The sequence below is a fragment of the Oreochromis aureus genome, linkage group 10 (assembly GCF_013358895.1).
Source record: "Oreochromis aureus strain Israel breed Guangdong linkage group 10, ZZ_aureus, whole genome shotgun sequence".
In the NCBI taxonomy this organism is placed as follows: Eukaryota; Metazoa; Chordata; class Actinopteri; order Cichliformes; family Cichlidae; genus Oreochromis; species Oreochromis aureus.
The window spans coordinates 21,499,257-21,570,992 of NC_052951.1; the positions used below are offsets into that span (position 1 = coordinate 21,499,257).

The 71,736-nt window shown below is 39.4% G+C and overlaps 3 protein-coding genes across 4 annotated transcripts; 2 read left to right on the plus strand and 1 right to left on the minus strand.

Annotated features, from left to right (window-relative positions):
• Positions 1-1,064: 1,064 nt before the first annotated feature.
• Positions 1,065-20,872, minus strand: rbm27 (RNA binding motif protein 27). Of its 2 annotated transcripts, XM_031725946.2 has the most exons (21): positions 20,693-20,872; positions 18,136-18,254; positions 16,877-17,004; positions 16,267-16,346; positions 15,675-15,886; positions 14,897-15,211; positions 13,928-14,155; positions 12,023-12,199; positions 10,953-11,099; positions 10,696-10,849; positions 10,070-10,223; positions 9,703-9,936; positions 9,467-9,598; positions 9,129-9,254; positions 8,881-8,955; positions 8,601-8,777; positions 7,417-7,521; positions 5,353-5,580; positions 5,066-5,149; positions 4,782-4,901; positions 1,065-3,824 (listed from the first exon to the last, which is right to left on the minus strand). In XM_031725946.2, exons 1-21 carry the CDS (start codon positions 20,749-20,751, stop codon positions 3,720-3,722), a joined length of 3,159 nt encoding a protein of 1,052 aa, XP_031581806.2. In that variant the 5' UTR covers positions 20,752-20,872; the 3' UTR covers positions 1,065-3,719. The 2 variants fall into 2 exon arrangements, with proteins under 2 accessions (XP_031581806.2, XP_031581805.2); XM_031725945.2 differs by lacking the exon at positions 12,023-12,199.
• Positions 20,873-21,090: 218 nt separating this feature from the next.
• On the plus strand, positions 21,091-42,470 carry lars1b (leucyl-tRNA synthetase 1b). Its single transcript, XM_039618622.1, has 32 exons — positions 21,091-21,224; positions 21,459-21,580; positions 21,952-22,039; positions 22,153-22,233; positions 22,539-22,676; positions 22,942-23,103; positions 23,340-23,452; positions 23,702-23,765; positions 24,352-24,440; positions 24,595-24,820; positions 24,989-25,076; positions 25,822-25,898; positions 27,333-27,386; positions 27,489-27,629; positions 27,971-28,048; positions 28,135-28,220; positions 28,450-28,515; positions 28,723-28,805; positions 29,765-29,903; positions 30,173-30,385; positions 31,327-31,384; positions 32,154-32,217; positions 33,357-33,540; positions 33,734-33,824; positions 34,038-34,178; positions 35,425-35,565; positions 36,632-36,742; positions 36,995-37,105; positions 38,275-38,379; positions 39,130-39,225; positions 39,472-39,604; positions 41,514-42,470. Exons 1-32 carry the CDS (start codon positions 21,219-21,221, stop codon positions 41,717-41,719), a joined length of 3,555 nt encoding a protein of 1,184 aa, XP_039474556.1. The 5' UTR covers positions 21,091-21,218; the 3' UTR covers positions 41,720-42,470.
• Positions 42,471-44,620: 2,150 nt separating this feature from the next.
• On the plus strand, positions 44,621-49,392 carry plac8l1 (PLAC8 like 1). The gene is made up of 4 exons (XM_031725942.2): positions 44,621-44,983; positions 45,357-45,757; positions 47,246-47,382; positions 47,790-49,392. The coding sequence occupies exons 1-4, from the start codon at positions 44,958-44,960 to the stop codon at positions 47,919-47,921; spliced, it is 696 nt and encodes a 231-aa protein (XP_031581802.2). The 5' UTR covers positions 44,621-44,957; the 3' UTR covers positions 47,922-49,392.
• Positions 49,393-71,736: the final 22,344 nt, after the last annotated feature.

The window sequence follows — 71,736 nt, forward strand, 5'->3', positions numbered from 1 at the left end:
TGGCAACCCTTCCAAACAAGCCACACTTGTTCAGTCTTATTCTTAATTGTACTGTCATGAACTTTATTATTTAACATGCTGACTGAGGCCTGTAGAGTCTGAGATGTAGCTCGTGTTTTTTGCAGCTATTTCAGTCTGACCTTGGGATAAACTTGCTGGGACCTCCACTCCCGAGATTAGCAGCTATCTTGAATGTTTTCCACTTGTGAATAATCCTGTTGATGGAATGATGGACTTCAAAATGCTTGGAAATGACCCTATAACACTTCCCAGACTAGCATGGTGGCACGCACTGTTGCCTTACAGGAAGAAGGTCGGGAGTTCGACCCCACAATCCGGCTGGGGTCTCCCTGTGTTTGTATGGGTTCTCTTCTGGCTTCCTCCCACAGTCCAAAGACATGCAGTGGGGATAGGTTAACTGATGATTCTAAATAGCCCATCGGTGTGAATTGTTGTCCATGTTTCTGTGTTAGCCCTGTGTCAGGCTGATGACCTGTCCAGGTTGCATCCTGCCTCTCACCCTATGATAGCTAGGATAGGCTCGAGCTCCCCCACTCCCAACAAAAAGAATTTTGACCTAATAACACTTGGATAACTGTGAATACACATGTAGAGGAGAATTTCAAAGTAGGTTCTACCATAAGGAAATTCATTGTTATAAAGGGTTTAAGTGTCATATGTGATGTGGTTTTCTGACACTTGTATGTCATCAGTGCCTGCACCCTCCACCCTGAACTTCAAGCATAAATTGCAAAAAATGCCAGATGTAGCAAATATGTAAATTAAAACTCATACATGCAAAATAAAATTGTCAGGTTTGATAAACATGCAATTTAAAAAAGGTTTATGCACTCTTGCATCAAAGTACTTAAAGTATAAGGAAAAATAATCAAATGGCTTTCAGTAATTCCACTGTTTAGTCATAATATCTGATGTGTTTTAAGCACAGGTTTAATACTAATCAAGTAATCTTTAATGCTATGCTTACTTGTGAGTACTAATACTGCAGTGTGAATTATTTAATTACTGAGCACATGCAAACAGAAGGAGACCACACAAGAGAATAGGTTTATATTTTCTGGAATGCTTTTGCCTAGAAATTTTTTTTCCCCCCTTGCCAATGCCGACATGTTTTCATTTTCTTTAACTTTTCTTTTTCCTCCAAGATCCAATTTATATTCATGGTATGTTTTCTGTTTTTTTCCCCTCTTCTTTTTTTATGGCCTTATAAGCACCCAATTCCTCCATCTTTATTGGCAAAAGCAAACATGCTAGTAAATTAGAAATCCATTTTTACAAACAAAATACATGAAGAAAATACATCCACATCCTGCAAATATAAACAGTAACAAATCCAAAACTATTATCCAATAAACACTTTACATTTTTTACACCATTGTGTGATAGTACAAAAAGTGGGAGACCTTCTCTGAATCCTCACTTGCACAAAGCAAGAACCTCGCCAGTATAGGTTTATCCCTTCAACCTGCCAGTGACCTCATTAAATTAAAATAATTAAAAAAAAACCCATCACATGAGAAAATCATAATGAAGTACAAAGGGAAAAGCAACAGCCTCTCATCTCTCACACACACATCATTCTGACGCTAATGCTGGAGGTAAAAACATCAGCTTTGGGACAATGAGGTCGCTGGCAGGAGGCTTCTGAGTATCAGTCAACAGTCAGATATGCAAGCCACACAAGAGCACTACCAACGTTGTAGGTGGGAGGAAGATCTGCACCCTTTTAGATGCGGTGCCAGCGTGCATTAGGGAGCAAAGAAAACCAATTGTAATCACTGACAATATATGACCATGCAGGCCAAAATGTGCATATTACTATATATATGTGCACATTTCTACACGCATGTCTTGTGTAAAGTCTGCACAGTAATAAGTTAAAGTCTTTCTTCTCCTATGCTGCTTCATTCAAACTGGATATGATCAGTTTAGCTGAGTTACGAAAAGCACAAATCAAACAAAACTTCATTAAGCTGCATGTAAACGTATCTGGTGGAAGGGAAGCAACAGGATTAATTCTTTAACCAAATACATTTGTATGTGAGTTTTAATGGTTTTGATTCCTCCCACCTTGAGGATTCTAAAATACAGTATATGGGGAAAAAAAAAAAGGCAAAACAGAAAATAAAAATATTTATCATGAACTCACACACTGTGGTTTTACTCAGAGTGGCTTCGGAGCACAGTTTGACAATATTCAGATAGAGGCAAAGCTGCACTTAAGCTAAATCAATGTTGTTACGGGCATGACTCAGTGTCTTTCAGAGTGTTTTCCACAGCTCGGAGCAGCTCTTATATTTCTTAAAGAAACAAACAAACAAAAACCTACTTAAATGACAAGTTTAGTCAAATAACAATTTGAACTGGTTGAACTGAAAATACAAAATTCGTGCGACTAAAGCAGAGATGCTAAGCTCTCTTGCTCAACATTTTCTACCTGATACAACCTCATCATTCGTTAAAACCAAAAAAAAAGTATTAAACTTAGAGAAAAAAAAGAAAAAAAAAAAAAGAACAGTAATTTCTCTTTCAAGCATTTACAAAATTTACAAAAGTAAATCACATGTCCTGTAAAAACTCAGCAATCCGCTGACTGTGTAAGGCAAAGAAATTATTTATATATTCTTTTTTTTTTTTTCTTTTGAAGCATTACATTCAAACACCTGTCTATGGATCTCACATTTTTGAAATGGGTGATCTGATCTTTGTCCCGTCAGGGCCTCTCAATGACCAAGTGACAGAAGAAAACAAGTGAAAATGTTACGCACTCTTAGCAGATGAACATGACAACATGTGTTTGGGTGTGTATTTACACAGAGTGGCACTAGACAACTGAGTGAGCAACAAAATACAAGTGTGGGGGGGCGATTTCTTTTCCGAACATGACTACATGACTGTATGTGAAGTGCATGGAAGTTTGTAAACATTGATTGTGTTTTTCTATTGCACTGGTATCCTACTGTACCTGCACTGGCTGTATGGCCATGGTACAGCATCTCTATGGGTCTGTCTGTTTATTAGGAACACCAACATGCATGTGCACTGGCAAATATTCATACCAGCACACATTTAGGGAAAAAGAAAGATGCAATCCTTTAACACGTTGGGCTTTACCACATCAAAAGGAACTGAAAACTGTACTATACTTTGCCAATATCGGTACGGCACAGTGCATTTATGCAGTGGGGAAAAAGAATAAATAAATTTCTCTGTGGTAGCGGCAGAGAACGTTCTGTTGGTGATGGAATGGCTGTCCCTGAACAGAGGACAAGATTCTACAAAAACTGGTGAGAAAAAGAGCTTAAATACAGTATGTATAAAAATACCTATTCACAGTCGACACAAATGTTGTGCATTACTGATATTGTTCATCTGGTAAGCACACAGAAACTTACATAAGTTTTTCTAGCTATAAGAACAACTAAACATGTATCTTTCTCAGCAAAAGTGAGATGTTTTAAACAACTGTTTAGTTGAGGGATACAAAAAACTGTTGACCATCTACACTTCTTTTCATGTACAATAAAGTAAAGACGTTTTTTTTCTTTTACTTTGATTAGAGTCTAAAATTACTTTGAAAATACTGGAAAGGGAAAAAAAAATGTGAGTTCCTTTACATCAGTTTTAATCTGCATGGGAGTGGGAGTGGGGGGCCACTGATTCTGCTGGAGAGCGGTTAATGATAATGACCAATGTCATTATCGCCTCCAAGATCGACTCTCGTACTCATCGTCTTCATCGTCATCTTCTTCCTCCTCCTCTTCTTCCTCTTCCTCCCCAGGTAAATAAGAGCTAGCTTCCTTCTGTGGAAATAAAGACCATGTTAGCATTTATATTTATGCTTTTCCTGGAAACTTTAAGTCAGCTTTCCTGCTGGCAACATGCATGTTTAGAACACAGTAAACAGAAAGTGATTCAAAGTGTAGCCGAGGGAAGTTATTTAGGCTGATATAAGCCATTTTTAATAATATTGTAACAAATAAAAAATGTGAGGTAACTGTTTAAAGAAAAATAAAACAATCCAAAAATATACTGGAATATCAGATTTTAAAATCACCAAATATTGGTACTGGTCTTAAAAATCCTATAGTGGTCAGACTCGCCCTACTGCCTGCTTCTGATATTTCTTATGCTTTAGATTTAGACATCCTCCATTCTGTTGGTTAGCCGTCAGTGAATCCACCATGACGGGTGACCTGCTGATCAGTCTCAGGAAATGAATTCTAATCTCTGCCAGTCAAACTAGTCTGCAGACCTGTCCACAAATCTGTCCGTTTCAGCTCCTGTGATAAAACGTGATGAGCATGAAGTGGCTATAAGTAGATCTGCAGTCAGAGGAAATCTGACAACAAATCTAAGCACCAGAAATTTCTACCTGTGCACAGACACATTTTCAGAATGGCAACCATACCTTTAAAAAAAAATAAAAATTACATATAAGAAATGGGACAACCTCAGAGGGGGAAACTTACCCCTTAAATAAATACAGTATAAGGATTTCACCTGACAGTAATGCAGTTTTACTCATGGGGCCAAGATGCTCTTAGTACTGAGAGGCTAGCACTCATTTTCCTTTGGGAGCTGCTGTTAAAAATTAACAAGCAGCAGAAAAAAAATATCCAAGTAAAATCTTGTGAATGTAACTAAAACTTCAAAAGTTTCCCCAACTCAGATTTTCAAGTTGTGTCGTACACGACGCCCTTTCCTTACTTTGAGTTAGTTACTGGGAAAACATGAAGCTGTGTGTGTATTTGTCATACCGCATTGTCCTCATCTTTAGCCTCCTCTTCCTCTGGCTCTGTTGTAACAGAGGGTGTCTTGGGCTTATACCAGGAAATCTGCAGAACACGACCTTTGAACTTAGCTCCCTGGTTTGCTGCCTAGAACACCAAAGAGAGGTACAGCTCATTTAGATATTTTACTGGAGTATTTTAATTATTTGAATTCATTCATTTATTCTATTACTATTAGAAGAAGATTAGAGGAAAAGCAGTAAGATAATGAGAACATGTAGCCCATACACATTTGGAATCATGTGACTTACATTCTCTGCTTCACTCCGTGTCTTAAAGGTCATGACGACACTGTTGGCGTCTTGGTCACGGAGATCCTCGATTTCGCCAAATTTCTAGGTTTAAAAATATCAGTTGACCAATCAGGATATAGTTATACATATCAAAACATATATGACTTATCACAGGGAAAATTATTCACTTAACATATCTAAAAGATATAAGAGGGAATAAAGTGGTATTTATTATGACAGTTTTTATTACTTGGCAATAACATCGTGGTGTATTATTTGAGGGAGAGATCCTGCCATATTCTTACCACAAAGTGCGGCATTAGCTCTTCTTTTTCCTCCTGAGTGACCCCTAAAATAGCCAGGGCTCTGGGTCTGTGATCAACCACCATACGGTTCACAGTCCCGCCGCGCGCCATCATTTCCCGGTTTCGACTCCGGCCGCGGCCCACGTGCATCGCACCAGGATCTGGGCCCAGCTTTCCTCGGCCGCGACCTCGACCTGCTGGAGGCCGGATCAAACCCAAACGTGTTGCCTAAAGGAGGACAGAATGGGCGGTTGACTGGACGCTGTTTGATTTCAGTACACAATTACACACCACTGTGTGTCTAATATATATTTTGAATAACTTTAAAAAAAAAAGTTTATGCAAAAGTACAAAACATAAAACAACAACAAAAAGGAGCAGGCCATCACAATCAATCAGAGCTGAAACATTTTCTACACACCCTTACTCTCTCTCACTTTCTGCCCTTTACCATTAGTTGTCACTCCTCCATTTTTAGAAACATCTCCTTCCTTCTCAGACACGCCACAAGCTCACAACCACTCTCCCTTTAATTGTCATCCTGCGATTTTCTTACAAGGACCAGTGTCTCAAACTTTAATGAGGCGCAGCTCCATCAGTGTAGGACGTGTGTCTGATTTGGCTTCGTTAGCGGATGTTCCTCTGGGCTTGCTTAAGTGGCTGCAGTTTAATGTGCAGAAGGCGGGTTGAGTTTAGATGGATGAGGGATGCATATCCATTTTTAAACAACTAGCCAATTTAAGACCCTGGGGTTAAAGGAAAAAAAATGCAAAGCAGGTTGTTGCTAACAAAAGCTATGTTGTTGTTAGCCTGATCTTAAGCCACAGCCGTCTGTGTGCACAGCAAATTTAGAGGATAAAGAAGAAGAAGAAAAAAACAAACAAACTTTGTGTATGACACCAAAAAATAAAAATAAATAAATGTATGGGCTGCATGACCTAACCTGAAACCTAATTAATAACTTTTGGCAGAATCACTGGGTAGATGTGTTATTTATGTGTCATTGCTCATTTAACCAGGAAACCACACTAACTTACAAGAGACCTGATCCAGAATGAATGCAACCAAGATGAGCATGAAATATAATGTACAAATACTCCAAACAAAACTGCAATACTAGTTACCTCAAGAAAAGCCACCAATTCAGTAGATAAGTGTGTGTAAGTGTGTGTAAGTCTACCTCCTTACATGTTGATGGAGTGTAGTAATAAAATGCTGTTTAATCTGATGTGTCAAAACCCCGAGGGCACTACAAAGCAAGCATCTGGAGGAGTGCGTCTGGCAACTACTGGAGCCGACTAAGATAACAGTACAGAGGTAAACTGAAAATTTGCCATGAACCTCTTTTTTTTTTTTTTTTTTTAATTACTGAATATAATTCAAGTTTATTTATATAAGGCCAGTTCACAAAAACAGTCACCTCAAGGCATTTATGCTGCAAGGTAAAGACCTTGCGACGATAGTGTGCAAACCACAACAGTCAGTTGGTCCCCTATGAGTAGCGATTGGGGTTAGCGGGAAAGAGAAACTCCCTTTTAACAGGAAGAAAGCACAGGTCATTTACATCTTGTGTAGGTGTCTTGTGGTATCACCAAGACGTTCATTAGGACTCTTACGAAGCTTCGAGCAGAGCGAATAACACTAAACACAGCGGATCTGAAGCTTGTGCAGAAACTGCAGGTTCAGGTTCCAGTTATCACAGAGTCAAATAAAACAAACAGAACATAGACGGTTTAAAAAACTCTTTCTGCCTGACACGTCTGACAGAACACAAATAAACTAATGAATTAAATATATTGTTTGATTGATTTTATTGGTGGACAGATACCATCTCTTTCCACCCCTTGCAGAACAGGTTGCGACTATAATCTCATCTGCACACTTCCTCTAAGGCATTTCTTGGTATCACATCCTCTAATTCGGTTCTCAACGAAAGTGTTGATGATGCAAGATGCTGTCAATGATTAACTTTGTGTCGGTTTCTATCCATGTGTATTTTCTGTGCGTGTGTGTGTGTGTGTGTGAGAGAGAGTGTGAGTGTGAGAGAGAGTGAATGTGTATTACCTCCACCTGTAGCTGCCCCAGTTTTCTTTTGAGGTCTGTTGTATCCTCTCCAGAGCTCATCTTCTTGTGAAAGTCCAGCTCAGCATCTAGCAGCTCCTTCTGGGCCTGATCGCATGTCATAGAAAAGAAATTTGTTTACTTAATCCAGAGAAGCAATTAAATACACAAATATCAACTTGTGTTTACAAATAAAGGAGGGGGGCGGGGTGTGCTGTTGGTCTAACAAGGTCAATCAAGACAAAAACTGTGTGAATCGAAATTGTGATTAAAAAACAAAAACAAAACAACAACAACTTTATTCCTATGCACCCAATATTCAAACAGACCCCCTACTTCTGTCCTGTACAGAACCAACATTTACCTTTTGATCTTTTTTCAGTTTTTTCAAACTTAAGATTAGCCTAAGAACCGTTTCTTTCAATATGGATTAAAAGATTTGTATAAGCATTCCTTGGAATTTCCAGGAAAAATAACAAAAAACCAAAAAGAACCACTTTTTTCATTGCATTCAGACTAAAAAGGACCCATTCCCTGATATAGGAACTCATGTAGGAACTCAACATCACACAGCTGAAATTTGAAAAGGGCCTAGGACTAGGACACAACTAAATGCAAAGAGGAGAAAACAAATGTGAAAACAGCAAAGATTTGTCGAGGCTAAGCAGTTATTCACTTGGTATATAGGACAGCCTGTATGCACATATCCTGTATATACGTAAATGTCTATACCTTGTGGTCAAGTAGTTTTAGAGCCTTTAGAGAATGTTTTTTTACATTTTGGTTTAACATCAGGGGAATCCTATGCACTCCCCCCCCATTTTTAAGATATTATAAATTGAGACCTGGAGGTTCTTTCTTTCTACTGCTTAATAAAGACCCCATAAATGCCTTAATACAGCAGCATCTAAGGTTTAGAGTACACAAAATGTATATAAAAAAATTAAAACTCAAACATCTACCTACTCAATGTATGCAGTTTTATTCTTCACATAAAAATGTTTTTGTTTTTTTTTTTTATTTATTTTTTTAAATTCACATACTAGAAACACCTTTTTAAAAAGGACCTGTGAAGTGTGAAAAAAGGTAAATAAACAACTCTACTAAGTGTGTGATATAATTTGTGACCTAAATTTCTCACCCCTACTCTCAGTTATGTACAAAGACAAAAAGGAAGCCAAACTTACATCAGTCTTGGTTTTGGGCTGGCTGTGGTTAGTTTTGGCGCTTGAGACCTGGAAGGCAGGGTTCATTTCATTCTGGAGCTGGGTGATCTTTCCCGTTAGTTCTTTCAGCGTTTTCATGATGTTGGCCCTCTCTTCAGGTTTCATGCCTCGGTTTTTCTCCAGCCGACTTATCAACGCCTGGAAGGGCAAGACAAATGGTATCAGAAAGAACGTTGACAGTACACTGGAGAAAAAGAGGAAGCAATACAGATAAGAATAGTTTCAATGTTAAATGACTTACTTTCTGACACTCAATCTGTGTCTCTAACATCTCCTGCTTCTTCTTTCTCATGTCTTGCTGGAGTTTTAGTGCCTCCTAAAGGAGGGAAAAAAGAAAAAGGAAATCAAAAACATCCACCGAGATGAAAAAACCCCAAACAGTTTTCTCTCAGTGGAAGCCTTCTTAGCTGTGGCTTCTGAGAGAAGGAAATGGCTTAGGTCAGCTATTCTTTTAATGGTCAAAATATGTAAGCAAATTAAGCAACATGCCTGCTTTTTCTTGAGAGCTTCCTGTGCTTCCAGTGCTTTTCCCGTTTTCCCAAGGCTCTTTGAGGAAGACTTGGTGGCTGTGGAAGTGTAGGGGCCCTTCTGGGTGTTTGTAGGAGCAGGCACCACCTAAGTGTCACACAGAGGAGAAAGGTGGGGGGGGCGAAAAAGGAAATTAATATACAATTAATTTCTTTACAAATACAATTTTAGCTAACAAACACACATAAATCACTGTGAAAGTGGTGTAACACACATGTGCCATCATAATATTATACTTTTGTATATTATATAATATCCACTTTGCCTGATATTGTCTGCAAGATAAACTTAAAACATACAGCAGCCGTGTCCGTGTTTGGATTCAGGTTGTCCGACTTGGCATTAGCCGTGGCCCCAGTTGCTGCAGACAGGTGATGCTTGGGTACAGTCTTGTTCAACACATAAGCAGCTGGATTGTGCTGCTTGATCCCCTGCAGATAAAAACAGTGAGGGGTAAATCAATGGATATTTAAAAAAAAAATATATATAAAATTGGTATCAAAGGATTCTCTATGTCTCCGCTGTTAATACCAACTTTATGCATGTTGCTGTGCTGCAGCCCCTGGTTGGGTGCTGACCCGGCCACCTGGCTCCCTGAGCTCTGCTCCTGCTGCTGAAGGCCTGTGGCATTGGCACCAAGCTCGCGGTGCCAGTACACGCGGATAAAGCGGTTGTTGAGGACCGCTTCTGTGCTGGATATGGCTCGTCTGGCTTCTTCATTCTTTGTGTACTGGATCAATGCCGCCTCTGGGTCTCCGCCAAACACAACCTGGATTGAGAGTGCACGTGCAAGTCCGTAAACGTGTTGAATCAATTCTCCTGCAGGCCTAATCTCTATGAACTTTGTGGGGAGCATTCATTAAAAAACAAAACAACAAGAAACAAAAATGGATGCATTTTACCTGTATATTGACGATGGTTCCAAACTTGCTGAAATGCTCGTTGAGTTTGGTGATGTTGTTGAGTTCGCGCGGGATCTTGCGCACCTCCAACTTTGTGTTCACATAATGATTCCTCTTGGGAAAAGCACCCTTATGCTGGTTGTTGAAGCTCGGCCTAAAAAGAACATTTCAGGGCTAACATCACTAATTTGGCAGTTTTGTTTTCATAAAAAAAAAAGAATAAATGAAGGAAAAAAGCAGATAAGTTAATCAAAATTTAGGGATGATTGATGATCTGGGATTCAAGTTTCGGCCATATTATGGTTTTATTTACAGAAGACTACTACCAACCTACAACCTGCATGACAGTTTAAATGTACTCCAAGTAGAGGTGGTGCAAAGAAATCCTAATGACTGGGATGCTTGTATCTACCTGCTTACAACTGAGACAACACTTGCTGCTGACCTGACTCACCTCACCTTAAAACAAAGCTCCTTAGCAGTAATAGGAAATGGGGTGAGGCACCAACTTGATTACATTTCAGCTGGCTACCGTACTCCAATTTCTTCACAGAAAACAAAACACTGTGCAGAATACATGACATCCTAAATCAAATACGTAAATGTTTTTTTCTTTAATCTCTTACTTTTCCATCCAGGGTTTTTTAGGTGCTGGCCCTTCAGCTGTACTGGGTCCCATGGTCCTCTTCCTGCTGTCCTGCTCTGTGTTGAAACGGGACACGTTACTTCCAGGAGTGCTGGGTGCAGTAGCTGGCTCTGTCTGGATCACTATGTTGGCAGCTAGAAGATACGCAAGAAGTCAAATCAGTCTGAGAAGGTCAATTTCCCAGGATCAGGTTGAAGACAAAAAAAAAAAAAAAAAGATGGTAAAAGAGGTCGTTACCTCTGGAGCCTTGACCTTCACTGGAGGTGAGGCCGATGAGGTTGGAGCGTTGAGTCTGCACCCGAGGAATAAACTGACGATATGGGTTACGTCCTGCTACAGTCAGGCCTGGAGATTCTGGGTTGTAGCCTTCTGGATCGTAGTTGTCTAATGTGTAAAAATGAACAGACACACATGCCGTTAGAGGGGAATATGAAAAAATGTAAAAATATGAAAAAGTGAATACAAGCAAACATAAATAAAAAAGAAACTTAAGTGACTTTAAAAGTAACCACTGAATATGTAGCAACCTGTGACATGAGTTTAACATGTAGTCCAGGATAAAGACACATTTTAAAATTGAACATTTATGAACAAAACCTACAAAATATGAGAAATTAAAATTACAGTTATTGTAAGTGCACAAAATAACCCAGCAAGAAACAAACAATCAGAAAAATTAACAACCAAGATGATCCTTTTCATTCTTATCTACATTTGTGACACACAAGTGCAAAATTATCAGAAAGAGGCCCTTCATGGCAGTTGTGGTAACAGCTCACAAACCCAAAGTTTGCAATTACCAAATAGACCAATTTCTTTTTAGTTCTTTAAAATCTTTTAAAGAGTCTGTAACTGAAACCCTCATGTGCGTAATCATAGCAGGAAGCACTCAACTAAATGAGTCATGACAAAATTTCCCAGAGATGCTGTTTTTTTTGTTTTTTAGGTTAATACACAGCGCTACCTTCTGGTCCACAACTGTTACTGCAGGCTCAAGAAATACATCCCAATTGTGCACACAAACACGCAAGCATGCCATACAACAACTACTTTACAGTGACAGGAAACAGAAACAGAAACAAAAGTGTTTTTGTTTTAAATAACTCTTACCACCTTAGTTATTTTAGATATTTAGTAAACTAACCTTTATTCTACTGTAACTATTAAAGCACACAGAAATAAGAAGTAAAAAACAACAACTCAACAACATAAACAAACTAAAAGGAACACCCAAATAAAAAGCAACACAGCAAAATCTCTTCCAAATACACAGTCCCAATCTGAAAAGCAAAAGCAGCCCTGCTTACATTCAGACTGGACATATTGGGGACGAAGAGACACAGATGAGGTCGAGGAAGGAGGTGGAGGAGGAGGAGGAAGTGTAGGAGGTAGGCCCACACCAGGCGGTCCGACGGGAGGAGAAGAAGTGATTGCAGATTGGTGGTTGGGGGTATCAATCCCACTGGTTGCTATCAGTGGGGGTCCTGAGGGAGACACAAGCCCAAGCTGATGTCTCAGGTATACAAGGTCATTGTGGTTAACTACAACTTAAAGCTAAAACTAGATGTGAAAGAAAAAAAAAATTTGTCAATTAAATAAAAAATAAAAACTAGATTTAAAAAAAAAAGAAAAAAGAAAGAAAGTTAAAACCAACTAAAATTATTTTGTAAACTGGGAAAAATAAAATGAAAAAAAAATGGAGACAATATAACAACAAAAACTAAATGTAGCGATAAAAATAATAAAAACTAAACTAAGAAAACTAAATAGGAAAAATCAACTCTGGAAACTAAATGAAACTCAAAACCAAATCAAAACCAAAAAATCAAAATGAAATAAAAATTACCAAAAAAAAAAAAGTAAGAAAATGACAAAATGCAAAATTGCAATGACTCTGGAGTATATTACAAGTATAATATTAAATAAGTATTTCAGTGAAAATCTGGCTGCTTTAATATAAAAGCAGACGCACCGGGAAACTGCGCCGTCTTCTCGATAGATTTGCTCAAACTTTATGACATACTATTCATTTATCAAGTGGAAGATAGAAATCTCATAACTTTAACATCCTTAAAAAGTAGCTGAAACAATAAAAGCCTATCAGGTCAAATGTTTCAGTCATCAGCCTCCATGTTTTAAATATATTAAAAAAAAAGGCAAAATATTTTTTATGTACTGTTTATGATCAATGGGCAGCTATCTACTGTGTAGCACGTCTGCTCTAAACGTATGTAGCTACATAAGATTTTTGAGCTTTGGATTTAAATAGAGCTTTTTAAATCATCATGATGATTTGCAAAAACAAAACACAGCCAGTGTGAAACGGATCTGGAATAGTGCAACTTAAAGGCAGGAAGATTGCACAGGTCGATTTCTTTTCCTGAGAAATTAAACAAAAAATCTTTACAACTGAGCACGCAGTCAAGTCGAGCAAGTGTTTTCACACACATATATATTGCTAAATGTAATATTGAAGACAACTGCTTTTCTACACACCAGAGTGGTGACATCATCTCATTTCAATATACCATTCATTTCAATCTTTACATATTTAAAACCTCTGGTGTCTTCAAAGTTAGAGTTAGGAGTTAGGAGTACAGTGTCACAATACGGAGCCCAGGATGTCTTACATGTGACCTGCTACACTTTCAACAGAATGGGGAAATCACATATGTAACATTTATGGACCTCTGATTAACTGGTTTGGTACAAGTTGCCCAGTTTGCGTAGGTAATGACTCGCCACTTTTTCACAACTTGGTTCATGTGACAAATCATATGATTAATAGTGAGTGGTATCGACAATTACATTAATGGTATCATGACATCCCAGTCCTGACAGCAGGTAAACATCGCCATATTAGTTAGCTGGATCTTGTTGTGAGTGGAGACAAAATTGTTCCTAAATGAAAATGATTTATGATTTAATTCTATTTCTATTATATTAAAGAGATGTTTGTCATCTCTCTAAAATTGGGGCAACTCATGCAAAAATATCTTCATAAATCAATGATACTACAGGCCAAAGGAAAGGTATGTATATTGTGACTAGACTGAAAAAGCGAAGTGGAAGAACAATGCCTCTCACACAAAACCAAATGCTTAAGAGAAGAACACCGTTCTTCTGGCTTTACTAGTTTGTAGACACAAATTGTAAAACTTTGCAATATGATGAAGCTCAGACTGATGGATTAGAGGAGCATTAATACTCACCTGTCATAGGGAAAACCCCGGGTGGTGGTGGCTGGCCATAGGGTGGCATAGAAGGCATCCTGAGGGAGGGAGGTGGTTCAGTGATGGGGGGCATGGGCAGCCCGGCGGGTGGCAGAATAGGTGGGGGTGGGAACGGAATAATATTTGGTAGATTGACATCGTCGACTATGAGGGGGTCACTGCCGTGATCATAGAGACAATGGTCACCACGGACACAAAATCCTTTTTCTGTGTGAGGGAGAGAAGCAATTATTCATAAATATCATACACAACATGGAGTTTATATAAACTGCTGCTTTACAGTCACAAGACACACATGCACACACACGCATTAATAAAGCCAAACAAACAAAAAGACCCCACACACAATAACAAAAAATTCATGGGAATTAAACAAAATGAACAAACATCTGAGTTTAAAGCAGCTAAGTCACACAGTTCATGTATTTACACCAAAGCCTCATTAAGGAACTGGGTCCCAAGTGGCTGTGTTTGAGCACTGTGACAGAAAGCAGTGTGCTTCAGGGACAGTGGGTAAGTTTAAACTCTCCTGAGCCTCAATGTAGAGGGGAGTGAGAGGGAACCAGCTTGCTTTTCTGCCTTTCACTGGGGACAAGAGGATGAGTGCTAAACAGTGGTCATTAGTGAAGAGACCAAACAAGGCACAGAAGCCTCAGGGGAAGAAAAAGGTAGTGTTTAAACTAGAGACTTGAGCAAACTGTACAACAACCGTCATAAACTTGGAATAAGCACTTAACATTTCCTTTAAATCTCATCAAAAAGCTCCAGTGTTACTGTGATCCCCTTTGAAATGCACAGAAAACATCTCTCTAACGCTACTGCGCTGTAGCAGATAAAAGGCTCTCAGATGGAAGAAGAAAAAATAAAATAAAAGACACACAGACACACGAAATGACAGAAAGAAGGAATCAAAGGAATTGAGAACAGGATGATTAACTCTGCTCCTACCATCGTAATCCCTGCAGCGCTGTTTGAGTGAAGCAGTCTTGCTGAAAGGTTTGCAAACACCATCTTGCCTCGTTCCGTAGTAGCCAGACCAGCTGTCTGTAGTGCTGTCGGGCAAGTGAGCCAGTGTTGCTACCGGTACACCCCCAGCTCCTGAAGATGAGGAAGAAGAGGAAAAGGGATGCAGAGGTGGGTGTAAGGGCAGGAGAGGCGGCGGGTGCTGCTGCTGCTGCTGCTGCTGCTGCTGAGAGCCGGATGTGGTGGAAGAGTTGTATCCGTCAGTGTCCTTCCTTTCTGCCTCGAACTTTGACTTGAAGTCTGTTGAAAACAAGTAAAATCACATAAATCATTGTGTACTGTCTCATAGCTGACTTTTAAAAGCACTATATTAATTAAATGATATATTACAAAAAAGACAGAGTTGTAATGACAAAGATAAGCAGATTAACCTTGGTGGTAAGAAGACCAATCCCAACCCATGTTGTTGAACCCCCAGTGATAGGACTGCAAAGCTGTCCACATTCTCCCTTCCTTTCTACCAACTCCCAGCAACACTGTCCAGCAATCCGACGGGAATAAAAACGAGAGTCGGCTACATCCGTAATTTCTACAAGTCTTCTCATCTAAAGCACCTCACACCAGCACGTCTCCAACAGCAAGTCACCGTCACTAATGCACCGTTTAGCAGTGCTGACGAGAGATTCAGGAGCTTCTTCACTCCTCAATCTTTGTTCCCCTGTGCTGTTGTTGTTATTGGTTGTGGGAGGGGGGACTTTCTCACCTCTGCCTCCTCTGTGCTCCCTATCCCTGCTCTTTCCACGACTGCCACTCCTGCTCCGGCTGCGGCTCCTGCTCCGGCTGTAGCTTCTCCCGCGGGGGCTGCCCCTGCGACGCTCGTGGCGCTCACGCTCCCGGTGGGAGTCGCTGCCGCTTTTCCCGTGCCGATCAAAGTCACGGCGCTTGCGCTCGTCTCGCCTCCTATCATCGCGGTTCCTGTGTGGATGAGAAGTTAGAGGCGTTGCTGATTTTAAATGTAAAATCACACAGGAATACTTGACATGTTTTCAGACACACAAATGTGGGTCTTCTTATAACAAATGAAGACAAGGATCATTTCCTTCTGTATGTCTTTAACATAACATGAACCCTGAAATAATGACCTTTGTTTGAGAGAAGTTCGCTTTTATCTGAAACAAGTTATTAAGGAAAGCCTTAATTAGGAGGGTTGGAAACGAACTGTACAAATATAGCTTCTTGGTAAGATCGCTATACAACTACACAACATCATTATGTACTAAACAGTTCAACAAGTGCGTCCTACCTGCAAATGTTTCAGCTGCTTATAAAGACAAAGTTAAATGCAAGCCATATACCTGGACTCATTGAAGTCAGGGCGATTTCTCAGAGGACTTCTCCTTCGCCTGTTCTCTCTCTCTTCCTCGGGTGTTTCAGCCTTGAGGGGAAAACAAAATAAACAAAACAAAAAACATCAGCTATAATATAACTTTAAAACTTAGGCTATGTCCACACGTACACGGGTATTTTTGAAAACGCAGCTTTTTCTATGCGTTTGGGCCTTTCGACCACATGCGTTTCTTCCAGAAGAATGGCGAGATAATTTTCACAGGTCGAGGACTTCACTTTTGGCTCTTTGTGAGCTACTTCTGCGTTTACATGTGGACGGAGATATTTTTTCAAAACTGCATGTGTGGACGAGATATTTTTTATTTTTTTAAAAGAAAATGGAAAATCTCAGTTTACAAAACTACCCATGTACGTGTGGACGTAGCCTTAATAAACAAAAAGGCATTCAAAATAAATGATTTTATGAAAAGCTTTGATTTCAAATTGAAACGCCCATTCCAACAAAACCACTGAACCAGCTTAAAAAATAGTGTGTGTGTGTGTGTGTGTGTGTGTGTGTGTGTGTGTATGTGAGCACACTCATTTTCAAAAGGCGAGCTATTCAATTTCAGGGTGTACCTCAACAACATCAGCCTTGACTGCAGGCGGTTTAATCTCCTCTTTGGGAGTTTCCTTGGCAGCAGGATTTCCCAGGTAGTTCTTGGTCGTCAAACATTCAAAAAGTTTATCAACAAATCCCACCGTCTCTGCAAGGACAACATTAATCACGAGAACACATTAAAAACTGCATGCAGTTTTCAGTCTTCTGAAAAGGGGCCAAAAGTCTTAAAGCATAACACACACAGAATAAATAACACAAATGAACACTGCATCCATGAAACGTGGGAAAGCTGCCTGATTAAAAAAATGTAATATTAAAAAATTCTAAAGTGATCCAGGAGACGCATGTAATAACCATCAACATGTTTTCCAACTAAATTAAACCCCTAAACTAATTTTAATAGTGTAGAGCTAAAAATAACGAGACTGAATTGGACACATCACACTGGATACAGAGTCACTATCAAACAATGCAACACTCCCTCTGGTGGCCACATGTGGGGTCCACAAATGGCATCCACGAGGTGGTGATACTGCAGAGAAGATGGCATTGATAATGTTCCAATTCAAATTTAAGGTGCTATATATTTCATTGTATTCTGCCTGCCTCACTATATTTATACAGGTGATACTTCATTAACATGGCCTGTTACAGAATGCAGACTACATAAGTGCGACTATTAATGGGTAATACACATGAGTTCTGGGGGCTGAAAAGCAGTTTGTGTTGCAGAAATGTTGAGCCTGTTTATCTGACATTCTTCCAAAGCAAATCTTTCAAAAATCCTGGGTAATGGCTAACATTATCAGTTTAATTGGAAGCCAAGACGACACATCAATTGGATCAAATGCTTCTGATCGGCTTATTTCAATATTGGTCATTTTCTAGCCTCAATCAAGTTTTTTAACATTGTTAAGGCAAAGACCCTGTTTAATTTCAATATTATTTATGATAACCACATGTATTCCATGTTTGAGCTAATTAAACTATATAGTACAGTCCTGGTGGCATATGAGGGGAAAAAAAGAAAACTAAATCCTCTCTGCAGGGGTACTGCATTTTTTGTATGCAGGAAAAAGTTTCTGATCTTTCTAAACTTAGCAACTAATTTATAATAATCAGTTTAGTCATTGATCTCGACAATGCCACCAGCTCTGATTCCCAAAGGATTTGTGACCTAACTGCAAAGCCTCTATTGTCTGACATGTGCAAGGGGAGTACGAATAAATCCCTTGTTAGCTTAATGATGGAGCAAAAGCTTTTCCTCCATGTATACCTTTTTGTAGGAAGACATCAAGCTGATCAGCACAAAGTGCTTTCAGTTCCTTCTCTGGTTTGTCCTTCTTCACAAGAGCAACTACATAGTTGGCTAATGCAGAGGGGTCAGCATCACATCTGCAGATTAAAATGTATATATTAAAACATATATATATATGTACTCATTCATATGTCTAATAAGAAAAAACTGTTAAAACTGAGAGAAAATGTCTTAGTTGAACCAACTGAAATATAATACATATCAAAATCATTTACATATCTATGTATGCAAAAGCGTAAAATGCAAAGGGGGACAGATCATTGCCACAAAACTTAAACAATCCACCAAATGCATAAAGTAAAAGAAAGGTTATTATTCTTTTAGGAAGGAAAGGAGTACAGGTTTCCATGGTAGCATTTCTTAACATTGGTAATATAGCTTAACATTTAATTATGATTACAACTAAGTTTGATGACCATTCTTTGAAAACCCTGCACATGATGTGCTACAATGCATGCAATGTAGGGCTTTTTGAGCATGTGAAAGAAATGACATAGGGTAGTGACTATGTCGGAAGTGTTGTTGTGGTTTGGCTTTTTACACAAGCGTTGATATTCACTGTGTTACAGCTGGTCACCCTTTCTGTGGGCATAAAGAAAATGCTCAGATGTTCCTGCAAAGTAAGCTGCAAAGTAAGCTAAATGTATGATGTCAGGACTTCAAAATGAGGGACATGTCAAGGTGTGTCTGTCTAACTTACTGCTAGCTTTTCAAATTTAAAAAAAAAATACGCTCAGTGTTATCTACACTGTTTTTAACCTTTGCTTACCCAGGAAAATGTGACTCTTGAGATTAAAAATATCTTTTACAAGAGTGTCCTGGCCAAGACAGACAGCTGTAAAATCAACTGAGTTCCATAAACTAGTAACACACAAATGAATGCAGAAAATAATACATAAATTAAGTACAGGAAAACAAAAGTGATACAAAATAAAATACAAAAACAACAAAATATATAAGCTTCAGAGCCCATAAAGCGTAAAACACAATCATTATCGTCTTATGCACACTGGTATACAGTTTTGCTGCAGTTTGCGTCATGTGCTCACAATAGTTACAGTTTAGCCATCAAACCCATTTTGTTCTTTTAAACTGAGCCAATGGTTGAGTTTGTTTGACATGTTTGAAACATTACAGTCTCATGGGGAAAAGATGTATGCATCTTAACTAGTTGGCTTCTTCTGCAGTTACCACCGGTGTCTTCTTAAGAGTAATTTGTATTTATGCAAACTGACAAGGTGAATTTGTTATACTTCACTGCAAAATGCAAGTAAAAGTCTGTGGCTGGTTTTCAGTATCAAACTTATCAGACATATAGCACTGGACCAATGCATTATGAAGCTCAATAAAGCAATTACCAGCACAGTAATCTTTGCAGTTTGAGCATGAATGCCTTTTTTTAAATTTAATATAAAGCCTGGTAAAACGATTTCAGTGTGTTTACCTGCACTTTTTCAGTTTAAATGTTCCACTTACACAACATTTGCTTTTTTAAACTTAAAAAATAGAAATCAAGCTAAAAGATCTCAAAGCCTGTCAGCTATGGGGAACCGAAAAAAACCCCCAAAAGCCTTGACAAAAACAGTCCCTAACAAGTTCAAGCAACGAGCCGCTAGTAGTTAATTAACTGCTGGCTCACTAAAGCTACAGTCAAATTTGACCCTTAACTACAGGATCATTGACCATGGAAATTCCCAATAATTAATAATTACCAACAATATAGATTTAATAACAATGTGCATGAAACTATGCCAACTTGAACTCCAGCCTTTAGTTAAAGCAGCTTAAATACGCCTCACTTTGGCTCTGTAAGGACTTTTTCTCCCCTACGCAAAAAACTCCTTGTTTTTAGAGGATGAACCTCGCTAAGGAGGACACACAACGATAATATTGTGGAGTTACTCCATTAGTTGATTAAACAGTGACTGTGTGTTGTCCCAACAGCACAAAAAAGAGAGGGAGGGGGCAACTTAAATCCTTTAATACACTCCATTACCCATTTGAGCTCGTAAACATATTTAAAACAATTTTAGCATCTCGCGTTAGCAAAACAGAGAGAAAGCGTAACGCTTACAAAGCATGTGTTACTATGGAAACTCCAAAAGCAAAGTATTTGTGTGCATTTAACTATGACAAACGTCGAGCTAATAGCTACAGTTTTAATCAGTAACTTTTCCCAGAGACAACAGCTGTTTTAGGCAAGAGGGGCTACACGTTGAAGGCTAGGAGCTTGCTACAGAACTGTGATAAAGTTACACTACCGTGCGCCAACTTAACTACCATAATGTCAGAATGCAAGAATTCTCAGTGCATCAAACGCAAGCAAACTCACTACATCATGCACAATCATTACTAATGAAAAATAAAAGTGCTTCTCTGTGCTTCGAAAAGCCAACAAGCGATGGTTAGCTACTCGTGCAAGAATCTGCCATTGATGCCAGGCTAACCCAGCGGCTAGCAGGCTAAAGCAGCTACGTAGCATGCACGCTAAATGTCATTTCATTTCAATACTCACATCGGCTCCAGGAGCTTTGCCAGCCACGATTTCAAGGCTTCAACATTTTCTATGATCATTGTGAGAAGGACTACAATACTGTCTACAAAAAGAAAGAGCGTTTTGACAACCCTACTTTCATCGTCTATAAATTTATAAGCTTTAAGGCCTTCTGTCTCTCTTCACTGGCAGGTCGTACAAAATATTTTACGGCATGGCAACATGGTCAAATTGTCGTAACGCAAGCACGACGGCGGATGTTATATTATTATGCATTTAAACAAACAAACAAACAAAACGCACATATGACGGCTTGTATTTGTTTATCAAAGTAATTAAGATGAATAAATCTTAGCTATTCTAATTAATGTGCAAATTCGACAGATAAGTTAAGATACGTCTGAAAAGTCAGATGGACTACATTTCCCAGAAAACCAAGCGAAAGGTGTCATCAGCCAGGCACCGGTGGCGTGGGTTTCTCTTGTCAAACTATACACTATTTCTTCTTTTTGAACAGTATAACTAATTACTTGCAGTTTTAGACAAAATGACGGTAGGTCCAATCTTTTAATTACTCGTAGTATGAAATGGTTAATGCTAGTTTTTTGTAAAAAAGAAAATTTCTGCCTTAGAGCATTAATTCAATGTGGCTATTAGCAAAGTTAGCTAACATGAGCTGTTGAGACAATTACAGAAATAAAAAAGTCTGACTCTGTTAAGCTGGATATTGCGGATGTTATTGTTATGACATTCAGTTTGTGATTCTTTGCTCGACGGTACATTTCAGGAGCGGAAAGGAACAGCAAAGCTGGACTTTCTGAGAAAGATTGAATTGGAAATCCAGGAGAAATGGGAGAGGGAGAGAACATTTGAGCAAGATGCACCGACAACAGTCGGGGAAAGTACAAAGTGAGTATCTTTTCAGTTTTCAAGAATAACCACGTGATCAGTTTTCTGAACAGTTTTACAGTATTTCTGTAATTGTTCCAGATAGAGAATATGCAACTGTAAGCCAATATATAAAGAAAGTTTTCCAAAGATTTGCAGCACACTGGAATGTAAAACCAGTTTCTGTAGAACTTCCTTGTAGAACTAAGTATAATACACTTATTGTTTTATATTGTAATAGATATGTAGTATGTAGTACATTTTTTTGTTGCTGAATCATGTTATCTGATGTTGTGTCATAGTTCACACTACAATCTTGGGAAAACCTATTGGGTTGCAGCTAAATTGTTTGTTTGTTTTTTTACCTTACCTTACCTTTTTTCACCTTCTAGTAAAAACAAGTACATGGTCACCTTTCCCTATCCTTACATGAATGGCCGTTTGCACCTTGGCCATACATTCAGTTTGTCAAAATGTGAGGTAAGTTTAAAGGCAGACATTGAGTTGAGTCAGCACCTGCAGCAAATAAGTTAAGATCAAAACATTTTGATATGTGGTCTCTTAGCCATTGTTGTTCATTTCTCTTCCTGCAGTTTGCTGTTGGTTACCAGTCTCTTAAGGGAAAGAAATGCCTCTTTCCATTCGGATTGCACTGTACAGGAATGCCGATCAAAGTAAGTAATGTTGGGTTTTTTTCATTATTTTTTTTTAATTCATAAATTTTTCATAAGATTTCTAGCTGTCTATAATCTGACATAATCTTATCACTTTTCACCATATAAACATGCAATTACAGTTTGTTCTTATTGTCCCTGGCCAGTTTAAGCAAGCAAAATGACATTTAACCAGTACTAATACTCTACTTTATCAGCTTTTAATGTAATTATTTTATGCTACTATCTAACTGTCATAATCCATCTCTCTTAAACAGATCTTTGTTTTTTTTCTGATATTTTTAATCAATAACTGTATCCATCAGGCCTGTGCAGACAAGCTGAAGAGAGAGATGGAGTTGTATGGAAACCCTCCACAGTTTCCAGAAGAGGAGGAAGAAGAGAAGCAACAGCAAACAACATCTGATGAAATCATTATCAAGGACAAAGCAAAGGGCAAAAAGGTTAGCATCACAGGGCAGAAATGCTATTTTCAAAATGAATTTATTACACTTATGCTATTATGATAAAAGCTTGAGCTGGGTTTTTTTTGGCCTTTATTACCCAGGACAGAATTTGCAGAGTTAAGATGAAAGCATTACCATAAAATTTGGTTTGAAGGTGTAAAAAAATTAAGTCTGTTATCTAAGTAGTGTATGGCTTCTCCATTTTTTCAGATAAAAGAAAGTTTGTTAACATTCTGCAATCTCTTTCTTGTTTCTTTGCCAGAGTAAAGCAGTGGCCAAATCTGGATCCTCCGCTTTCCAGTGGGACATCATGAGGTCTCTGGGCTTAACTGACCAGGAGATTGTCAATTTTGCTGATGCTGAACACTGGCTGGATTACTTCCCTCCTTTGGCTGTCAAAGATCTCAAACTGATGGGAGTCAAGGTGGCTTTCTCTGTTTGTTTGTTTTTTCTTTCTGTGCTTTGATTAAAATTATTTTTAAGACTAAACTGCACATACCTTTTGAACATTCATGCACTTTCATGTGGCAAAACATTGAAATCTTTAAATAATAGACACAAAAAGTACAGTGACATTGATGCATCCATGTTTTCATGGCTAAAGGAAGGCACTGAATTTATTCAGCTGTGCTGACATGCTGTTATGTCATTACCTCATAGGTGGACTGGAGGCGTTCATTCATCACCACAGACGTGAACCCCTTCTACGACTCCTTTGTCAGGTGGCAGTTTGTTACACTAAAAGAGAGGAAAAAGATTAAATTTGGTAAAAGGTGAGATGCTTTCAGGTTTTCTTGTCATGTACCACAAGGCTTTTTTAGGTTTTTTCCCAATAATATAGGGGAAAAAATCATCCTAGTTTATATATGACTGATTTTTAAAAAATTTTTTTAAGTGGCTTTCTTTCTCAATTCTGTTTAATTTGATGTCTTTCTTTTAGTCTTCTTTGAGTCTATTCTGAGTCTGTATATTCTGTTTATATTATTGAGTCTATATCGTGACTATTCTGAACTCCCCTGCAGGTATACCATCTACTCTCCCAAGGATGGACAACCATGCATGGACCATGACAGACAGACAGGAGAGGTAGACGTCCTCAGCTTGACAGAAAAATTTATTTATTCTGAAACTGTAGTATTGTTTAAGATTATATATCATAAATGAACCATATATACTCACTGGTTACTTTATTAGGTACACCTCACTAGTGTCGGGGTTGACCCCCCCCCCCCAACAAGTTTTTTGGTCCATATTGACATGAAAGCATCACACAGTTGTTGCAGATTTGTCAGAACAAGAGCTAGCAGGAGCGGGGCCCGATATGGTCTTCTGCTTCGTAGTTTCGATACAGAGATGTCCTTCTGTCTGTAACAAGGGCTTATTTCAGTTTTGTTGCCTTCCTGTCGGGTCGAAGCAGTTGTCTACTTTTTGGATCATTCTGTCTTTAGAGATGGTTGTGTCATAAAATCCAAGTAGACCAATAACAGCAGCAACAACAATGCCACATTCAAAGCGACTTAATACCTAATAAAGTGACAATGGTTAGGCGTATTTAACCACAGATTTACTGCAGGAAATGCTTAAAAAAAACTTTCTTACAATTTAAATTGTAGTGAATCGGGAACTTATATTTATCAAATTTTCTTCCTTAACATTTGTACCTCACTTATAGGGAGTTGGACCTCAGGAATACACCCTGATCAAGATGAAGGTCGTTGAACCCTACACAGCAAAATTCAAATCCAAAGTCTTTTATAGCAGGTAACAAATACTTAACACTGTACTTCCACAAAAAAAGAAAAAAAAACTTTCTTGGAGATGACAGGTTTACAAAGACTGATTTTATCCTCTTGAATATAACTGTCATCCTTTTTAAATCCTGCCACTAAGCCTTAGTTTTGGTACTTCCCCACAGCGGCATGAAAGGCAAAAACATCTTCCTGGTGGCTGCTACACTTAGACCAGAGACCATGTTTGGTCAGACCAACTGCTGGGTGAGACCTGACATGAAGTATGTTGCTTTTGAGACAACCAATGGGGACGTCTTCATCTCCACCAGAAGGGCTGCCAGGAATATGTCTTTCCAGGGCTTCACCAAGGAAAATGGAGTGGTGCCAGTAATAATGGAAATACTGGGACAGGTACTACTTTTTTCATGTGATGCTTCCAGCTACAGCAAATAAGTTCAGATCATTTAGATGGATTTATTTAATTTCAGTGGAATAAAAAATAAAATGCTATCTAATATTAAACCAGCAGTTTGTGTATCTGATTCAGTGGCCTTTTTTCTTTTTTTTTGGTCTTTGTAGGATATCCTCGGCTGTGCCCTGAGTGCTCCTCTGACCTCCTATAAGATCATCTATGCTCTCCCTATGCTCACCATCAAGGAGGATAAAGGTATAAGCCAAAATGCTAGGATTAGATTTGTAGCTTAAATTTCAGTACATTTTTGTTTTTGAGAAATTGTGCCGTTTCTTTTGAGGCAGAAATTTCTCACATTTAAGCATCATAGTTGTAGATGGACCCTGTTGCTGATTGCACTCAAAACAGCAGGAATATTCCTGAGGAGTGGCACCCTCCTCTCTTATGTACTTGGCAATCACAAGTAGTTCTAAATAGTTCAGTTTTTCCACCTCTTGCTGTCTTCTGCACAGAATCTGACTGAAATTTGATTTATCCTCATTTTATAACACTGTCTTATTTTGCTTGAGCTATATAGAAAAATCCTTGGGGCTCAAAATAGCACGACAAGGTCAAGGTAGAATTCCGAAGCATTGTTTGCAGTGTCAAAGGATTGATGCTGTAAGTTCTTGTTTCCCTCCAGCACACAACATTTGCAATCATTTAAAATCGACCTTATTGCAGAGTGCTTCTATTCTGTTAGAAGTCAGAGTTATCTATTTTTCTTGTCTGTGTCGCTCCAGGGTAGTAGTTTGTCTCTTTGTACTCATGTGTCCTATTGATGAATCTCTGTAGAGTTAGTAATAATTGGAATTTCTCAATGACTAAATTGATATGTCACAATTTTAATAATAAATGCCCCATGTGTCATCATATTTCTGAGGGTAAGGGAAAAGAATAAAAAACTGCATTATCATTTTATAGATTTTATGCATTGTTGTGTCTTTCCTGTCTGTCTTAGGTACTGGGGTAGTTACCAGTGTACCATCTGATGCTCCTGATGACATTGCTGCTCTCAGGGACATCAAGAAAAAACAGGTGATGATATAAACCTATGAAAAGGTCTTGAGCCATCCTGTATTTCTTTATATTTTTCAGTTTTTCTTTGGATATTGACTTCTTTTGCACTCATTTTCAATCCAGTCTTTTTGTCTGATCTGATCAAAGCGTAAAAAGGCACCTAACTCGAGGGATGAATAGTTTTGTGTCTACACATGACAGTCAACATATTGAAGAACTTCGTTACTTTGTTACTTCAGGCATTTTTGTTACTAGCAGGTTGTCACAAAAATGAGTTTCTCGTGCTCTGAAAACACAAAAAATGCCAGTGATTGAACAATTTCACTTCTTCAACATATCTGGACATGGTGTGCATGTCCAGATATGAAATTTGCTTTTTGAGGAATCTGGACAAGTAGAGAACACAACAAGGAGTGACAGTCCTAAAAATTATCTACAGCAGATGAACATGATTTAAAAGTCATTTCTTTAAGAAATGTGAAAAACTACAGCAAAAACCTGACACAGGAAAGGTGGCTCTCAAGATGTAATTTTTAAAGAAAACGGGGAGAAAAGGTTGAGGTATGCCAAATTACACCACATGATGGAATCAGTGGCAGCAGGTCTTAGGAAGTGATTCATCCAAATTGGGATTTTGGTTTCAAATGTAGGGAGGTGGTCAGGAGAGAGGTACAACAGAGAGTGTGAATAACTGTAAATCTGTAAAACACGGTGGAGGCTCTGTCATGCATTCCAGCCAGTGATGTTGGTGATCTTGTAAAAACTGATGGAATGATGAACGCAAAAAAGTATCATAACATTTTAATCCACCACAAAAAAAACATAGGTTCTTTTTTCTGTGGTAATGTCGTCATGTTTTAGGATGACCATGATCCGAGACGCATTTCAGTAAATTAATCATGAATAAAACTGAGTGGAACACCATCAGTCATGGGATGGACTCCCCAGAGCCTGGAGCTCAACATTATTGAAACTGTGGGATCCTACTAACAGAGAACAAAACAAAAGGCAGGCAGCATCCAAAGAAGAGCTTTGAATGTCCTCCAAGAAGCCTGGAGAACTATTTGCGAAGGCTACTTAAAGAAACGACAAGAAAGTTTGCTTAAGAGAGTTCAAGTTGCATTGAATAGCTCATTAGAATTGTGCAGACTCTGTTTTTGCCTTATCTGCTGTATTTCCATTTATGTGTACAGATGTATCAATAAATCACTACACGTATTTACCATTTTCATAGCAGAATCAAAAGAATTATAAAGGTTCAAGACTTATGCCCAGTATTGTATAATAAAATTCTATTCTGATGCCATCCAGCAATAAGTTCAAAATTTCTGAACCTTTCACATAAGTGCGTAATATTTCAATTTGATGTTAGTTTTGTGGACAAAATGTAGTCATTTCTTCTCACATCCTCTTTGTTGATGTCACTGTTCTTTCTTGGACTTGGAATAAAAGGCACTGCGGGAGAAGTATGGAATTGAAGACAAGATGGTTCTGCCTTTTGAGCCGGTAAGCTGAACTAGTAAAGTCCATTCATTTTTACTTATGCTGCACACAATTCATGCATTCAGTGTCACCATGCAAAGTCATTGTGCTTGTATTTGTGTGCAGATCCCTATCATTGAGATCCCAGGCTATGGCAACCTGTCTGCTCCTCTGGTGTGTGATGAGCTGAAGATCCAGAGCCAGAATGACAAGGAGAAACTGGCTGAAGCCAAGGAGAAGGTTTATCTGAAGGGATTTTATGAAGGGGTGAGTGCCATTAGTCCCTAATGGGTTCAAAACATCTATGTTAGTCAACAAAATGCAGTCTGTCTGCAAAAACCCTTTTAGGTTTGAAGCTTGTATTGTTTATTTTCCAGGCACAAATCAAGTAATTTGAAGCTTAAGGCTAGCCTAAATTATTCATCAACTGTCTGTGGATTTTTAGGTACCCTCAGGTAGTTTTTTTCTGTTTACCATCGTTAAATACTGAAGCAAGAAGAAGTTCTGTAACCATTTGTGAGGCATAGCTCACTTGCTGGTAAATCTTGTAAATAGTTCAAACAGTGCATCCGTGTGTTTGACTTTCTGCTAATAATCTTCTGTCTTAGATCATGCTTGTGGAAGGCTACAAGGGCCAGAAGGTCCAGGATGTCAAGAAGCCCATCCAGAAGATGATGGTTGAAAGGGTAAAAAAAAATTATTTGCAATGTCAGAAAAAGTTGTTGTTAATTTATTTATTTCTTATTATTGACTCTATTTTCATGTATTCCAGGGAGAGGCCATGATCTACATGGAGCCAGAAAAGCAGGTCATGTCACGTTCAGCTGACGAGTGTGTGGTGGCTCTTTGTGACCAGTGGTGAGTGCTGCAGGAACTGTGGTCACATAAATCATGTAAAATAAAGTCGTAATTGTTGGTGTTTGATGCTTTGAATTACAAAGTGACAAAAAGTTAACAGCTGGTTAAGTTTAGATTCATTCCAGTCATTCTGGTCATAAAACTCTTGTAATTTTAACTTTTTAAAAACATTGTTAGTGTTTACTGTCTTCAATAAGCCTTATGCAAATATTATTTCTTCATCCCACAGGTATTTGGATTATGGGGATGCTGATTGGAAGCAGCAGGCCAATGAAGCCCTGAAGTCTTTGGAAACGTAAGATCTCTAATGCAGTTGATTTGCATTATATATCAAATTTGTCTTTTCTAGTGTTTTTGTGGCGGATCTTGTAAAGGTTCAGAACACCAATTTATTATTTGCCTATAAGCTTTATGCTGGAAATAAAACGTTTCAATCCAAAGTCTTGCCTAATTCATGTTTTGTTTTTTGTTTTTTTATGTTTCATTTTGCAACACAATACAGATTTTGTGAGGAGACCAGAAGAAACTTTGAAGCAACTTTGGACTGGCTGCAGGAGCATGCCTGCTCACGTACCTATGGCCTTGGTAGGTGGTTTCTGTGTGTGTGTGTGTGTGTGTGTGTGTGTGTGTGTGTGTGTGTGTGTGTGTGTGTGTGTGTGTGTGTGTGTGTGTGTGTGTGTGTGTGTGTGTGTGTGTGTGTGTGTGTGTGTGTGTGTGTGTGTGTGTGTGTGTGTGTGTGTGTGTGTGTGTGTGTTCAGTGAATATTTATAACTAACCACCACTCTTATTTATCTTTAGCTTTGCTGGCAGTTTTATGATCATGATTGTCTAATTGGAAACAGTTTTTTTTTTTATATAAAGATTTGAACTTGTATTTGAGCGATGTTCTTGGTCTATAGATGGAGACAAAGGACTAATGATTGGACACCTAGCAACACTCCATATCTGATGGTTTTTATAAGAATAGATGCAGAGTGAAGGCCAGCTGGCATTCAGCGCAGGACACTGCAGTACAGTCTAGGCTAGCTGTAAACTGTTCCTCACTGTATAAATCTCTCCGCATGTTTTAAAAATAAAAAGCACAAAGTCTCTCTAGTCATTTTACCAGACAAGCAGCCTGTAAGATGTTTAACATTGTCACCAACCTGAGTTTAGCTGATCTGAGGCTGCTTAAATAGTCGATCTTTTGTAAATTCTTGCTAAACAGGGATTCTAAATTCCTAAAAATCTAATCTGTGGAAAAAAGTGTCAAAACTATTTGTGTGAAAGCACAAGTTGCTTTGGTGTCTGGTTTGATTCGGTTTATTTGACAACAGAGTTACATTTCAGCTTGTGTACAGAAGATCACACAGTAAAGCCAAGACTTTATTCTACATTTCCTCAATATTTGGCACCAGTGTGTGTGCAGTTTGACAAGAAAACATTGTGTTAAAACAGATGAGATGTCGGTTCTCATAAAATGAATAATTTTGGTTTTCTTTCTCCTTCGTGTGTGTGCGTGTGCATGTGTGCGTGTGCATGCATACATCCCCTGGTTACCATAGGAACGCGGCTGCCTTGGGACGAGCAGTGGCTGATTGAGTCCCTATCAGACTCCACCATCTACATGGCTTACTACACCGTAGCTCACCTTCTGCAGGGAGGTGTGCTTAACGGCCAAGGAGAGTCACCACTGGGCATCAAGTATGGATGCATCACACGCATGTGCACACAAAATATGAAGAAACCAGTAATCTGCAAATCATTGTTCATTTAAGTCGCTTCCCTTCTTTTGCACTAAAATAAATGTCAAATTAAAATGAAGCATGTACAGTCAGCTATTGAATTATATAAAACGCACACAGTCACACCAGGCATTCAATTTCTTCTTTTCTCCTCACTTGAACACAATAAGTCTCTGTTTCTAGCCTTATTTATGTCTTTTTTTTCTTCTCCTTTTTTCTCTACCACAGGCCAGAACAGATGACTAGAGAGGTGTGGGACTTCATCTTCTTTAAGACTTCTCCTTTCCCTAAGACCAACATCCCTAAAGAGCATCTGCAGAGGCTTAGGAGGGAGTTTGAGTACTGGTACCCTGTGGATGTCCGTGTATCTGGCAAAGACCTGGTGCCCAACCATTTGTCATACTACCTGTACAACCATGTGGCCATGTGGCCCAAAGACAAGTAAGTTTGCCCACTGGACTGACCAGAACAAAAAAAGAGGACAGGAATGAGGGGTGACAAACAAAAATTCGAACCTCCAGCTATCAGCTCTGAATGACACTCTATCATGCTACAAAAATGATGTTCTCTGGTCTAATTGTGACATTTTTTTTCACATCCACTTAGCTGATGTTTCATAAAAATGTGATTGACAGTTAAATGAATATTTTTGGCAAATGTGCCCAACACAACAAGCACCTCTAAAGAGCTCTAATTAACACATTATATCCCATTAGTTTAATACATGCAAAAGTAAAAGTGTAAAAACATTTCAGCAGTTCACGACTGGTACACTGGTCTAATTCTTGGCTTAGACGAGTAACTTTTTGGAGTTTCTAGTGGTTGCCATGGAAACAGTCCTTTTGAGTCTGTTTTATACCCTTATTTGATGTCACTCTTGGCTCGGACTCACTGGATTTGATCTTATTGTGTCGTAGTTTCCGCAACTCTTTCTGTATTTATGTACATAAGTTAAAAGAAGTTTTGGGGTTGTTTTTTTCATTATGTTACGGTGACACTACAGTAAGGTGAGATGACAATAATTCAGATTCAGTAATAGAATATTTATAATTATGTCATGTACTATATGCCTTTTTTAAGGTTTTGGTAATGTTACGTTATCAGAATGTGATAATACTGTGGTTTTTACCATTTAAGATGTAGATCAATAATCGCAATACAGTGTGATGTTATCAGTGTCATAATGATGATGATTTTTAACATAATGCCAATCTTCCTTTTGTTTTGCCGAATGGGTATGATTTTTTTTATTTTTTTTGATAAACTGAGCTCAGCTTTGCATTTGGGTAAACTTGACTATGATAATGGCAGTAATGATGAAAATAACAAGATAACACTAAAAGGAGGATTTTTTTCTCTCTCTCTTTTTTTCTTGTTTACAGCGGGAAGTGGCCACAAGCAGTGCGAGCTAACGGACATCTGCTCCTCAACTCTGAAAAGGTATGTCAAATATTAAGCTGTATGTATTACTTTAAAATCATTTAATTTGCTATTAGTTTATAACCCTGTAAGTTTGGGGCCCTGTACTGTGCCCCAAGTCTAACATACCCAGTGTATCTTTCTGTTATCGCAGTTCAGTCTGTTTAGTCAAGCAGGTCACATGAAACAGTTCATCAACTCACTAAAATAACACAGGGTTTCCCAATCTAGCTAAGTGCTTGTTGTCATGAAAGGATTGGCGTTGGGAGCCTCTGACCACTAATGCTCATCACAGAAATACAAAGATATTAGATACAATAGAAAAATTTTAGACTCTGCTACTCTCTACACACAGAGATCCAGAGATTTTCAAGGAATAGTGAACCTCTTTTCTGGAGAAGCGATCGCTTAGTAGGCATTATTTCATACCTGCTGATCTCGGCATAAGTTATCCCCCCCCCCGCGTTAGAACTGCCTTCACACTCCAGGAAAGCTAGGGCTGGTCCTAAAGTTACCTGGTTAAGATGAAATCTTGCTTTGTTTCTGGTTTCATTTGATGGGATCTTTTGTGTTCCTTGACTGACCGACAGATTTTAAACATAACAGCCAGACATTTCTCAAATAAGCTTTAAGTTCTGAATGGTTTTAGGAATGCCATTTTCTGTTTTTCCTGCTGATTGTATTTTGTAGTTGGGTTTTTTTTTTGTGGTTTTAAACACAGAAAGAGTATGTGTGGGTGGGCAGACCTGAAAGATTGCGGCTGCTAACATCTGTTTCTTTTATTGACCAGATGTCCAAATCAACTGGAAATTTCCTCACTCTCAGCCAAGCCATTGACAAGTTTTCAGCAGACGGTATAATCAGTTTCTTCTTGATTTATCTCTCCTTCTGTCTCTTTTATTTCTTTCCCTCTTCATAGTTTTCTTCTCAATGACTCTTTCATCTTACAATGAAACCTGGGAAAAACACTTCAGGTGTACATTTGGAACCGATTTCAACAGTGTTTTCCCAGTGCATGGGCTATTATGGTTGATTATATTGTTAACATCTCTTACCCCCTGGTGAAGGTGTTTAGAAAATGAACTCATTTTCATAAGATAGGTGAAGTTTTGATGTTGAGTATTATAGGCTGTTGTGTTTGTCAGGTCAGTCAGTGGACTGTAAGTAAGACATTTCTGTATAATTATGTAATATGCACACTTTAAAATAGAGAATGCATGATGTTCTCAATATCAATATGTGCTCTAAGATGAGAAGTTTGTAATTATTGTTCAACTACACATTGTTTTGTTGTTGCAAGAGAATTGCCTCTATCATTCATGTATTATGTATTCACAGATGTATTATATTCAAGGAATGCGGTTTCAAAAGATAAAAAGCAAATAAAATATTTAGAAGAGTATAAGAGGAAGATAAATTGTGTTTTTAGAAATGGCTGGAAAGTGAGAGCATTACAACTTTTATGTTTGGTATAATGTTGATTATCCACAGGGAATTCAAGACTTATGTTTTTCCTCTCTATATGTTTACTTTTTTCCTTTACGTTAGCAGTGGATAGATGGATTATTTCCACCTTCTTTTTTTGATATCTTCAGTGAGCTGAAGAGTAGATGGATAGTTCATGCTTCTATAGAAGATATCCTGCTGTGCGAGGAAACAGCTTCATGGTCTGTCAGCAGATAGACACAGAAAGTTGTTCCTGTCTTAAAGCTAGGAGGGATGTCTGCCGAATAGCTGAAGTGTTCTTAAGCTTTGGAATTTTCCACATGCCTCTGTACTTCACCTTTTGTTGAACTATTTTGCAGAATAGAAAAAAAGTGCTGTGTTCATTGTATATCTTGAATAGAGGATTCAGATAGCTGGATATTAAACTGGAGCAAATTACAAAGGCAGTTGCGTTTGTGAGAGTGACTGTATATTACTGTATATTTACATGTCTTATATTGTATCTGTACATTCTGCTGTTTTAACACGTCCTCATTTCCATTCTCAGGTATGCGTCTGGCTCTAGCGGATGCTGGAGACACAGTGGAGGATGCTAACTTTGTAGAGACCATGGCTGATGCTGGCATCCTGCGCCTCTACACCTGGGTGGAATGGGTGAAGGAGATGATCGCCAACCAGAACAACCTGAGGACGGGACCTGCAGACACCTTCAATGATCGGGTTTTTGCCAGGTAGTCTGAGGATTTAAGAGGGTGTGGAATAAAAAGGATTTACAAGTTCTGAAATTTATTGAATTTCAGCCTTGATAAAGCAAAAGAATCCACAGCTATGTCTGCATTAATAAATGTAAGGCGAAAGCCTGATTGTGGTTAAATGTTTTAAAAGTACATTTTTTTTTTCAAAATAATTTTCTTTCCTGGTTAGTGAGATGAACGCAGGCATCCTGAAGACAGAACAGCACTATGAGAGGATGATGTACAAGGAGGCTTTGAAAAGTGGCTTTTTTGAATTTCAGGTAAATTCAGTTTATAAAATTGCATCTCTGAGAGTCCTTAATCATTTTATGAGATCATATAACAGACACTGCAGCATGATTTCAAGTACCCATAATCTACCAACAGTAGTAGAGCATTTAGATTCCGGATACTGCAGTCATCGTTAAAACGGTAGAAGAGACTGACTCAAGTTTCGCTGATGAATCTTGTGTTGTTTTATTGTGTGTATTTAGGCAGCCAAAGATAAGTATCGGGAGCTGGCCATCGAAGGCATGCACAGAGACCTTGTCTTCCAGTTCATAGAAAGGCAAACTCTGCTGCTGGCCCCCATCTGCCCGCACCTTTGTGAATACACTTGGGGTCTGCTTGGCAAGGTAAGAAACACATGGATTTAGCATCATACTCCTGTTTTCAGGCTCTGAGTTGCTCTGTGCTCTGACTTGACTCATATCTAACTTCTCCTTTTTGTCCTTAGTTCTTATCTGTCTTGTATATTTCAGAGTAAAACAGGAATACAGTCAAAAGAAACATTTTAACATCCAGTGTTTGTTTGTATTCATGAGTAGAACTGGGATCAAGGAGCTGAAAGCTACAGCTTTAGGTAGACCTGCAGTAGCTCTGGGCCCGCTGCTTATTTACCTGTGTGAAATGGTTACTGACATTCTCACTGTTGATGTACATATCCACCGGGAGCATATCTTCACACTATGGACCTTTTTCTCACTGCAGCATGAAGCAAATGCACACACAGGTGCACACTTCAAATAGCACAGGGAGACAAATATATTTTTAACACTCAAATTTATGAATATGAAGGAGTGCAGCTGTGATGGAAATGGGTTTTTTGGCTGTCGCTAAGCAACAAAAAAAGCCCCAACACCGCTATGTTCTCCAGTCACGTGTTCAGTAGCACTAACTAAAGAGCTAAGAGGCACTCGGTAGACAGAGAACTTAAACATGCCACTGTTATGATACCATTGTGACCTCTGGTTGTGTAGTTATGATAACACTAAAGTTTATTTGTGTAGCAGTTACCAAAACCAATGCTACCCAAATGCTTCACAGAAACACAGAGCAAGAGAACAAACTCGGAGAAAATTAAAAAGAAATTCCAAATCCATTTAGCATAGGCCGCGCAAGATTTAACTGCAATTTCAAAATTGGAATAAGATACAGTGTGATTCCAATTGTAAAGAATAACTTCAAATTAACATAAAAATCTAAAAGTAAAAAGAAAACGATGGAGTTAAGAATGTCAAAAGAAATCAAATCTACACTAAAATGCGTATTTAAAAAAAAAAAAAGCCTTACATATGAGCTTTTTTTTTTTTCAGAAAGCTTTTTTTTTTTTTAAAGAAATGATTAATAATAAAAACACTGATGAGGCAAGCCAGATTTCCTGGGCAGGCCTAACAGCAAACACTTGATTGCCTTTTTGTCTTTAAACTTGAGGTGGGAACAGTTAACAGGTTTCTACTTGAGGATCTGAGGCTGCGTACTACTTGGTATGAGAACAGCAGTCCCAGCAGATATTCTGGAGCTGGGCCCAGCCATGAAAGGTTTTAAAAGTTTACACTGCTCACTAAGTGACCGTTTTTCTTCTCTATTTCTGCTTGACAGACTGGTTCTCTGATGAAGGCATCATGGCCTGTGGCCGGGCCCGTGGACGAGGTTCTGATTCGTTCCTCTCAGTATTTGATGGAAACTGCTCACGACCTTCGTCTTCGCCTCAAAGCCTACATGCTTCCGCCTAAAAGCAAGGTAAGATATGAAGTTGTCTGTACACATTGCCTTCATGGATATGCTGTGAGTTTTAAGTTGCAACATAAAACAGACTGACGTAACTCTACAGCAGCATCCTATATCCTTTCTGATACACTTGCGAGCTTATGTCTGTGTTCACAGCAGGAAAGCCAGTCTATTGTTTGTTAACAGTTCCGCACTTCAATAAGTGGCTGTAGGCAGCTTAGAGAAAAGCAAAACAAGTATTGACAACATCTAAGACAGGCAATATCTCAGGCTTCCAGGCCTCTGTTATTGATTTACTGGAAATGCTTTGTTGCCATTGAGGTAGGATTGGAACGATGATGGGAAAAGAGAAGAAAAAGGAGACAGGAAAGGTTTTTTTTTTTTCTTTTTTTAAAAATAGTTGTTATTTTTTCATAACCTAAGTGTTCTCAGCAGTAACACCTATGTTATTAGCATGTGAGTTCTAAATCAGCCCAGAAAAGGGGATTTTTGATAATCTGTGATATGTACAAAAAATTTAAAATATAATCAAAATAAAAAAGTAATAAAACCAAAAAAAAAATTGGGAACCTGGCCAGGGTATACTCCACCTCTAGGCTCCAGGCTCCCTAAACCCCACCCCCAAGTAGAAAATATGGAATATTTTATCAAGAAACATACAGTAAAATCATTCAAACAAGAAATTCCCACAGCAGCATATATTCAGTATTTTCCCATTAAAGAATAATATCTGTGCAGCTTTTTACATACTGTGACAGTATAATATGAAGGTACATGTGTGAAAACACACATACAGTACAGTTGTCAGCTGTCATGTAATACAAGTTCACAGATCAATATGTCTGCTAAAGAACACACACACACACACACACACACACACACACACACACACACACACACACACACACACACACACACCAACAGTTTTTTTTATTTGGCTTTTTTCCTCGAATAATCCAAACCCAGTTGGAATCTGATTGAGGCCACCTTGTTTTGTGGACCTGATGTATGAATAAACAAGATGAATGTGAAAGGCTTCTTATAAACACAAACATTAATCCTGTTTTCCTTCCAACAGAAAGGTGACTCCAAGCCTCCAGCCAAGCCCTCCCACTGCACCATCTACGTGGCCAAGAGCTACCCTCCATGGCAGCACAGTGCCTTATCCCTGCTCGGCAAGCACTACAAGGTAGGAAACAAACACACAAAGCCCAACATTATTCACAGCATTAGGTTTGAAAATTTATTGTTTGTTAAAGAACTGCAGGTCTGCCTAGTGGTGCAATAATATGCTTATTTCTGTAAATCAATAATTTCAGAATTAAATGATTATGTAATTGAATTCTTTCAGTTTCTCTGTGTCTTCCTATCGATGCTCAGGTTTGTTTAAGTTTCGTAATTGTTTTTTTTTTTTCTTTTATGTTCTTGTTTGTATGTCTAGAACAACAACGGGGTTCTTCCAGACAACAAAGTGATAGCAAGTGAACTAGGTGCTCTGCCGGAACTGAAGAAATACATGAAGAGAGTCATGCCTTTTGTAGCCATGATCAAGGTAAAAATATTGAAAGGCCAGCATTAATGTTTCACTATGAAGACATACACAGCCCACCCTCCACCAATGATCATAAACCTTTTTGTCATCTTTATACATAAATGGAATTTTCCAGAGATGTTTTTTCACTTGTGATTTCCTTTTTAATAAGCCTTTTATACAACAGACAATCCAAGAGTTGACTGTTTTTTCACACTGATCAACTTATGATTGGTGGAAAGTCTTCCCTGATAATTTGTTGGGAAGATTGGAGTTGAAAAGCTATTTTTTTTTTTTTTTTTAGTGCTTTGTGTCAAATAATAACAAAACTGTAGACAATACAATGAAAAATTTGAACGAGTGTTACACTGACATTACAGAGAAATTTCAGGAATACTTGTTCTGCACAGTTTAATGTGTTTATTGATTTAAAAGAATACAAAACACACGTTTGATGGGCTGTGTCAGCCACTTTCCATTTATTTGCAGCATCCACAAAAAATATCTTCACTGTCTTGGCCGCAGGTCTGCATGTCTTGATTTACAATTTTCATCCCCACCTTTCACGTTACAAAAACGTTTCTAAAAGCAGTAGCCACCAGATGATACAAATATCAAAAATAACATTATGCCTGCAGTTGCTGTTTCTGTTATATAAAGCTACATATTCACTCAAGATCAAGTGGTGCTAATAAATGATCAGAAGCATTGTTGCTTATTAAAATTTTAGAAGCCACATCTCTTGTGCTCTGAGCTTTGTTCAGGTGTCGCTCTTTCACTGCAGTGATCAAACAGAATGAAGCTAATAAATAGTCATGATGAGCTTTGTATTCATCCACGGTTTGTCTCTCAAGCTGGTCTTGTATCTTTCATGTTGATTTCTCTCCCTGCTTTATTTGTTTGTTTTTAACTTTTTCGGCTCATAAACATTTGTTTCTTGATAATCTTGTGGTGGTGGCATCAACATAGCAATGAACTTTGTGTGCACGCTGTATTATAAACTAAAGCACGATTGCCTCAGTAATGAGATGAATTTTTATATTTCCAAATATCTCAGCTTCTGTGTAAAATTATACCAAGGAAATCCTCTGCACCTCCTCATGGGAGTTATTATTCATTGCCTTGTTGATCATTCGTGATGATAGCTCTGATTCTTATCATGTACAATGGGATCTTTTTTTTTTCTTTAGGAGAACCTGGAGAAGAATGGACCCAGAGTTTTGGATTTGGAGCTGGAATTTGATGAGCGAGCAGTTCTCATGGAGAACCTGGTCTACTTGACTAATTCTTTGGAGGTAAGCTTTATGATCCAACCTTTACCCCACGTTGTTGGTGTCTAAAATTTGTTGGGCAACAACTGTGCAGCAAAGTGTGCAGAACTTTGGTTCAGTGTGTCTTCACATAAATGTCAAACTCGCACAGAGATGCTTTACAGCTGAGTTTTACTCCCTTTGCAGAAGTAAGTTGAGGAAATCCTGAGCTCAGTTCTCTGCAGAAAATCCCCTTAATACCACTGTCTGCACAAAAGCTTAGCCTAGGCGGGGAAAAAAGGGGGAAAAAAAGCCCAAAGTCCCCAGGATACTTCTGCGAAGCCAGCAGATTTAACCACAGAAAAGGAAAATTGCACTTAATGTACATCAAAGCAATAGCTCGGCTTAAATTCCCATGTTTCTGATAGATCATAGCTAAAGATAAGTTGATGACAAGGAAGACATAATGAAATGAAATACGCTGTATCATGTAGGACTAAAAAAGGGTGATACATTACCTTACTCACAAACCAACTCTAAGAAGTGGGTTAACTAGTGTGGCTTGAAATAGGCTTGTAGTTCATAGGACAGATGAGGAGAGAAGCGCTTTGTCTGTCGCTATTTTTGGTCTTCTTTAAAGACCCAAGTACAAACTAGTCTCTCATTACTGTAGCATGGTTAGTACGACCAGCATTTGCCGGTGTGCATACCAAACGCACCTGTAAACATACTCCCTGTGGACTACACTGCTGAGCTGATTATCTTTTTTTCCCCTCCATCGTTTCTCTTTGACAGTTGGAGCAGATTGACATCTTGTTTGCTTCTGAGGCTGATGACAAAGTGAAGGAGGACTGTTGCCCAGGGAAACCGTTCAGTGTTTTCAGATCAGAGGTAAATACTTTTCAATGCTTATTAGCTTTGGCTAGACTTTGTGCGTGTTAGAGGATCACTTTTAGCTTTTTTTCCTCACTCACGCGTTTGTCCACAGTTTTCATATATTCTTTATGGCTGTGGTCATTTTACTGACTTATTTCATTTTATGCAGCAGCCAGTGATGAACAAAGTAATTTGTTTTATACTCAAATCAAAAAGCCAGTTTTGCATTTTTCATTTCTCCTCATTTTTTAATCCCTGTAGCCTGGAGTTTCTGTGTCCTTGGTCAACCCTCAGCCGTGCAATGGCATGTTTTCTACAAAGGTTGACATCCGACAGGGGGACAGCCGAGACAGCATCGTCCGCAGGCTAGCCAAGGTCAACAGACTCATTAAAGGTTAGTAAGACAAAAATAAATAAAGCCAAAATTACTTTTAGTGACTTAATCAAAAGAGGATAAAAGTATTTGCTCAGTTTAGTTAAAGCATTTGGGAACAATTTAATCATAACACATGAACATTAATAAAACACATTAATATTGGTAATATTTGTCTTTTTTTGTGCAAAAGGTTACATCCTGGTGGTTCAGTTAACCAACATCATGTGATGCTCAACACACATTTGTCTTCTATCTTTCTGACCCATCTTTTCTACTCTTTCCCAGCCTGTTGTAATCATATAGAAGGAGTGGGGAAGGTTTGAGTGAACAACAGAAAACATCTAAAAAAAAACAAAACAAAAAAAAACAGAGTGAATTGATTGGGCCAGTGTGATGGGTATGAAACCATACCTCAAGTTTTAAATGTCCCCAGGTACACAGTGGCCTTAACATTTGTGAAAAGTTTAGAATGACATGACTGAATAACTGAGCTACAAGGGCCTTTATCACAGGGGGTTAAACATACAGTGGGGAAAATAATTTCTTGGTCCCCTGCTGAATTTGTAAGTTTGCTCACTTACAAAGAAATAAACAATCTCTAATTTTATGCAAATTTCATTTTAATAAAGAGAGAGAATATCAACCCAAGTTTTACATAAATTACATAAAAGTGATAAATTGATTTGTGTGAAATAAGTATTTGATCTCCAAGCCAAACATGATTTAGTACTTAATGGACAAACCCTTGTTTGTAAGCACAGCGGTAAGATGTTTCTTGTAGTTGGTCACGAGGTTTGCACACATCTCAGGAGGGAGTTTGGCCCACTCCTCTTTACAGAAAGTCTCTAAATCATTTAGGTTACTTGGATGGTGCTTGATAACTTGAATCTTTAGCTCACTCCATAGATTTACTATAGGACTGAGATCTGAAGTGCCTAATGTGCTTCTTCATTAGCCACTCCTTAGTTGCCTTGGTGGTATGCTTTGGGTCTCTGTCATGCTGGAAGACCCAGCGTGGGGGAAGGAGGTTTGCATCCAAGATTTTACAGTACATGACCTCATGTGCCTTCTGGAGCACGGGGACTTTGCAGGCACAGCAGGATTTCAACCCATTACGCTGTGGTGTGTTGCCAATGGTATTCTTGGTAACTGTGGTCCCAACTTCCTTCATATCATTAACAACTTTGCCCAGCAAAGTAGCATTGGGATGATCCGCCACCTCTCTCTCTCTTTCTTTCACTCTCTTTCAGCTATTTAGACAGCCTCAGTGTCTCTACACAAAGACTCTTACTGTACAGCGTTCATTTACCTTTGCTTCAGTCATCTTTAATTCCAAGCTAATTTATGTGAGCTCTCTGATGACAGCTGACAGCCATATCATGCCGTTAAAACTGTGGCAAATATCTCTGCCAGTGTGTTGCTAACACAACAACCACCAGCCATCCTTCATCAAATTTGTGCGAACCGCTTGAGAAAGCTTTCCGCTGTGATTGCACCACCAGGCACTCTGCCTTTTGAGAGGTTCTGCTTCTGCTGTTTCCATATTGTCTTTTATGTTTGGCTTTAGTTTTGTGTTATGCTTTCAGATTTGAAAAGAAAAACTGAATAATGTTGGCTTAGAACAGTTCAATATATGACCCAATTTCCTTTGTAGCCTGTTTTCTTTCACTTCTCTGTTCTCTGCCTGTAATGTCTCATCTCAAGTTTTTTTTTCTGTATATCTCAGTGAATTCTCTTTCTTTTCATTTTTCCATCCTGCTTCTTCTTTTATATTCTCCAATTTCCCCAATCTCAAGCATAGCTTTCTGTTTCTTACTTGTTTATCTATCCCACCTCCAGTACTTCTGCATTTTCTCAGTTGTTTTATTTCCAATGTTTCTTGTCTGTCTTGCCTCACCTCTATCTCTGTCTACCTTCACTCCACCAGATCTGTCCAGAGTCAAGTTGATGAGGTATGAGGACCCTTTGCTCGGCCCTCGCCGGCTGCCTGTCCTGGGACAGGAGGAACAAGGCAAACTGCTCATCTCCAACAAATCTGTGTTCAACATCAATCTGGAGGAGAAAAGGGTCACTCTGGCTGACAACAGCCTCACTGTAGACATTGGCGACACTCTGGTTTATCTGGTTCATTAGAATAACATTGATCACACACACACACTGAGGTGAGGGGGCATGTTCAGTAGTGAATGCTTTGTTGAAGATTCAAACGCATCAAGAAATGTTACAGCAAAACGACTCATTTTGATTTAAAGCATCAGGACAGCAACTCAAAGCTGTATCTGTTTTATAATTGATATTTCTGTTTGTAAACTGATTAGTGTGACATCAGGAAATACTGAAACTAGCTGGTCCTGAAATGATGGCTTCTGTCTTCTTTTCTTTAAAACAAATTCTATATTTGTAGTACATCCACATCTGCCTCTGGGCTATCCCTCTGGTACAGTTTTCTCCTTAAGAAGTCAGTATTGCAAAACAGTTATCACAAAATACTGCAAACCTATCCTAAAGGTTTTGACTTTTTTTTTTTTTTTTTTTTTTCTTCATGATTGCAATCAAGGACAGCACTAGAATTTGTCATCTGTTTTGCAGGACTCAGGAACTCAGTCAGCGGTGTCCATATTAAAATCGTCTGTACAGTTTATTCTTGTCACAGAAAACCTCTGATTTGATGTATGTTTATGTTGTGAGACTGCTCCTGCATCCTCCAGAATGCCTGATGGTTTCATACAGAGGGTAACGTGCCTTGTGTTGTTTTATACATCCAAGGTGAGGCGTGTCGTTCCCTTATGTTTGCCAGCCTGTCAGACAGCTTTCCTGTTTTCTAGCTGTGGATGGTGCTTGTCTGGCTTTTCCAGATAAATAATAAAACCTATGAAACATTAAACCTCTGTGGTGTTTGTCTCCCTCTAACCTCTATGCTGGCAGTGGCGCAATAAAACGAAATACATTTACTTAAGATTTATACTTATGGGCATGTTTGAGATCTCTGTGCTTTTCACACCTCTGTTAACTTCTACTCCATCACATCTCACAGGGAACTAAAGTGTTAGTGTTAGTCAAGTGTTAAAATTAAGATTCATGAGTTGAATCTAGATGTCTATAGTGAAAGGTTAGAGGTACTTGAGGAGTAAAGCAGCCTGGATCCATCTACTGTATAGCCAATATCTCTTTTGTTGATACACCAAATCTGTGTTCTAAAACAAAATATAAAAACACTCTGTGCATGAGGTTACTCTACCTCTTTGTCAGAATCAACCAGCAATCTTGCAGCTGAAAAATGGAGTCTGAAAAACAGCAGGCACTTCAGTGGCTACATGACAGAGTCTCATGTTAAAATGTCAAACTTGCAATATTTGGGGGAAAAAAAATGTTTACAGCCTGATGGAAATATTGATTTGATTGACAGGTCTCCCAGCACACCATCCAAGGTGTTTGTCAGGCCTGAGAACTTCTCTTACTGCATTTGTGCTATTGGTCCCTTTTGCAACATTTTTAATGGAATTAACCTCCACAGGCTGCTCATATTTAATGCCTTCACAATACAGTCCAGATCAATTTTAAAGTGAAAATGGTGAGAAAATGCTCAGATTGTTGGAATTCAATATTTATCACCATTATAATCTCTATGCTCGCTGATATTTGCAACTACCTCACAACTACCAATAATGAACAAAAATTGCTTATTGCGAAAAATCTGTGTACTCAACGCAGTAACAGGACATCTTGCATGTGTGGGATTTGTAAATACATTTCCCACTCTAATCTTATGACCTCCCTCGACCGCTCTTTTGAGTTCTGCTCTCAGTAAGCTCAGAAGAAATTGACTGCAAATTGTTTCCTTTTAGATTATTCTGTTATGCTTCTGGTGTTTGTAGGTGCAAAGGTAATATAATCACATTTATCTTCATTTATTTTCTAGTCTTCCAGACCACTCAAAGAGCTTTTAACTACAAGTCACGCTTTAACTATGCAGCACTTTATTCTTTACACTTAAAAAAAAAATGTGTCCACCCTACATCCATGGCCTTTTTAGAATCACCAGTTACCCTGGCCATGTTTTTGAACTGTGGGAGAAACCAACACAGGCACAGAGAGAACATGTAAACTCCACAGAGAAACAAGTTCTGCGCCCCATCTAAGAAGTGGAATCAATTTTTTTGTTTGTTTTGTTTTTGTGTTAATCTGTGATGCAGAACTAATTGGCAGATTGTGCATGGTGCTAGCCAAGCCTGCCAGTCTTACCTTCTTGCCCAAAGATGGTACCTTCTTGTTCCAAAAAACTAAGCTGGCGTTATAGACTGACATGAAATTTGATTAAAAAAAAAGATCCAAGCTGAGATCACTGTACAGGTAAACTTAAAACCTTCCAGTGTGGACAGAAAAGCATAAGCTTCAGGCCTGTATCACTTAGAAAGGCTTTTACAGAATGACTTAATCAGGAATAACAGTGAAAATAATCATGAGAAAATGATGCATTGCTTTAATCCTGGGGACTTCAAATTAAACAGTACAATGTTTTAGGTAATTTACTATGTTCCCCTTCACTTTTCTCTTTGGGTGTACTTGTGTGTGAACCGTCTTGGCCTCCAAACCATCGTTAGTTTCACTACATGTCTTTCCACCACGTACAAAGTGCTGCTTGCTTCCCTCTTTCTCTTTTTGTTACCCGCTGTCAGACGTGAAATATGTCAGTCTAAATATAAAGGTCAATAAGAGAATACAGGAAATGAACACATTGCCTCTAAACATAAACCACAAGTAATTCATTGTATCTCTCACTTCCCAGCGCTCCACTCTATAGACTTGTATTTCTACCTTAAGGGTAAGCGTAACATTTACAGTAAGTGGTTTTAAATTCATCAGTCACAGGTCAAACAAACGAATAGGTTTGCTCTCTTGTTCGAGCTTATTCTTAACTTCCACCATTTATCAAACAATAAAATAATTCGTGCTTACTGCATTTCCCTCATTTTCTCAGTTTGTTTTTGGTAGGTTTCAGTTCTTTCTGCAAGATTTAAGGTCTTCTGGCCTGCTGGCGTGTTCGTATTAAGTGCGTGCTTGCATCCACATTATTTTATTCCAGACATTCATGTTCATGCACCCTGATGTGTATCTGCCGATTCTGCATTTGCTGTATTAGCAGGGTGCACGGCAAAGTCTCAGACAGAAGAAAACTACAAGACTTATCTCTGTCACACAGCTTCTGGCCGAGCCATCTGACTGCTGGTTTATCTGCTCTGATGCACACCCTCTCACTGGGAAAGTGTCACTCCGCCCCCTCCTCCACCTCCTCATTCCTGCTGACTCCCTGCTCGCTGTCCTCTCTCGCCTCGTCGTCTTACCCCTGTCTGGATGCCAGTAGCTGCTAGTCATGGAGGATGCAACAGTCACACACGAGTAAGTGTTTTTTTTTTTGTCCCCACCACTACACATTGTTGTCAGCGCTGAACACAATAGAATTACAGCCAACAGCTCTTTTATCTTACCCAACTTAATAATGCTGCTGTGTTTATTCTCTTCTGCCTCTATGATAAATCATAATAAAAAAGAAACAGAAGCTTTTGAATCTGTTGTTACTGCAGCTCCTGCATTTGCACTTCTTGGTTTAAAATGCCAACATCTATGTGATGTTTGCTTTTAATGCAGAATTACAAATAACATGAGGCCAGGTTGCTGATTTGAAATTGTTTCTCTTGCACTTGAGTAACAGTTGACGTTTAGATGATGGTGAACCCATCTAACGATATATTTATTCAAAATTTAATTTCAGTGCAGAACCGTTAGTAACCATACCTTTAACATCAGCATCAGAGGAAGAAGGGGAAAAAGTGGGGGTGTTCACCGCACCTTCAACATCTGTATTACAAGAGCAAGAAGGGGAAAAACTGGGGGTTTCCAGCGTACCTTCAGCATCAGCATCAGAAGAGGAAGAAGGGGAAGAAGTGGGGGTGCTCACCACAGACTCAGCAATAGCATTTCAAGCGAAGGAAGTGGGGCGGGTCACCACAGGAAATGAAGATAATTGGGGGTCAAACAAAGCCCCTGCTGCGTTGGAACCAGTAGTGACGCAGCCCGGCCTTGGCATCACCAAAACCACCATCACCACCATCACGCAGACTGGAGGGGACTGGAGCACTGGCCTGCTTGATGTCTGCAGAGACAAGACAACATGTAATGTAGACACACAGCCAGATACTGTATTCCTATGTAAGCCCATTGCTGTCATCCACAAAACAGTAAGCAAATGTGACATTTCCTTTTAACCCTAAATAATTTCGATTATTTTATAAACATAATAATATAAAAAAAAAACATAAATATTGATTGTTCTAAATAATAATGCAGAATGAAGGCCATAACAAGTTCAACACATATTAGACTTTTGTCTAGTTTTTGGTACAAAAACTGATACACAAAAACAGCAACTCGGCTCATAAAAATATGGCACGATCTAAAAATAGTGGCCATGCTGTCCAAGGAGACCATTAAAAGGGAGACGCTATAAGGTCACAGAACTTGATGGTCACACCTCATATAAGAGCTCTTCTTTAACAGCAGCTCCTCCACCTTTTGAACTTTAACTTCTTGAACTGTAAGACCATCCTTGGTTGCTATGGTAATAAAAGCTGAAAATAAAGGCCTGATCGACACAATTCCCGGCCCTCTGCCCCACTGCAATACACTTACACTCTCTGCATTAATTCATTTAAGGAGGCTTTCTAGAGCTATACTGTTGCCCTTCTACATAGACCTCCCTTAATAACATGCTTTCAGTTGGACAGAAGGTTGGGAATTATGGTGACCAAGCCTTTATTTTCTGTTTTTATTCCCATAGCAACAGGAGTTTTATGCAGCATAGGGTGGTGCATTGCCCTGCATGAAAATATATATATATTTTTAATACCATGGCTGAAAATGGTCTGTAATACATAAAATATTTCACAGAGGTCACTTTGACACCCTCAGAGATCCTAAGGGGCTTTACCATTTCACGTTGCATTATTCCAGCTCAGCTCATCACTCAGCCTCTGCTGCTGACGGTGCAGTCTCGTTGGAACTGGGTGACCATTCACCAGCTATCCAGAACTCCATTCAGCTAAACCATCAGATGTACCATAGCATACAATTCATATATGAAAAAAAAGGTTTGAAACTCAAGTGCAAATAATTTCAAATAGCAGCAGTTTCAGATATCCATGTACTACCTTTTTCTTCTCCCAGTGGTTCTTTGCATACTGTCAATATATTGAGATATAATTAATACTATAATTATAATATTAATATTAATGAATATTACCCATTTATTTTATAGTTCAGTGGCATCATTTCAGTTTTAACAAACTTTTAATAACTCATCTCTTGCGAAACAATTTAGGATTTAAGCATTTTTTATCTTAAGATTATTTATTTTCAGCACAACTGCTTTAAGTAGCTTTTCTTTTAATTAAGATTACGCAGATTTTTCTAAACTGAAAATGACTGGGAACACCGTGCATTTTGCTTTTCACTTAACTTGTTTCTACAAAATGAAGAGCCAATACATCATCATTGTCTCTTTCTAAATGTACTTTTGGATCTGACAGAGACATGTAAGAAGGATTTTGTCTGGCGTAAACAAACACTCACGTACCCACATGATGTGCTGCGTTGTGCTCGCAGGTATTCTCGGGGCTCTCGTGCCGTGCTGTTTAGACCTGAGTTTAGCTCACCAATACGGGGAGTGTCTGTGCATGCCTCTACTACCAGGATCCACTTTTGCCATACGAGTTGGGATCAGAGAGCGCTACAAGATACGGGTGAGTGTGTGTCTATGTGTGTGCAGGTATACAGTATGCTGTACTGTTGTGAGAGTGTCCTCGAACACAGAGGAAGGCAAATTTGTCAAAATGGACCCTGTTCATAGCACCATAATGTTTACAATGAAATAGAAATTGCACCACCGCACTCAGTTTTTAGTGCTGTGACGTTTCAGCCATTTTTAAAACTCCAACTCTAGTAAATGGAAAACAGACCCTTGTACTGGTTCTTTCTAAATGGGTTTCGGTTAAATATTCATGTCATTTGTGTAAATGAAGTTCTGTGTTCGCATTTTTCATCTTATCATGTACCCATCCTGCTCCCACTGCAATTGTTGTTGTGTGTGTGCTTCTGTATGTGTTTGCATGTAGACATGCACTCATCTGTCCTGCATGCTTATCCACAGGGAAGTGTGTGTGAGGACTGGACTACAGTGTATTGCTGTTACCCTCTGGCTGTATGTCAGATGATAAGAGAAATGAAGCGGAGGATGAAGACTCAGACATATCATGTGTCTACTACACTCGAATGCTCCTAAAGAAACAGCGAATGAGATCTTTTTTTTTCTTTTTTTCAATTTATCATAAATGTGTGAAGACCAGCAGAGATTACTGGTATGAACAATAGGATGAATCATTACTCTGAGGTTTGAACTTGCCTCTGAGGGCTTCTTGAATAATAAAAAACAAGCCTGTGATACAAATACTTAAAAGTGATAGAAAAGGGAAAACTTAAAGTAATGGCATAAACTGTGTTAAAGGTACAGCTGTAAGACGTGAACCAACAGAGATGAGTTTCTTGCCTTTGTTCAATTGCAGATATTTTTAAATGTAGTTAGTTCAAAGATCATTAAAAGCTATTAAATCTGGATTAATGCATATAGAATATTGCAGAGCAGTTTTTTTATGAAGGTATTGGTCTGATTAATTATATTTGAAAGATCAGCTTAACCAACTTTTTACTGCAGCATTAAATTCCAGCACTTATAACTCTTAACTTATCTATAATTTTGGTTTTAGAAACAGCCTGGGTTAACTTATGTGACTGAGGTAACTGCGTGCCATTTTACATAATGAAAAATTAGAAAGACTCAAGTAAGTTTAGCTTATTACAATGCCTGTAACCGACACCACTGAAGCCGCTATTCTTCCTGGGGTGCAGAATAAAATGTTATATTGTGACAATACATCATGACACCTTGCATCACACAGACACATTTAACAAATCAATAACTAAAACACACACAGACACAAGATGAGCTCCTTACAGTTAAAAAAAAGGTTGTGTGATCGCATAAGGAATTTGTACTTAATATTGGGGAAACTTTAATAATGGAGAACAACACAACACATCAAAACAAACTAAAACACATTCATTTAAAAAAACTAAATATATTCCTTCTCTTTTCGAGTTTTACTTTTTAATTTTATATGTATATATATATATATATATATATATATATCTAAGGGAATTTTACTGTTTACTGGTGTTGGCACTAAGTACCAGCCCTGCACAGGTTGGCACATAACAGACTGAATTTGTTTTTGACAATGTAGCGTTTCCTCATGTGGCCGGTCTGTTAGTGCATAATCATGTCTGTCTAAACTGAAAGATGATTTTATACAAGATTAATATAATGTTTGTAATCAATACATTCATTGACTATAGTAATATATTCTTACATGTAACCAGTCTAGACTTTTGAACATTGTTCCAGTGGTTGTTCTACTCACAACAAAGCTTAACACGGTCTGCTATGTTTTGTACCTTTTGCAATTTCTTGATGTAGTTTTAAACCTTATTGCTGGGCAATAATGAAGATGAAAGCACAGACTCCATATAAAAGATGGGTTTGAACATGAAGTCACCCTCTGGTGAGTGCAGTAAAATTGTGAAGCTTCAAACTGAGTGTTTTTGTTGTTTTTTTGCTTTTACTGTCTTCGTGTTTTGAAACCAGATATGACTGGTGGTTGATGTAAGTATGTAAAATGCAATTTTACTGCATTTTAAAAAAAGAAAAGTCACAGTATAACTTAAAAAAGATGAAACGGTGTTATATATAGATCAATAGAATGAAAAAAACAGGCTTGCTGGTTATCAGCAGTGTCCACTGATCCAGTGGGAGTGAGTGGTACTACCAGGATGTAAAAGCTCACTAATCTGAACATAAGGAGTTGTGAAAGTAGTCACCAAAGTCTCGCAGGAACACTCGACCATTTGTAGGTAATCAAGAGAAGATTTGCTTGGACGAAGAAATAATTAATTTCAATAACAGAGGTATGATGGAATAAAAGCATGATCATTTCCATATCAGATGAAACACAATGTAATAAAGCTGGCAATGCTCTGCAGATGATAAAAACAGTATCATACAAGACAACCATCATGATTTATCAAACCTGAACACCTAATCAAATGTAACACCCAGGCCTCTGAGGGAGGGGAAACCTCAGGATCAGGGTCAAGGATTGTCATTCACTATGGGAACCTAATTGTTTGTTTGTTTGTTTGCATATTTAGTGGCGTAGAGTTAGGTGGCTCTGACTAAGAACCTTAAGAATACTGAAAGCTTACTGACCAGCAACTTGCTTTGTCCTCCTTTTTGAAATTTTTATTTGCATTTCAGAGCAAAACCCCCATCAGCAACCCATCAGGAGTTGCCCCTTGCTGGCCATTCATAGTTTTCACATGACATCAGAGCTACTGAGACATGACGACATTAATGTGACAAATTAATACTACTAGAATTTTCTGGCCCTACAGTGTAAGTGTCAAAGTCAACAAAACATTAGATCTTGTTTTTTACCTCCCACATGGAGCCATTATTTACCCATCCAGATCGAAAAAAACATGTAGCTGTCTGTACCTTGAAAGCTTTCTTCGTCGCAGCAGTGTAAGGTGAGAGATTCTTTTCAAGATACACGTAGATGTCGCTGAACTGGAGCTCTGAGAGAGACATCCCACTTTCACTGAGTTAAATAAAGCTGCCGGGGCAAAATATGGATCACAAGCGCCAAAATTCCTAGTTTCTCTTGATATCTTAATATTTCCTCCATGGATAGATGGTACAAGTATTCTCGGCTTGATACAGGCAAAAAAAGCCCCCCAAAACACTTTTGTCCTGCAGTACTACTGACTGTCCACTACTGGCCGTCATGATGGAGTAATTTTTGCTCTCCAAGGTAGCGAGTTGGTCAACGTGGCTGTAACACTATGAATTACAATGAATGTAAATTTAAGGCACTACATTGGCTTTAATTTTTTACCATATCCGTTTTTTATATAGAGTCTATGTAGGAGAGCAGTCTAATTAATTATTTTTTGTGTACGTGCGTTTAAAATATATAGCAATTGTTTTATTGACATGTTTTGTCTAACGTAATTTACTAGGATAACAAGACGTTTGGTCTCACGGGCTTACTCAATACATTTATACACATATATTTAATATATGAATATATTTAAAGCTGAATTCTTTGTACTATAGTGCTTTGAAGTCATGTGTTTCAAGCTTCTTGTTTTAAATACATTCAGAACCAATTTATTATTCTGTATTACTTCAACTGCTTGATCGCACCTCTAAATTTAAAGCCAAATTCAAATCACTGACACTGAGCCACATAGATATTAAATACTGGCTTCAGTGGGGTGGTCATTTATAAAAATAGGATACAACAGGAGGCACGATGTCTTTCCAAAAGCAATGTCCCTCGTGTTTTGGATATTAGATGTAGCTCACTGATAACAGTTCATTATTTTTTAGCTTGAAGGTTGTTATAAATTAAGTAACTGTGAAATCTCGTATGTGATATGTGTGACTCACCCGGTTAATTGTGTCTAGAATGCCAAAGGTCACCAGACCCATTAATGTGATCAGTCCCCCTGAGATATGAAGGAAAGATGAAGTGAGGAAACATAATGCTTCCCAGACCTTGAGGCACAAACTGTGCAATGAGCACACAACTCATCATGAAGGAACCTATCTGCAAATCTCATTTTAATGTCCCATTTAAAACTAAATCCAAGCAAAGCCAGGGAAGAACAGAAAGCTGTAAGCCAATTAAGCCTGACCCAAGCAGTCATTTGGTTACTTAAGTAAACATAATTGCTTTGAAGAGTTTGAAAAATATATTTTCGTGTACAGGATGAAACAAGTGTGTGAGTCCATTTGATAAACACAGCCAACTGCCTCATTAACTGACATACTGACTACTGACTGAATAATTCCACTGAGTAGTTCTGCTTACAGTCAGTTGTTGAAGTATATGAATATCTTGGTCCTCATGTGTAACACAATGTAAAGCAAAACCAAAGACACGAGCTCAAGCAGGCATTTCAAAAAACACATTTCACTTTAAAGAACAAGTCTAGACTAAATTTCTCTTTTGTGATCATTTGTGTTTGGACTATCCTGTTTGACAGTTTAAAATAATCTCCTGCTTCTAAACTGCTTTATGCAGCGTCCTTGAGTGAACTTTAAAAGAAAAAGAGTTTTCAGAAGTCGTAATTCTTTGAAACTTGCTTCCGCAGTATGAACATATACCAAGAATTACATCACAGTATTAATAAATGTCGTTTGTTGAAATATTCCTTTATGATTCTAGTATTTCATATCACTTCAGATTTTATTTTAAATCTTCATAAGGACACCACTGAGAGTGATATACAATAGAAACATTGACTTTTCATTCAGGGACTTGGGTTGCATTTTAAAAGTTCTTTTTGCTCAGCCAGGTTTCAAACTGAGTAAAATCACCTGGAAGTATCTAAGGTTATTGAAAACTGGTCAAATTATTTAAAAGAACGGATTCAAATGCTTTGTTTCTTAACCTCCCTGAGCTTGGGTTTCTTCCTGTTAAAAAGGAGTTTTTCCATCCCACTGTTGCAAAGTGCTTGCTCATAGGGGGTTGTCTGATTTTTAGAGTTTTCTCTGTAGTATTGTACGGTCTTTACCTTGCAATATAAAGTACCCTGAGGTGACTGTTATTGTGATTTGGCGCTATAAAAATGAAACCGAACTGAACTGAATTAAATTGTCGAAAAAAATAATGCCATTCCTACGCTCTCTGGCAGCAACACTCAAAATGACACTTCATCCTTCTGTTCATCAGTTTTCACAGTTACATAGTAACTTTATGTAGCCCACTCAGAGTCCATAATGGACTACATACAGTCCACGGAGTCTCTGAGCAGGTTTTTGGACCTTTTGACGTGTAATATTGGTTTCATTCAGAAAAAAAGCACACAAAAAACCCCAAGAAACCAGAGGACATAATGTTCTCTTAATTCTCAACATCAACTTCAGGTTCTGTCCAGTCTCAAAGAGGAAAAGTGCAATGTTGTTGCTTTTGTGGTTTTGTTGTATCCTTTTCCTTATAGTCGAGCTCTGTCTGGGGATGTTGTGTTTTCTGTTCTGTGGTTGTGAAATGTTGATATTTTTCGCACCTCTGGGCCGCTAATGGAATGTGATTTCCATATTGTTGTTATTCTTTTATCCATGTATTCCTGGATTCCTCCTCTGGCATTCAATCATATTATTAATCTAGTCTGATTGCAGTGGCTCCCTGAACCTGAAATGCCAACCAGAAAGAAGGGATATGAAAATTTATTTATCCGCCACACAGATGGGTCCTCAAAGGGCAAATTTGTTAAGGCTTTCCGATGTGGTCTCCCACCTGGCAGCTGCCTCGAATGAAATAGGAGAATAGAGAAACTGATTTGCTTTCTAAAGGGAGCGATGTGAATATTAAAATGTAATCATATATTACACAGAGTCCAATTCCCATTTCAATAAGTTAATTTGCTGAATGTAAATACATTTTCTTATATCACTGCTATTCTTAATCAGCCACGTCTTTCTTTTTGGATTGTATTTTGTGCATTTTTAATGTTTTTCCAATCCTTCTCCTTAACCAACACTTAATTAATCACTATTAGACTAAGAGCGGAATAGTGCCTGTTACATAGAAGAATTGCACATTCATTTTAAGGCAGGAACAAATAGATTAAACACAGTGATGTGCAAGCGTTTTCTGCCAATAATTGCTGCATATAAAACAAAATAAAACATTGCTTTGCATTTTGCTGGGGTTACCTGCCAGTGTGCATCCTACTGTGGACACTGTGATTTCACATTCTACACAGACGACCATAAAAACAGCTTGAACCTTGCTTCTGTGTACCCAAGCACATCAAAGAAACAAAAGAAAACAGATGAACGCTGGCAACAAAGCTTACAAAGTCCCATTTGAAAATAATAAAATAAATAAAACCATTTCAGCCTAAAATATATCATTCTGGTGCAGACGCAGACTCTGGTGCCATCCCTGTTTCTAAACAATACCAAGTCTGTACTATAATTGATAACACCCCACATTGTTAGTAGCTCTGTTGTTTTGTTTTTATTACAGCTGCACCATAAAATCGTTGCCACCTTAGTACAATCTTACTTGTTTTATGTCTGGATTACACGCAGAGATTGATAAATCCTCCCACGGATTCGCTGCTCAGTACCTATTGGTGAGCTGGAACTGCCTCGAGCCATCTTGCAATGAAGCACTATTGTAATATCCTTACATACTTGTGTAGTAGCCGTGCTACTGATATTTCTTCTGTTGTGCCAGATTTACTCAGTTGAGCTAATGCATTTTCTTAGAGTCCTTTAAATTTAATAAACTTTTGATAAACTTTATTATTTTGTCAGCCCCATTTGTATCAGTGAGAGGATAAATGGGCCTCACTATACTTTCATTTGAAATAACCATAAAGGACAATCAGCACCCGAGTAAAACAATTTCAAGAGAAACTGAACAAAATGACCTTCACAAAATGAAAGGTTTACTGCCGGACTGTATGATCTGACTGCATTCTTTTCACTTAGGTGCACGTAATAAAATGGCAACTCACCATATAATGAATTACTTAGTGTTGTTTTATGGAGCAGGCCACAAAATGTCAAGTGGTATCAATTAAACGTTACAGGCTTACAGTTAAACCTCAAATACATCTTTAACCCATGACTAGATCAACGAGCACAGCCTTGCCTTACGTCATCTCTACCAGATACACCTCCAGGTCTGAGCCATTAGGGGACAGTGTTGCCCCAGATCACGGTACCTCTGTCTGCTTGTGATTCCTGCAGCTTCTCAGTGGGGTGAAATCAGTCTTAAGTGCTGATTTGGGGTCACAGTTGGGATTTCCAGAGCAGTAGTAGAGGTCAAGATTTGGAACAGTGGAGCTCTATCTAAGTCAGCAGTCAGACAGGAACCATAAAATATATCTCTGCTGATGCTCTTTCCTGCTGTTTCAGCATGAAGACGACTATCCCTACAGATGCATCAGGTGCAGAGCACAGGCTGTTATTGACAACAGCCCCTCAGGGAGGTGTGTTTGTGTGCGTGTGTGGGCGGATGTGGAAATGTCTGTGTGATATATGCAGATGTATCATGAATGTGCTCTTAATGAACTGTTACAGAAACGCCACCATTATACTGACACATAAAATACAAAATGTGCTCCCAAAAACAAGAAGCTAAGGGTGGCGTGTTTGGGCTTTCATAAACCACAAATCTTACATACATTACCATACACTTCACCTCTCCCTTTGCTTCTTCTTCTCTCAAATGATCAAGCTCCTCATCTTGTACATTTTTACGTTAACATTTTCACACCAGCTAAATCCAGTGCCCCTTTCTGTCAGTAAGCTCAGTCTTCTTCCCTTCATCCCTTCATTTCTCCCTTATTGTTAATGTTTTTTCTGTTTCTTACTCCTACTGGTGTGTATCCGGGAAAAAAAGAGAAAGAAAGAGGTGTGGTGAGACCTGCTTAGTAGGAGCAGCCATCCCCCTGGTGATGCTTCTATCCAGGACAACAAGTACCACCTGGGGTTTACATAACACACACATACAAGCACTTCCTCATACCCTGTCTTTATATCACTTTCTCTGTGATACCCTTTCGCTCATCTTTGTCCTTCATCTGTCTCCCCGTGTTTTTCATTCTTTCTCTCACACGTTACCATTGTGGAAATGGGAGGCACGGGGAGGTGGAGGGCATTCAGCTGCCGTTCAGCCTAAAGCTAGAAGCTTTGGCAGTTTGAACAGCAGTCTGTGTGCTATGCTAGTCTGTGAGCATCAGTTGTCATGTTTTGGGTTGTATATTTTTTATGTATTGACTCGGAATTTCATTGGCATTTTTAAACCTAAGAGGATATGCATTTTTTATTTTCAATTTTATCAAATTTGTTTGATTTGACTTAATAAAACAACAACAAAACATTGCAATACTGAAGATTTTCTTGCTTTTTCAATATTTGTCCCTCAGCAGGAAATTGTGACAAAAAGCCAAAAGTTTCTGGACAAAGATAATCTGTTCCTCAGGTCATAATGTTAGATAAATACAATTTCAGATGAATTACAAATCATAACCATTGATAAGATTATGAAATAACTAGGTACACTATTTCTTTTTATAGGAATGAAAAGGGTAAGTATTGGCCAGGTACTGCTAATCAATGCACTCGATCCAATGATCATCAACAAGTGTGAGCATCTCTATAAAGGCAGATGTTTTGTCTGAGCATTCGGGTATGTGTTAACACAATACAAAGGATGAAAGAGATTAAAGAAGCAATTGTTGCTGGCCATCGGTTGGGGAAGGATTATACAGTAGGTCAATTTGAAGTCATACTAACTGTGAAGCACGGTTGTTGATGGGTTATGATTTGGCCTTGTTTTGGAGCCACAGGACCTGGGCACCTCACAGTCACTGAGTTGACTATGAAGTCCTATACCTAAGTCAGGGGTGCCCAATCCTAGTCCTCGAGAGCTACTGTCCTGCAGCTTTTAGATGCATCCCTACTCCAACACAGCTGAATCAAATGGTTTGATGACCTCTTCAGCATGTCATCAAGTTTGGCAAAGGCCTGATAACAAGACATTCATTTGATTCAGGTGTGTTGGAACAAGGATGAATCTAAAAGCTGCAGGAAAGTAGCTCTCGAGGACTAGGATTGGGCACCCCTGGTCTAACAGGTAAACTGGATTATGCAACAAGGCAATGATCCCAAGCACAGCAGCAAATTTACAACAGAATGGCTGAAAAAGAAAACAATCAAGGTTTTGCAATGACCCAGGAAATGCCATGGTTCTTGGTCTATGACCCAGTGTTTTGTGTTTTTTGGACTTTTTGAACGTTATATGGTCATTGTTTTGTTTTGATCTCAAGGAGTGATTTATGTTTCCTAGCCTCTGCTGGTACATGTCTTGATGCATGCTAAACCATCCAGGTAAGGAAATCACCAAAACATTGATTCTTTACGTAGTGTTTTCAGTGGGAGAAATGTTATGTCACTCATCCAAGCGACTCCTTCAGTCTGAAGAATCAACTTTTTTGGCACTCTGTTGGTATAATTCAGTCTCCTTATGCTTACGAGTTTTCTGTTATATTATGTATCTCTAGGGTAATGTAAATTAATTTAGGTAGGAAAGACTACAGTACTCCCTCACTGTAAAAAATGTATGTAAAAATTACAGTAAATAACTGTGAAATGGCAATGGTAAATGACCATTAAATCAAAAAGAGTAAATTATTGTATGTATGTTAAATTTCTGTTAATAGACAAATTGTTAATTGCTTTTATTTTTACACTGCTAATATACTGAAAAAACCATAAATTGTCAGTGATACTGCACGTTGGTATTACATGTTTCAGGGACATTCTGGCTACAACAGCTGCCAGCAATTGAATGCAAATAAGAACTTTTGAATGAAAAAAAATCGTGTATCATATTATACAGCTCTTCTTTGCTTTTTTAATAGGAGATGATAATCAAGCTTATTAAAAAATGTATTTTGACAACAGGCTTACATTATAGTAGTTTTTTATTTCAGTGTTTCTGTATTATTACTATATTTTCCACAGTAAAATTCTGGCAACCACAGCTGCCAGTAATTGACAGTAATACTGAACTTTTTAATAAAATACTGTATTATTTTATATAGTTTCACTGTATAAAATGCGAATCCGTAATCAGGTTAATGGAGTGTGTTGTTTTCATTAATTCATTAATTTTGTGTTTTGAGTCTGGGTCTATGTTTCTGTGTTTATTATGTTTCCTGTTTTATTTTGATAGTCCTTGTATTATGTCTTTTTGTTCACTTTTGCTTCCCCTGTCTCATTATATTGATTTGTTCCAGTTGTATTCCCCTGCTGTCTCCACTCACTCACCAATCACTTGTCTGTGTATTTAATGTTTTAGTTTCATCAGCTCATTTGTTCAGTGTTTCCCAGCTCCTTGAGTCTCCTAATGTTTACTTAATTCCGGTGATTTGACATTTTTAGTTTCCTTTGTATGTCATGATCTGTTTGTGTACCTGGACATTCAGCCAAATAAATATCTCACCTTTTGCTAAGACCCTGTCTCCATGCATCTGTATTTGAGTCCTCTTTTGCTAAACACAAACCAGCAGATCCAGATAGGAAAAGTCCAGATTTCATGCAAATACTGTGATAGGAGAGCATTGCAAAATCCAGTAACTTGCAAAGCACAATGAGCCAAAAAAAAAAAAAGCCAGAATTCCTCCATAATGATATGAGAGACTGATAAAGTCAGAAAAGGATTACTTCAAGTTATTGCTTCTACTTTTATTAGGTCCTGATATATAAAACCTCAGAACTCAAAGAGGATATATTTTCTTCTATGACTGAATATGTACTGCTGATGCATTTATCCATTTATCATTCGCTTGGCAAGAAAGGGGAGGATCTTTTTTTTTTTCATGAAATAAGCTGTGCATCATTCGAGGTCATTTAACAGTGATGGTTGCCAGAACTTCATCCAGCATTAATTAAAATAAACAAATATGGCTATGTTTACAGTTTTGCCATGGATCATACTGAATTACATGGCTGAATTTGTTTAAAAAAATAAGGCTTTGAAAGCATTAAAACATGTGATAATGAATCTAGCAACAACAAAATATGTTGTGTACTGTGGTGAATGTATTGGTCATATGGCACGTCACCTAGAAGCTAGAAGAAATGTGGACATAAATCATTTTTATATAACTAAGCTAGGGCAGAAAAATCTAACTTCAAAGTTAAATTTCAATTAGATGTACAGTATGTGTCAACTTCAAACACGGTCTGATGTGACCAGTTTTGTGTGTGAGCTGAAGCAACATGAGGCAAGGGATTGAACTCAAAGGAGTTCAAAAAGATTGTGAGGTTTCTTGCAGGGGAAAAAAAGTTTTCTAACTATGGAATAAGTTCCTATTTCCAAAAAATAAACAGAAAAGAAATAAGGAAATAAAACATGATATTAAACAGGATCATGGCAAAAAATAGTCAAAAATAGTATAAAAAGCCATCACCGGGATCGTACACCAATCAAAACTGCAACTGTCACGTTTAAAGATTTGAATGTATAAAAATAGCAGAGTGGCAAATGGCAGGAATATCTATGTCCTCCTAGCACAACTGTGGGAACTGAATGCCTGTGTTTTTAGTCAGAAAGGCATCTCTGATGAATGTCAAGAATGTCATCTATTCTCATTTGAGCATCCCGGAGAAGGGGCTCTTGCATGAATCTATCTATTGTGTCAGGGCAGTGATTTACATACAGCACTTATGTCTCTCTCTCTCTCTCTCTCTCTCTCTCTCTCTCTTTTCGTCAAAGTGTTTCCAGTGTTTTTATATCCACTGTGGAGCTACAATATATAAACTGAAGTGCTCACAATGCACCGCTCCCCCCACAGTCCTTTGGTAAAAGCATATTTTTTATGTGAACATCGATTATAAAGTGCTTTCTTTTACTGCTACTGGTCACCTTCTGAATTCCTCCCTGCTGATTTAGAAGGTCCATACTGTGTTGGGAGCACTATTTTTTTTCTTTTTTAACAGCTAACAGAAAACCGTAGGGGATAACCCGTCCATTTGAAAGTGTCATGATGGCTCTTTTCTTGTGCCAACTTCAAAGTAAATGTTTAGGTCATTCCTTCAGTTTGCCAGAAGGATATTTTGCCATTTCACTTGACAGCTACAAGTTACAGACTTTCAACAGAGGTCCTTGTACGCTGGTGTCACTTCACCCTTGGTTGACCTGTAACCTGTGAGTTAAACTTGCTTCCAGTCTTTATGCTAAGCTAAGGCAATTCGGGGCACCAGTTTAAATACGCTATGCACAGATGTTAGATTCATATGAAAGTCAGAGTTAAGAAAATTTACTTTTTTAAACTAGCCTTTTAAACAAACCAAGATTTTGTGTATTATAGTAAGATATGTAGTTAATTACTTTTTAATTCCATCGTAGCAGTGTGTCAACATAATTCACCAGCCTCTTCATATATCAGTAATACTACATAGAAATAATTTTATCTTATAAAATAAAAATGGCAAATAAAGAATTTAAGGAAAGCGATTTAGCAAGTTCAGCAAACATTTTTGGTGCCTAAAAATATAGTGGGAGAGAGTATAAGTAATGAAGAATGAAGAACTGGGAAATTTGAAATTTATGGGGCAACTTCAACCTTATTATTTACATTTGTTTTGTAGCTGTTAGTCTTAAAAAGAAAAAAACCCATTGCATTAATACTGCATTATATAGTGATATATAGCATAAATTCCTAACACTGTGTAAGTATTGTGAAGTTTAACTATGTATATGGAACAGTACTTCTTATTGATACATAAATGTATGTACAGTGAGATGAGGAAGAAAAATGCTTTTAAAAACAAATTTTAAAAGAAAAGAGGAAGACATAAAATCTGGATACCCATGAGGTATTTCAGAGAAAGGAAAAGAAATGAATGAATACTGCATCTGTAACCAAGAACAGCTTAAAATGACATCCCGCGGTAGCACTTTAACAATAATTGATGTATTAATTTTTTATGTAGTGCACTAAGTGCAAAAATTCCTTTTGACCAGATAGCTGTCACAGTTTGTTTTTACAGATGTACGAAGTAAGCTTTTTTTATTCACTATATACTTGCCTGCTGTACACTAAATGCTGGTTAATGTGACACAGGAGGGTTGAAAGCAAGCAGCTCTGACAGACTGATGCTTCAAATAAGCTCTTGGACCTGTGTCCATAGTAACTATTGTCAGTGTACAATGGTAGAAGACCATTTGTTGGAAAAGGTCAAGTGTGCTGCATTCAATTTGATAAATGAAGGTGTTACAATAGCAATGCCATTGTGTACGTATGCCACGGCCTACACTATGTAAGGGGGCATCTTACTTACTAAGTGAGCAAGCCAGCATGGTGCTTATGGGGAAAGCTTATGGGAAACTTCTACGCTGTGTGTTTTATTTGAAAAGCCCATGAATCCCTGAAATTCTTGTGAGTTTTTTTCTATCATTGATTTCTCTGATAAAACACTAATGATTCATACTGTGAATATGTGTGGGTTTTATGCTTAACTCTGTTTCACTCTGGGCTATGCTATGTATTTATGTACCCTAGGCCTGGGTAATATTTAATCCATTAACCACCTCATGATGTAGTCTTTTGAAGTTTCCTGATGTTTTTCTCTTGTCTATAATTCACTTGCATGAAACACATAGATGAGTCTCCGCTATGCCGTTAGTGCATTATCACCGTTCTCTACTGCACGTCTTTTGTCTTGCCATACAAATGGACCTTATACTATGTGATCTATAAATGCTCATTCGATAATATATGTAGCTGTGCCTAATAGCTGACATAACAGGCTTGTGGCTTGTGTTGCATAATGTTTTTATCTCTATTACACACACACTTCCACAGTCCTGCCATTGATGTGGGTGTTCTTTCATCTACTGGCACCTCAGAAGTGTGTGTGTGTGTGTGTGTGTGTGTGTGTGTGTGTGTGTGTGTGTGTGTGTGTGTGTGTGTGTGTGTGTGTGTGTGTGTGTGTGTGTGTGTGTGATTACTACATGTCAAAAGGCTGCAGTGCAGAAAATGTGTAGGTGTGTGCTGTGAAGCCAGTTGCAGTGGTCCAGAGAGGAAAAAAGAGTGAGTGTGAATGAAGTTTTGGGGATTCTTCTCTATCCTGCAACCTTTCTGCACTTCTTTCCTGCATCTTCCCTCCCTTATTCCTGATATGCTTGTGATCACAGGGGATCTTGACCCATTTCTCATCGTAACTTCCCCAGCTGCAGATCATTAATGATTTAACTATAAACCCTCTGATTCATATTTGCAACTTTTGACATAATAATTATCAGGAAAATAAGGAATTTATATACAGCCAACAACACATGTTGCGTTTTAGCTAATATGCACATAAGCACTGGGTTTATCACTTCTATTGTTACGGACCAGGGCTTACACTAGTAATTTAACATTGAGTGCGTCTGTGTTGCGTTCTGACTGTAATGTTTCACCACGTGTTTGAAGCCATGCAATAACTGAACAAAATGCAGTTGGACATGCAATGTCAAAGACTCACACCCAGTATATTCCCAGAGTTAGAGTTTTGGTCTACCATTGGTGGTAATTTGCCTGCGTTGGCATAAGAAACAATGAGTAACAAACAGACTGGATAAGAAGCCTACTCACACTTTTATAATTCACTCATTAAAGTATCAGAGGACATAAGATATTTTTTTAAATTTAAACTGAGCCCGACTAATTATTTTACTTTGTTTTTATTATGGTGAGACTCTGGTTAGGTGCCATTTAACTTTCTATCAGAAATCAGTCGGAGGGTTGAATATGTGAACCAGAAAAATTCCATACCAGATCATCAGGTCCTGGATGGAAGCTGATAATACACTGTGGTGACCTATTCTAATGAAGAAAAGTAGCTGTGGTAGTTTCTGTTTATGGCTCACTTAATTTGAAGCCAATTTTCTATTAGTCACTTAAAGAACTGTAAAATTAATGAGGTGAAGTCAAACTTGACAAAGGCTGTGTTTATATGCACATGATAATAGGATTATTAGAGCAAGGTACAACTCCAATTAGGTTGTTTATCCGGACTGACTGATTAATATTCCCTTTTCCATGCTACAGCCTGCACTTAATGTTTGAATGTGGTTTCTTCCTGCAACACTAAAATGTCAGTGTCATTCCTTTATTTAACCCAACAACCTAATGTTTCACTCACTGTGCCACACTCTCCCCTCGTCACAACATTCATGAACGATGGTGTATTTAGCTGTAGTTTATGTACTGTGGAATATAAACAGAGATGTCTTTCAGACAAGACTTGCCCATAGCAACTCTTACAGAACGTTGGTTTGTAGCCCTGAGAGTATTAATAAAAGATGAAACATAGTAAAGGACAGAGTGAATGCTGCAGGCCCTGATAGTATCATCCCCAAAGTTCTGAGGACCTGTGCTTGCCAGCTGTCTGTGATCCTGAGTCACAATTACAGCCTGAAGTAATCTGAAGCAGTGAAGGCACTGGCACTGTAGAAATATCCGTCTTAGTTTTCATAGCGAAGAAGCTGACAACATTAGAGCTTAATCAGTATCGACCGGTTGCTCTCATATTGGATGTGATGAAGGTACCGAAGTGACGGCATGTAGAAACATCTCTAGACACCTTCTATATTGCATATAGACAAAATCGGGGAGTGGATGATGCAATCATCTACATGGTTCAGAGAGTGTAGTCCCAGCTAGATGCTAATGGCTACAGAGTGTGAATCACCTTCTTCGAGGGCATTTAATACATTCGAGATGTTGCTATGGGAAATGTCAGGGAACACAACCATCTTGTGGATTACTGACTATCTGATAGAGAGGCTGCAAGATACGAGACTGCAGCTAATGCCACCTGCAGGAATACTCTGATAATCCTGCAATGGATGTATGTAGGAGTGATGGGCAAGTGAGGAGCACTAGTGGTCTGCTGGGGGAGCAGCATTGGAACTGGCGACACCAACAGACTGAATAAACTGATCAGAAAAACTGGCTCTGGGATTGGCTACACTCTTAGCTACACACTTTTAAAGCTGTGGTGAAGAGGAGGTGACTGAATAAACTGTTGTCCATCCTTGATAATCCTGACCACCCACTGCACCACTTACTGGACAGGCAGCGAAGAACCTTCTCTAAGAGACTAATTTAGCATCATTGCAACATGGACAAGAGATATTATTGATGTTATGTGCAAAAACTCTTTATAATACAAGACGTGTGGTGAGTCATCCACAGAAGAAGGACCTGGAAGCTGAAGGCCTTACTTCCCATTTTACTAACAGCCTACTAAAGACATACTGAAGCCTACTAGTCTGCTAAAGACCCTACAATGACACTACTTGTATTTGTGTAGGGTCTTTAACTTCATATACTTCATATAACTTCAAGCACCCTGAGGCAGCTGTTCAATTTAACACAGAAAATTCTGTTTTGCTTTGCTAATTTAGAACTATTTTGTATTATTATTGTTATTATTATTATTATTAATCCTATTATTATTATTATAACAGCATGTAACAAGAGAATTGATGAAATATGGGATAAAAAGTATTTCTTGGTTTTCTTGGCTTGATATATATTTTTATATTATAATCATCAGTAATAAAATAAAAATGACATATTTTATAAAGTGTAGTTAAAAAGTCAAATCAAAGCCACAAAGCCAACACTGACGGATATCGTAATTGTCAATAGTCAGCATCTACCTAGCCCATTTATCCACTTTTTATCCATACTTACTTTGTATTTTTTTCTAATGCGGATTTTGTGGATATTCAGGGAGGATATTCATACAGTGTTCAGATTCACTGCATCTTTAAGGATTTTGTAAAGAATTGCTGTGAGAAAAAAAAAACTGCACCCAGCTTATGTAATGTTTTTTGGAATAAGGTGCTTGTTTGTTTATTTGAATTCCCTCAGAGACCAAGTGTAACATTAGTCAATCAGCTTCACTGTCCAAACATAAAAATGATTAATTAGCAGCAAATAAAATGCATATGCGTGTTTATCTATACACAAAGTAGAAAAAACAAAAAAGAAAGAAATGAGCGTGGTGCCAAATGCGCTAGATTTCAGTAACATTGGAAGTTTAAAAAGACATCAAAACAAGATGTAGCTCTGCGGAGCTCATTAACACACACACACACACACACACACACACACTTTTCCTAATATCAGAAGTTCTTCTGTGACAGGTGTGTGTGCAAACAGCATACATACTTTTGGGTGTGTGTGTGTATTTGTGTATCAGACTGCAGTACCCTAATTGATTTTCTTCTTCTTTCCTTTCAAAGCTGTTCTTTTTCCAAACACCAGAGGTAGAGACTGTTTTACTGCACAAGCATTAATCTGCACCACTTTGAAATGTCCTTCAGTAACATTAAACCTCTGTCTAATATTTGAACAGGAGAGAAGTCTGACGTGTCGATAGAATCACAATGTACAAAACTTTGTCAAGGAAAGGATCTCTCAAACACAAACCGAATACAGAATATGTGAATGAATTACACCTGCCTAGTGGCTCAAGTAAAAACATCCTGATCTGTGTAGGGTTACGTTTTTCTCCTCACCACCTACACATACCCCTAAGCTGATTAATCCTTGGAAAGATAAGGTATGTGTCTCGGTTTGAGTGAGCTACAGCAAGGAAGAGAGGGAAAGAGCTGAATGATGAAAGCATGGTTTTCATCATTCAGCATTATAGCAGGATAGTAGCCCATACCAGTAAATGGATTACCTTATCACAGACCTTCGGATGAGTATGTGTTTGCTTGTCGCAGTTGTCACTTAGAGATATGACCTTAAAACTTCCTTTCCAGGTTGTTGGGTTTGTATAAGCTTCTCTTATTTACCTGTCCACATCTCCCACTCGTCTCCCTCCCTCAACCAAAATACCTTAAAATATATTGAAAATATATACGGTGTTCTGTAATAGTATTATTTAACAAAATCAAAGTGATTTTGTTAAATAATACTTATTGGGATTTGGGTGTTCCCATAGACACAAGAGGGTAGTTCCAGTGGAAGCTGTTCACGATGAGGCCTGTCTTTTTATCCAGAGACTCTGGTTTGATGTTATGCTTTAAAGTACTACGCCATCAATTTGAACAAAATGCCCAACATCACTGAAAGAAATTCTGCCATGGTTTATAGGTCTAGGACCCAGAGTTTTGAATTTTGGGGATGTTTAGGGTTTTTCTAGTTTTATATATTTTTTGTTTTCTTTCTCTTTTATGGGTCTTAGAGTCCTTTGGCTCTGGTTTTGTACTTGGAGCTGCATACCTGTTTTTTTCCCCACATCTAGCTTGTCTTGTCTCTGTGATTGTATCCCTGTCTGTCTCCTCAGTTGTGTCCCTGTGTCTGTCTGGTCTCACTGTTGTCATGGCTGTGTGCAGGCAGGCACGGAGAAAGGACCCAAAATGCAGGACTCTGGGGCAGATGTGGACTCAAAAACACACAGCTTTATTGCTGGATAGCAACAGAACAGAACTAACCTAAACTGAGAAAATAGAAAATAAACTAAGCAGGCTGGCAGACAGAACACACAGTTAACATGAGGGTTGAAGCGACGTTAACGACGCGACAGAGAACAAAGGAAACACAGGGCTTATATACACATGGCAGTAATCAAGGGATGAGAGACAGGAGGGGAACACACCTGGGAGAAATCAGAGCTGACGGGACAGGGGAAACGTAAACTGAACACACTCACATGAGACGGGGACCTTCAGAATAAAACAGGAAGCACACAACAGACAGAGACAGACTCATAAGCAAGCACAATAACATCACGGACAAACAGAAGACCAAACACAGGCCACCTAAACTAAACATGAGGGCAAGCTAACAAAACCCAAACCAGAAATACTCATCATCGGCAAAGGAACAGAACACAATTACAATCAAAACAGCATCACCAGAGGATAAGAAATGATCCATAAAGGAAAAACAAACCAAAGCATAAGAAACCCAAAATGCTGGGTCGAACCGACCCAGGACTGTGACAGTACCCCCCCTCAAGGGCTGGCTCCAGACAGCCCAACAGAAACACAAAAACTGGCCAAAAAACAGAAAACAACCCAACCAGGGCGGGCGGCGGGGGTCCAGGACGGAGGGACAGAGTCCAAACACAAACCAAAAACCCAGACGGTCAAGAAACACAGACCTAACAAACAGTTCGGGGGGCCGACCTGGAGGCCGACAGTGCAGCAGGCCAAAACAGTTCAGTTCCGGAGGCCGACCGTGCGAAAGGTAGCGGCAGCGGGGCAGGTCCGGAGGCCGGCCGCATGGACAGCAACGGCGGCGACGGACAAACAGTTCTGGGGGGCGGCCGTGCGGACGGCAACAGCGGCGGTGTAGAAATAGTTCCGGGGGCCGACTGCGCGCATGGCGGCGACGGCGGCAGAGCAAGTCCGGAGGCCGGCCACGCGGAAGGCAGTGGCGGCGTTCAGGTGGTCGTCCACGCGGAAGGTGGGGGCGGCCACGGAAGTCCGGAGGCCGGCCACGGTGGTGATGATGCCCAACAAGCAGCCTGACAAATGACCGATGATGTCGAGGCGGCAGTTTGGGACCTGAAGGTGGCGTGATCCCTGCAGCACCATACGAGGCCGAGGCAGAGGCTGGACCAGACGAGGCAGAGGCTGGACCAGACGAGGCTGAAGACAAAGCGGACGAGGCTGCTGCAGGCGACGCTGATGAAGCTGAGGCAGAGGCTGGACCAGGCGACGCTGATGAAGCTGAGGCAGAGGCTGCGGCTACTGCAGGCGTGGATGAAGCAGCGGCTGCTGCCGGCGGCGCGGGTGAAGCTGAGGCTGGACCAGGCGACGGCGGCGCTGAAGCAGCTGATGAGGAGGCCGCTGCAGGCGGCGCTGAAGCAGCTGATGAGGAGGCCGCTGCAGGCGGCGTGAATGAAGCTGCTGCTGCTGCAAGCGGCGTGGATGTAGCTGATGAGGAGGCTGCTGCAGGCGGCGCTGAAGCTGATGAGGAGGCCGCTGCAGGCGGCGTGAATGAAGCTGCTGCTGCTGCTGCAGGCGGCGTGGATGTAGCTGATGAGGAGGCTGTTGCAGCTGGCGAGGATGATGAAGCAGGAAGCTGGCTAGGTTCTCCAGAACCTCCAGCTGACGAGGCAGAAGGCTGGACGGGCTCCTCGGGCCCTCCAGCTGACGAGGCAGAAGGCTGGACGGGCTCCTTGGGCCCTCCAGCTGACGAGGCAGAAGGCTGGACGGGCTCCTCGGGCCCCCCAGCGAAAACAGTCTCAGAACCAGTGGGCACCGAGGCCCCTGGCACACACAGGGCTGAACCAGCAGGCACGTGGGCCTCTGGCAGGAACGGATCAGGACCAGCAGGCACGTGGGCCTCTGGCAGGAACGGATCAGGACCAGCAGGCACACTGGCCTCTGGCAGGGACGGAACAGAACCAGCAGGCACACTGGCCTCTGGCAGGGACGGAACAGAACCAGCAGGCACACTGGCCTCTGGCAAACACATAGCAGACTGCAGCTGCACAGAGCATTGACTCAGCTCAGGCAGCGACAGCCGGGTGCAGTCCTCAGCTGACTTCTTTATATCCAGGGGGCCAGAGTTAACTGAATGCTGATATTTAACCTCTGGGGAGGCCCCGGAAAGAGTAAAAGTCTCAGAGTTAGCCAGGTCTGGAGGAGCAACAACAGTCGGTGTGGGGCTATTCTCCTCCTGAAAACGAGTAGGTGGAGATGGTGGCTGAGGAGCTGGCAATACAAGAGAGTGCACTGAACTCGACTGAACAGGAGGAGACTGAACTGACTGGAGAACAGGAGGAGACTGAACTGACTGGAGAACAGGAGGAGACTGAACTGACTGGAGAACAGGTTGTAGTGGTGGTTGTGGTAAAGGTGGAACTAGTGATTGAGTGACTGACTGAGCAGCAGGGGACTGAACTGGGGACCGCTGGGCAGCTAAGCGAGCTTCTGGCTGGGCAGCTAAGCGAGCTTCTGGCTGGGCAGCTAAGCGAGCTTCTGGCTGGGCAGCTAAGCGAGCTTCTGGCTGGGCAGCTAAGCGAGCTTCTGGCTGGAGAGTTGGTTGCAATGAAAGAGAAGTGGGTGGTGGCATAGGTTCTCCTGAGCCTCCAGAGCACAGTTTACCCTGCTGGATGAGCTCAGAGGAAACAGTTTTCCTTAGATTCTTCTGCTCTAAGTGAACGGGTGAAAAACAGTCTGGACTCAAGGAAGAAACAGGAGGCAGAGATGGCTCAGCTGAGCTGTCAGTGGAGGGAAGAGGAGGCTGCACTAGCTCAAAAGTCTCAGGAAATGCGAGTTTAGCAGCAACAAGCACTTTCCTGGAATTTTCAGTCTCACAGTTGGCCTTCAGTTTATTTGTTATGGTTCTGGGCTCCAAAGGAGCATGAACAAAGTCCTTTAAATTTCCTGAGATGGAACAGCCTCCCTCAGACGGAACAGGGAAAGTGTTTTTCTCACTCACCCCAGCTGGCCGCTCAGGAGTTCCAGAATCCAGCTGAGTTAAGGGGGACTGGCGGCGTGAGCGGCGTTTCCTCCCAGATAAGGGAACAGAAGCGACGGAGGAAACTGGTGATGGTGCAGGGAGGAAAACTTGCTCCTCATCCTCGGACCACATCGCCGCCAAGAAAGAGGCCGGTGAATTGGGCTTGGAACAGCACGCGGAGGGATCCCGCGGCAGAGGTATCCCGCGGCAGAGGTGTGGAAACGCCTCTCCCCCGTGACGGTCGCTGCTGCCTAGCGGGAAGCTCCGTGCCCCGCGGCTGCTGCTGCGGTGGCTTCGGGTTAGCAAACTGGGAGCGGGCAAAAGCTGCGAGCTCCCGAGCTTGTAGCACCTCCTGGGCTTCGTGCAGCTGGTCCATATAGCCCATAAATCCTCTTAGCTGGCGCAGGTGAGGATTTCCCTCCAGGATCGCTTTGATAGCGTTAATCCCAACCGCCATAGCCTTGGTGTCTTTAGTGAGGGAAATCCGCTTCATCAAACCTTGGATGCGGGTGAGATCATACTCCCGGGACGAGTCCGCTGGGTCCTGGTTGTGGTCGCGTCGTTCTGTCATGGCTGTATGCAGGCAGGCACGGAGAAAGGACCCAAAATGCAGGGCTCGGGGGCAGACGTGGACTCAAAAACACACAGCTTTATTGCTGGATAGCAACAGAACAGAACTAACCTAAACTGAGAAAATAGAAAATAAACTAAGCAGGCTGGCAGACAGAACACACAGTTAACATGAGGGTTGAAGAGACGTTAACGATGCGACAGAGAACAAAGGAAACACAGGGCTTATATACACATGGCAGTAATCAAGGGATGAGAGACAGGAGGGGAAAACACCTGGGAGAAATCAGAGCTGACGGGACAGGGGAAACGTAAACTGAACACACTCACATGAGACGGGGACCTTCAGAATAAAACAGGAAGCACACAACAGACAGAGACACAGACGCAGACTCATAAGCAAGCACAATAACATCACGGACAAACAGAAGACCAAACACAGGCCACCTAAACTAAACATGAGGGCAAGCTAACAAAACCCAAACCAGAAATACTCATCATCGGCAAAGGAACAGAACACAATTACAATCAAAACAGCATCACCAGAGGATAAGAAATGATCCATAAAGGAAAAACAAACCAAAGCATAAGAAACCCAAAATGCTGGGTCGAACCGACCCAGGACTGTGACAACTGTGCTGTGTCTCTGTGGTCCCCTTTTCATTCAAAACCCAACTATTTTGTGACTGTTAAACCATGTTGACTTTGGCAATATTCATAGATTCAACTAAAGAAATTAACTATAACAGGGTGCTAGTAATTAAGAGGCAAAAGATGGAATTTAAAATTGGTTCCTTTCTAGTTGTCTGTCTTTGTGCAGACACAACACTGGTTCATCCCTTGAGTTTGGTGTCCTTTAAAAAAAAATGTTTGAACGATTCAAAAACGAAAATAAAACAAAACAAAAATCCTTCCTCTAAAAGTGGTCAAGTACATGGACTGGTACAAAGTGAGTGAAAAAGCAGCCAATGTCCAAAGAAAAACTTTGAAAGACTGTCAGAAGGCCTGTTCAAGGTCAAATTACAAGAAAGTCTGGCCCCTTGGAAGCAAAATATGAAGAAATGTAGATTATGTTTAAGTTCAGTCAGAAAGTTCTGTGATCGCTCATCTGGCTGCTTCCCTGGGTGTTCGGTTGCCAGTGTGTTCTTTACATTTCTTTCATTTTCCCACATTCTCAAACTCAATTCTGACATCATTGTTTTAATCTAATCATCATCTCCAATCATCACCTTCTTCAAGCCAATCAGCCTCCATTCTGCTTACTTTAAATATCAATTCTCTTCTCCCAGTCTCCATTTTAGACTCTCATTCATACAACCATCCTCTGCCCATCTCTGCCTCAACCTGGTCTCTCAGAGCTCCACCCAAGCCTCCATTTTTATCTTCACCACCTCCAGCTGTGAAATGGAGATATGTGAGCTAATTATTATGGACCCAAACACAGGAAGTAGCAGTAAACCCAAAATGAGAATTTAATGATGATTAGTCTAAAAATCATCAGCTGGATAGTGTAGTGTAAGACAACACACCTTCGGAGCGGGACAACACACCTTCGGAGCGGGAGTCACAAGTTCGATTCCCACCCAGTATCCAGTAAGGGTCCTGGCTAGACCCCTCATGCTAAAAACAAAGCCCTGGAATGGCGCGGCTATGTCTGCAGCCTGTCCGCAGCTCGGACACAAGAGTTTCACTACATGTTGTACTCTGTATAATTGTGTATGTGACAAATAAAGGTTGTTTGTTGTTGTTTGTTTAAATGCAGAAACAAATGGGAACCTGAATAACAGTATTGAAATACCAGGAAATACTGAAACACAGGGGAACTCAGAACAGGGGTACACAGAACCAGGACTCCAAGTCATGAGGGACGAGACAGCCAGAGACATTATGTACACTCAGGGTAACAAGAGGAGAGACGCAGGGGCGGCATAATACTATAGGCATAATGAAGTCAGGGAAATAAAATGTAACACAAGACAGAGAACAACAGTTACCAGAATAAAACAGGATGATACAAGCGATCGGGGAACAAGGGTTAACTTGACAAAGGGGAGGACAGAATTACTAGACAGAGGAAAATAGAAAGGCAAAGGACAAACACAGTTGAGACTGAAACAAAAAAGAACACAAAAGGGAACCAACTAAAGCAAATATCAATAGTAATTAAAACTAACAAGAATCGAAGCCTCAACAAACAATGTAAAAAAGAAAGATCAGAGCAAACAGTATAGATCCACCCGTCCATCGTGTGGCACTGCAACTTAAACATGTACGTCCATTTCACACCTGGAGAGGCAATGCGTGTGTTATGACAAATGCAGGTGGACCCAGGAAGCAGAACGTACGGAGGCAGAGTTGCAGTGAAGACAGTTTATTTACAGTGAGGGGGGGAG

Excerpts from the sequence above, each read along its gene's own strand:
- plac8l1 (XM_031725942.2), top strand. The coding sequence starts at position 44,958 with ATGGAGGATGCAACAGTCACACACGA. Across the intron at positions 44,984-45,356 it reads GATGCAACAGTCACACACGA|TGCAGAACCGTTAGTAACCA; the intron begins GTAAGTGTTTTT and ends ATTTAATTTCAG. Across the intron at positions 47,383-47,789 it reads GAGAGCGCTACAAGATACGG|GGAAGTGTGTGTGAGGACTG; the intron begins GTGAGTGTGTGT and ends GCTTATCCACAG.
- rbm27 (XM_031725946.2), bottom strand. The coding sequence starts at position 20,751 with ATGATCATAGAAAATGTTGAAGCCTTGAAATCGTGGCTGGCAAAGCTC. Across the intron at positions 8,956-9,128 it reads AAGCTCTCAAGAAAAAGCAG|GAGGCACTAAAACTCCAGCA; the intron begins GCATGTTGCTTA and ends TCCCTCCTTTAG. Across the intron at positions 4,902-5,065 it reads CACGGAGTGAAGCAGAGAAT|GCAGCAAACCAGGGAGCTAA; the intron begins GTAAGTCACATG and ends TTGGTGTTCTAG.
- lars1b (XM_039618622.1), top strand. Across the intron at positions 29,904-30,172 it reads GAGTCACCACTGGGCATCAA|GCCAGAACAGATGACTAGAG; the intron begins GTATGGATGCAT and ends TCTCTACCACAG. Across the intron at positions 35,566-36,631 it reads TGCTTCCGCCTAAAAGCAAG|AAAGGTGACTCCAAGCCTCC; the intron begins GTAAGATATGAA and ends TCCTTCCAACAG.